The sequence below is a fragment of the Eleginops maclovinus genome, chromosome 20 (assembly GCF_036324505.1).
Source record: "Eleginops maclovinus isolate JMC-PN-2008 ecotype Puerto Natales chromosome 20, JC_Emac_rtc_rv5, whole genome shotgun sequence".
NCBI classification, from domain to species: Eukaryota; Metazoa; Chordata; class Actinopteri; order Perciformes; family Eleginopidae; genus Eleginops; species Eleginops maclovinus.
In genome coordinates this window covers 25,597,488-25,656,177 of record NC_086368.1, presented here as the reverse complement: position 1 = coordinate 25,656,177, position 58,690 = coordinate 25,597,488, and the positions used below count along the sequence as shown (strand labels likewise).

General features: G+C 40.9%; 1 protein-coding gene across 1 annotated transcript; it reads right to left on the bottom strand.

Annotated features, from left to right (window-relative positions):
- Positions 1-8,243: 8,243 nt before the first annotated feature.
- On the bottom strand, positions 8,244-48,774 carry LOC134883214 (caM kinase-like vesicle-associated protein). Its single transcript, XM_063911483.1, has 11 exons — positions 48,541-48,774; positions 19,090-19,197; positions 18,868-18,999; positions 16,181-16,255; positions 14,642-14,780; positions 13,915-14,035; positions 13,730-13,805; positions 13,005-13,141; positions 12,753-12,831; positions 10,973-11,060; positions 8,244-10,367 (listed from the first exon to the last, which is right to left on the bottom strand). Exons 2-11 carry the CDS (start codon positions 19,182-19,184, stop codon positions 10,020-10,022), a joined length of 1,290 nt encoding a protein of 429 aa, XP_063767553.1. The 5' UTR covers positions 19,185-19,197; positions 48,541-48,774; the 3' UTR covers positions 8,244-10,019.
- Positions 48,775-58,690: the final 9,916 nt, after the last annotated feature.

The following is a 58,690-nucleotide window of genomic DNA, read 5'->3' as shown; positions in this document are numbered from 1 at the left end:
AATTTGCCTTTGAAAATAAAATAAGACACAGCAGATTGTGTTTTAAACTGAACAATGTAAAAAACAAAATTACTCACAAATGGCCAGCTCAGGCTAAGGGACCCAAGGGTCAACGTTCAACCCTAGCCATCACCTAAACAAAATGACTCGAAGTGAAAGATATCAACTAGGAAGAGACTCAAATTGACCAGAAAATAAATGAAAACAGATACAAAAAAAGATTGTAAAGAGGCTGAAACAACAAGATTGTCTTGGTTCAACTGTTTCAACACGTGATGGTGTTTGTCAGGTAGCAAACATTAGCTTAATCTTTCTATAACTTAATCTACTACTACTTGGTTGACAATAGGGAAAATGCAGTTAGCTTGTTGGAGAAAATCACATTTATGTCAAGTACTGATCTGAATAACCTGAGCCTCAACTCACACTGCTTTTACATTTTTTTTATTTCAGAATGCCTCTCCTCTCAAACACAAGAACAGAAATGTGAATGTGCTAATAAAAACGAAAATCCCCCGTACGACATGTTACAACAATTGGTTTAATTTAGCATCATATGAGAGTTACAAATGGTATCAACCCGAACATTGCTGCAACAATTTATGAGATATTAAAGACAATGGAAATTACCATTCATCATTGTTCTTAGGCCCATTTTCTGATATAGGACCCAACAATCAAAATTACCAGTCTCCAGATGATTTACACCACTTGTATTACAATTTAGCCTACTGTACGTTTTACCTCCCGCTGAACATCATCCCCACTAAAATGTTGCCACCTAGCTGGCATGTAAGGTGATTCAGATCAAACACACCTGACAGGTGCATTGTGGGTCTGGCTAAAATGCTAAATGCTAACGTGGATGCTCGTCATGGTGGATGCTGGGGAACCGTACCTGTGCGTGAGGCCTCTCTGCTGTTTCTAGAGCCTCATTAAACTCGACACGACGTGTCAAACCTTTCCGGAGTGCAATGTGACAGAGACACCGGGACTGGTGACAATATGCTCTGAGATTAAAAACCAGATTTTTGGAGGATTTCGTGGAGCTCGGGACTCAGACTACGCTTCAGACAGGTGAGTACAGCAACATCGACAACACACTTTGATAAATCTCTACCGAGAGGAACTTCAATGTTGCTAGGCAACGAAGCGTCGTGTGTACAGTTTGGCTGCTGTGGAGTTGTGATGGTTTCTACCAGAGGTGCTCAAAACATTTTCACTCATAGACTCCTTACAACATGGGCAGTATTCAAATGACCCCCCCACCCCACCATTTCAATTACAACAATGTATTGGCTTGTCGTACAGCTAGCCTACGTTGTAATGTGAAAGAACAACACATCTAAAATATATTTCTCAGGATATTCTACAAGTTATGTGTGTTTATTCAGTTGATTGACAAAACAGTTGAACTAAACGTACAAACATTATACACTATTATATTATTCATTGGACTTTTAAGCCCTTTGTGTAGACTAATTAATACATAATTGTTCTATATCAAGATCATTTCAATGTAACCGATTTAAAACCTATGCCACTTTGTGAGTAACGGGTTTGTACATCTGTATTGTCTGCTTTGGGGATGTTTTCATTCTGCTGTGTATTCTTGGCTGGCTGTTTAAGCTACTGTATATTCAGCTTTTTAAAATTATTATTATTATTTTTAATTGTCTGGGTTTTATGTAGTGTTTTTCCTGCTAGAAAAGCCTCCTGCGTGATCGAGGAAGTCATCCTACTAGGAAGAAGCTGACAACCCATCCATCTTTTTTGTTGTCGTTGTTTTGATTGAGCACACCTTAGTGGAAGAAAATTGGATATTGTCAATAATATGAAACCCGTTTGAGAGGTGCCTTTTAGGTACTCTTACAGTGATAATGCCTGAACAAGGGAACTACAGCCCACCATTTGTTATTCCAAGTTCAACTATCGACCAATATTACACGAGTGCTTCCAACTATCAAAATTGCTTACTCGGCAGTGTTGTTTCCATCCTAAAATGAATTACAATAATATGTGCTTGTAATTACATGAAGGCAAGTCTGGCTCAGAGCATCCAAGGGGGAACAGGCTGTTATCGGGTCAGAGAAGTGTTCTTCGGTATAGCACATCGGGGTTTCTGCGCCTCATAAAAGCCTTGATGGTAGAGTTGACCCCTGGTCAGCCCCCGAGTAACTCACATTCCCCTACAAATATCTAGGTCAAGAAAGTGGCAAGCAAAGGGAAAAATCCATGGATGGGGTTACATGGAGGACAAAATGTATGAAGATAACCTCAGGTCAGTTGTTATCCCGGGTTTAAGACTCGTTTCAATATTCTTTTACTTAAGGCCCACTTCTGGTCGTTAAAACGTTCAAAGGACCGCTTTACTTTGTGTTGTGGCACTGTCAGCTGTAATGGCCACACAAAATATTCTGCCTACCATCACCCATCACTGCCTGTTGTTATGATTTGATATTCAGGATCATATTTTCTTACCACTTGCTTTGGTGCAGGGTTTCCTCCCACATCACTTCAAAACTGATCCATTTCATGTCTTGGCATTTTAGGGAATGTGGCTACCAGTGGCAAGACCTGTTTGTCTCTACTTAATGATGTTTCGTGTGGTGCTATTCAGACCTAAACGCATGTGAACTTTTGAGCTCATGAAGATATTAAAATCAACATATCAAAGAAATGTGAAAATATGTAAGACACCGATAGACTGGGACCTCAGCAAGGGGTCACCAGGACTAAATGTCACAGTGCTATTGAACTTCTAAGGGAAATTTCTTCAGAACTGTTCCAAATAATTACACTCAATGCCTGCCATGAGGCAATCAGTTGTACAGATGGTGATATGGTATGCTCTTTTGGACAGTTTTGCATTTAGGGATGCAATGTTTGGAAGAGTGTTTCACAACCTGCACACACCTGGCCAATAACTGTTAAGTGTGAATGCTTGTTAAATAGGCTGTTTTTGAATAATACCACACTGTTGACTCATTCCCCCCCAATTATTTGGGAATATATTTTTGGGAGGGGGTTCAGATGCTTTCAGTTTATATAGCAAGCAGTTTGTTGAAGCATATGGCAGCCTACAGTACAATTTTGTGAAGCAAAAACCTGATTTTGTTATTCCTCAATCCTTTCACAACCACCACGTGTTTCATGGCACACCTGCTGTGGTAGTGTTTGCGTCTCTGTTATCCAACAAGAGAAGGGAAATGCCGATGAAATTAAAAGTGTAGTTTCACTGTACACATTGCTACACATTGCATGTTCAAGCATGAATATTTGGCAAGTCTAGAATCCCACAACAAACTGGGATTTAAATAAGTAACAAGGAATAAATGTCTTCTGAACTCTCAGAACAACTCAGATGCTTCATAATTCATGGAAGCTAAAAACAAATTAGCAAAGCAGAAGAAACATCGATGCAAAACATGTTGCCTTCTTGTTTCCACGTGCATAAATTAAGGATAAAAACAGGACACAGTGCAGATGACATTTGTTCCTTTCTTGTATTTGACAGTACCTTCACGAATACATACATGACATGGACAACATGTAGTCCTAGATTCATGTTTGGTGATTATGCTCTTTGTGTAATGTGTACAAAGGTTATCCATTTCATCTGCTCAATTTAGCAGCGATGACATATTGTTAAATTTGGATGAGAACACGTCTTACAAGTCGCCTTTTTATCCTGCCTTGGGTTTGTTTCAGGACAAGACAGAAAGAGGTCGGATGGTTCGGGTAACCATCACAGGGCATTCCAGGCATCAGATGACATCTGGGCTTTCGAGAACTCTTTTGTCCCCTTTTCATTTCGCCCCATAGATGGAGCTCTGTTCCCTTCTCTTATCTGATCCCTATCAAGGACGCAGAGTCAGCGTGGGAGTCGGACAGTCCTGGATAAAAGAAACCACTCACTTCAAATCCAACCACCTCCGCCTCTGAATCAGAAACTGGCTTAAAACCAAGAGACTGATCCACATTTGGGAAATTCAAAACTACCCACAACAAAGGTCCACCCAACCAAATCTGATCAGACATTTCTCTGCACCATTCAAGTATTATCTCCTCCAGAGGCGTATCACATGACATAATGCCACGCAACGGCATCGCTCACATCATTCAATTGACTTTTCAGACGTGGAATCCGGCTTCGGTGTTATCGTCGTGTACGATCTGGTGCTCGGTGGCTCAGAGGCAGTCATGACATTCTGTGGTTATCTGCTTCGTCTCTCGGACACTTGCTGCTTTGTTGGAGCAGATAGTCAGAAGTTGGAAAGTGAGACGCAAGGTTTGGCATGCCGTGTGAAGAACCGGTTCGCAGACATCGCTCTGACCTACAGACTTGGCAGCTGTTAAATAGTAAGCTCGGTCCATTGACGACATGATGAGCTGACATTAACCTAATGCCTCAACCTGGGATTTGTCACAAGCTGGGTTGCAGAGTTTAGCTTTTAAAGTGACTGGATGTTTTATTGGAGGCATCACACCCTTTTCTGGCAATAATGAACTCCCAGTTATTTCCAGACTTTCTTAGGCGTGTGGAGTAACTACTGGAGTCTGTTAAAGGAAAGCAGAGCAAATGGGGAGCAACACTGCTCTCTGTTGGTTCTGTGCAATCACAACAGCAGTCCTCGATCAAGCAGCTTTGCTATTAGTCAACCAGCAGATGGCAGGATTTAATAGTGTCTGCAGTCCTCTTCATATGGAATAGAAAGCTTTGAGAGAATACATCTACTAAGCATACAACACCTTTTTTCAAATATGCCGAAAATGTACGAATAAGTGTAAAACTGTGGAGGTTTGTACAATAATATCAAATAGCTTGCAATATTTTTTGCTGAATAAGACAAACTAATTTGGGAAATAGTTATTACTGGAAGTAGTACCTGTGTATTTTACTGAACTAAATATAGTTCACTCTAGAAATTACATTACAAAGTGCAGTGACTATTCGCTTTAGGTGCAAATACTTTTATCGTATAATCAAAACCAAATCACTAGCTGGATTTTTCTATTGAAGCTTTTAGATTTTGACATGATTTAATATTGGTAAAGCTCTGTTTTTAAGTTGTATTAATGGATAAAGCTATTTTATTGGCATGTTATGTCTGCAGGACCTCAGTGGCATGCCTTACTTAGTAAACTGAACTGGGAGGTTGTTGATTGATTGCTTTTAAACCTGCACTTGTTAATAAATCAATGCGCAGTACCACCTCCATCAATCACAACCATAATTATTCTCATGAAAACTGTCATTAGTATCCATCCCATGCCTGATAGAGTAACCTAAGAGATGGAAACATCGATAGAAGAGCATGGAAACACGTATTACATGCAGACCTGCAGGAGTTGTGTAAGTAGAATCAATCTTGCTTGCTGCTACTGAGTACTTCTGAATGCACTACATGTTCACAATGTCCCAGTAACATACATTCAGGATTCTGAATACCAATTTGATTCCATGGTCAGAAACTATAATTAAAAAGCAACTAATCCCATTTAATAAAACACATACACACCTTTATTCTTGTCAAATAATTACTTTTGTTTGGAAGTTAAACAGCTCGTATTTCTGTATTGCTTTGAAAACCTCACCTGCAACAACTGAGTCATCATGTGATAAATAACTTTTCTCACCCAAATCTTCAATTTACAAGAATATCTTTAAATACATCAGGAATTTGCCCTTTTTTCACCCAATAGTCATTTTTACTGCAAAGACCATTCTTCACCTGCGTTCAACAAACACACAGCTAACCGCTAACAAAATGACTAGGAGTTGTTGTTCACTATGTAGCATTATTGGGGGAAAATAGGGATGCCACGGTGTGTAATAGGTAACTGTGTAGGTAACATTCCTTCTATTCTCCTGTATCTACAGTACGTGCAGTAACTGTCTGAGCTACTTTAGTTAGTTTGTACTGTAAGTTTGGTTTTGCCAAGAGAAGGTAATATTCTGTAAACTTTCCTTGACTCCAAGGACAGCATCTGATCAGTAGCCTTTCATCCTTTTGATTGCCTGTTGAGAGAAACAGGAAACACTTCTCCCACCCTACCGATCCTAATGAAGTCATCCAACTACACAGAGACCGTGTTAGGATCCCCCTGAGCCCCGATGAGTGTTTGGATGGCTGCATACCTTTTGTACAATGGGCATGAAAAAGAGAAGACCTCCCGAGAGGAAGCCTATTGAAACCCCAGAGGGCCTGGAGAGTGAGCTCTCTGCATTATTATTCCAACAACACGCAGTTCGAGTATCTAGGAAAGTGTCACCAAATGGCACTGCTGGGATTTTTCGAGCACGAGTTCACACCCCACCAGGAAGGCTGCTAAGCTTGTGCTAATTGAGAGTGTGTAACACAGATGCTCTCCTCTGGGTTAGAGGGAAATGAGTGTAATGACGCAGGCTGTTTCCCACATTTCCTCTAAATAATCAAGCAGATCTTCAGTAGTTGCATGAAACATGAGCCCTTTTTCATTTCTCAGTTTTCCCCCTGCTCCTCGACTCCTCGACTCGCGTCGATGTCCCGCCCACAGGAGATGCAAGCGGCGGAGTCGAAGAGGGGAAACGGCAGGGCGTTTAGAGAGATGAGAAATCTCTCCTCTGAGGTGACGTCCATTAATGATGACAGGAGGAACAGCAGCACTGTGTTTATGACAATTTATATACATTTCCGAATTCTTTTTCAAAATGATCGTTTTCCCCAAAAAATCTGCCTTTTTTTTTTTTCACATTTCTGCCTTTTTTTCTAAATGTTGACTTTTTAAATGTCCCACTATTTTCTCATTATTTTAACTCCTTTTCCATGTGGCCTAATCATCTTATTTTAAAATGCACACTTTTTATCTCCCAATCTTTTTTCCTTTAGATTTTCTTGTCAAACTTAATTTGTTTTTTCAAAATTAGAATTTCCAGCTATTTCTTCAAAATGATCACTTTTTTCCTAAAAGATCAGACTTTTTTTTCAAATTTCTGAAGTATTTTTTAAATGTCCAATCATTTCTTCAAAAGGATCACTGTTTGATTTTGAAACTGTACATGCACCTACACACTGTACAACACGCACCTACACAATACACACCTACACACAGCATGCAGATCAGGCTACAGCCGCTGTATATTTCATGTGATGCACTATGGATTTATGAAATATATCTCCTGTTTAGAGTGTAATGTTGGCTTTGCGTCACGATTAAAGCAGCTAATATCCAGGGTGGATGTCATTAGTGAGTAATAAACGGTGAAGGGCAGAAAGTTTGATGCGCATTTGATTTAAATGTCCACTGTCTGACCATTAAGAGGAGAAATTATGAGCATAAGCGATGAGTAAACAGATGAATTAGAATTTTATTACCATCAAAGTCATCAACTCAGTACAATGAGTACGGTACAGAGCTCACAAATGCAAGACAGGACCTACAAATGACCACTGGTCCTGGCAAACATCACATCTACAAATACACCTGTAAGTGCGTGGTGAAATGAACAGACATGGTTTTTAATAAATACAGTGAAAAATGTATCGGAGAAAAAAACCCATTGCTTTAAACAGTGTTCAGACAGTATTTATTTGCCATCTAAACAAAGAGAACGGACTACATGATCAAATCTATTCACATAAAAATCTGATATTTTGTCTCTCGTTAAAATCTAAATATTTATCTTCAACAATGTAAGAAATAATGTAGCGATATAATCTGAATGATAGATATAGATACCAATCTATAGCACAAATTAAAAGGAGATCACATGTTTAAATAAGAGACTCTGAGCTGAACAGAATCAAACCGTACCTTCTACCGATTATAAATATCTTCATTTTTATCCAAAATGCACATTTTTAATATAAATTCACAGGTGTTTACAGTCAACGACAGATTGGGTGGAGTCAGACAGTGACCGAGCCGAAACATATTTAATTTAATCATCTTGTAATCTTTTAATGCTGCTGTCTTTATGCGACCAGGGAATTAAAAGTGTGTGTGTGTGTGTGTGTGTGTGTGTGTGTGTGTGTGTGTGTGTGTGTGTGTGTGTGTGTGTGTGTGTGTGTGTGTGTGTGTGTGTGTGTGTGTGTGTGTGTGTGTGTGTGTGTGTGTGTGTGTGTGTGTGTGTGTGTGTGTGTGTGTGTGTGTGTGTGTGTGTGTGTGTGTGTGTGTGTGTGTGTGTGTGTGTGTGTGTGTGTGTGTGTGTGTGTGTGTGTGTGTGTGTGTGTGTGTGTGTGTGTGTGTGTGTGTGTGTGTGTGTGTGTGTGTGTGTGTGTGTGTGTATACAGAGACTAACGTGGGGACTCACACACACTTATCTGACAGCAGCAGACATGTGCTAGTTAGTCGGCAGAGGACTATAGACTTTTACTTACAGGGACATGGACTGTATCGAAAGGACACCAGGAATCACAGTTTCTGCAGCCATTCGAATATTGCTCAATTTCCTCTAGAGTGATTACAGAGACCTCGTTCTGTAGCTCATTATTTATACTCGAGGGGACCAGCGACAAGAAAGGAAAGATTGTTATTACTGTTAATCAAGTATAAGGAGGAACATCTATGGAACAAACATGAGTGAAAGAGCTATAAAAAGAAAGCAATAAAGATATGGCATTTAAAAAAAAGAGTTCAGAAATGTCAAACATTTGCTTCATAATCATTTTCGTACAATAGAGGTCAGCAAAGATGGCGAGTTGACCCAAAAGTTGCCACAAATCTAAAATGATGCAAGTTTTCCCTTAAAAGCTGCATGTAGTTAATGCTTTACAGTTACACCCAAGTATTAAGACATATGTGGCGCCTTAAGTCAGTATTTAATCACAAAGGACACGATAAAATACAAAGTACATACAAGTAAACAGAGATCTAGCAAAAAAAAAAGACATTTATTGTCACGTGATGATTAAGGATGTCATGACGTTTCTAAAAAAGGAAAAGCTACAAATTAATTTGGATGCATAGAACTGCTATGTAATGAAGACTTGTCTATTTTCGTACTACTTACATTGACAACAGGGGTGCTAAATGAACAGTGGTGATAGACAACATAATATATAGTGTGCTTTTTAAAGTAGGTTCAGCCTCGGCTTGGCTTGTGGCAAAAGGCGTGGGTGCTCTGGCCTGCGATAAATTTGGTGGCAGCGCATCTTTATCCACCAAGTGGCTGGAAATGTGAGATGAAACCGCAGAAAAAAGTGAGAATGCATGCTGTTTTGGCTACTTCTACAAAGGTCTCTATATACAGAATCTTTACACTTACAGCTATGAGGTTCTTTCCTGAGCAGGAAGTAAGCAAAGGAACATAGTGTTTACGTGTGTGCTTATGTAAGAAGCTGCCTGGTTCAAAATAAAATACCGGGCATAATAACCCCCAGTCACCAATCCCAGCATTGTTTGACGCACAATAGCTGGTTAGTGTAGACAATAACGGATAGGAAAGATTACCATATTCCACCTGTGACAGGAATATGTGATCTTCTCCAGGCGAGAGGACCAGCACTTACTGAGTATCACGGTACAAGGTCAACATTTCAGAAGCAAAACTTTTCTACTAATTCTAAGAACAAATACTGTAATTGCAAGACTGGTGAAGGGAAGTTTCCCAAGTCGGCTCATTAAAAAGGAATCAAAGCCGTATTCAGCACAATTATGCCTTCCTATATTATCTTATCTCTAAGAGAGGAATAGGATAGAAGACTTTAGCTGTAAGAAGCAGCTTGATGGCAAATCTGTTTCTGCTCCTAAAACTCATGAGTGGGGAGAAAGAAGTGTTTAATTTAATCTGACATCAAATACTGGAGGGGTCATTGAAAAAAAGACACAATAAGTGTAAAAAGAAAGCCAATGCGACGCGGCACTCGGGGAAAGGTAGCACACAGCCTCCATGAGATGATACTAATGCTGCAAGTGAGGGAGAAGCAGAGTCAGTGTCACCATGCTAGCAGCTAATGTACAGTGTGCAGGAGTTGATGGGGACTGCAAAGGTCACATAGGAAGGGATGGGTTGCGCAGTGGGGGGGGGGGGTTGTCTAACCCTGCTCGTCCCCGGCCTCGGTGGCTGTATTGAGAGCAGCTTCTCCGTTACAGCGCGATGTGGGCTCGGCCTCCTGCGGCGCCGGCGTCGGTTGCTGTGGCTCCCCGTCTGAGGCGGCCGCCCCATCTCCAGCCTCCGGCGCTGGTTGGCTTATCTCCACTCCAGCAGGGAGCTCTGTGACGACAGCAGGCGCTCCCTCGGGTACTGCAGCGGATGGGTCGCTGGCAGGTTGGGGAGCAGCGGCGTCTGCCGGGGCAGCAGCAGCAGCGGGGCTGGCTGCCCTCGAGTCGCTCTGCTCAGGTGCTCTCAGCCTCTTCATGATGGTGGTGACACGCACGGCTTTCTGTTGAGGGAGAACCAACCAAGCTCAAATAGGTGATGTAACCTGAAGAACCAGCTCAGACAACATCAACTCTCACTGGACTGCCTTAACTTTTAGGGTTTGTCTCCACATTATCATGTTTTTCTGAGCACCAGCGTCTCTTTTATTTATAAAGGGAGGTGAGCACATGGGCGTCACTGGTGGCAAACAACTCCAAGCACTTCAATTTAGAAAATTTTAACTTTTCAGAAAAGCATGGTGATGTCATAATAGAAATTGGAGGAAAAGTTTAGCCGTGTCTACGTAATGAAAAGTATGATAACAAGGACCAAAAAGTCTGTTTGTTTGAGCAGATTAGCCGAGCAGACCCTGAATGATGCTGCCTGAGTGACTTTTGACGTCGTACTTGGATCGCCCTCCACGCTCTACAGCAGTCACCCTGCAAGATCTCATAGTCCTGATTGGTGCTCATTGTGAAAAACATCCTCAAACAAATATATTAGCCCAAATAAGTTGATAGAACAAAAGTAAAAGATAGAAAACAATTGAAAAAACTCTGGGAATATCTTTCTGATGAAACACAAGTAGGGGAAGTGTTTTCTGCTCAAAATAGCTGAGGGGCTTACCTTCCATTTAGCCCGGGCAAAGTTCTTCTCTATTTGTGCACACACGTTTTCCTTGATGTTCTTATCTGAAGCCGCACCGCCAGAGATCCTGTTGTGGAAAATGGGAAAAGCACAACTTCACTTAACTTTATGCCCTATCTTCTGAAGCCCCTGGCTGCAGCACAGTATTACTCAATTTTTGGTTCATTTTGTTGACTGGCAAACTTTTAAAGGAACTTTGTAATCTTTTTTAAGGATTATTCCATTTGAGACGTTTTGTCCTTGTCTTTGTCCCCTGTGAAAAATCTATTTCTGTCTTCAATTTATACTGGAACTGTCAGTGATTGATGTAATTGATTCATACAAGCGTTTTAACCCCAAATACTTGGTTATTGTCCAAATATAACAACTACCAAATCTTTACAATGCCATAATATATTGTGAAAACACTGTGACAATGGAAAAAGGGCTCGCTTGTCATGATCATCCTACAGAGAATCATCCGCTGAATCCTCAGATTCCCTCGGGTTAACAGCTTTATGGCCAGTATCAGCACTAGGCAGCTGTATTCAGCCAAAAGCTCTGTTGCCCCTCTGTACGCCACCTGTCCGCTGCAAACTGCTGACACACACAGTTCTAGCTGGTGAACTGAGTGGAGCATTTAGCAGCTAAAGAGACCAATATTTCCCTCAGGAGTTGGCAGAGACCAAAAACTGAGCCAAAGGAGATGAATACTGGAGTATCATTTCTCAGGTGGCCATAAATCATAGAGTGTATAAAAGAAAATGATGTATTCTCCAAGTCTGAAAAGTGAAGCCAATCTGAATTGGGCCTTAAACCTGATTTATTTTTTTTTTTATGGCCAGAAGGGGGTGATGTTACTGGTTCCAAGTCTGATTCTATAGAAGTCTATGAGAAAATGACTCCCTGAAAATAAAAGTTAACAATTTCCCCTCACCAGTTTATGCTTCCAATGGAGAAGTGATTACCACAGCGACTTGTTAGTCACTATAAAGGTCTAGCAATGCGTATCTACACCCCCCACCAGCTCTGCCCTTACAGTCAGGTATGGTAACTTTGGGCTCCAAAAAACTAAGATGACCACCAAATGCCTAACTGAATCCAAACCAATGTCAACCTCTTTTATTCAATCTATGGCATAAACACTTTTGAATTCATTCTGATTGTGTAAATATCAATTTACAGTAAGGTTGATTCTATGTTATGTTATTTCCACTGCCCTCGAGTGGCCAAAACCCTCTCTTATTGCCAGCCAGTCTGTTAGCATGCTAAAAAAGTATTTAACACCGGGAATATCTTTTACATTTTTGGATATTTTGTCACAAATCTGGTTGAGGGATTATTATATTTAGATGATTTCTGTTATAACGCCCCTCTTTGGGAACATGAATATCTGTCCCAAATATAATGGGAATCATTGGATCACCAAAATCAGTAAAATACATTGCCTGGGAAACATGAATCTCTGTGCTTAATTTTGTGCTAATCCCTCCGATTCCGATATTTGTCTTGGATATTCCAGACTTTACTATATCTAGAGACTTACTGCTTTGGTTTATTGAGTAAAACATCAATATGGTTGCTGTAGTAACTTGCAGCCTAATCAATGATGTTCTCATTTAAAACTGTGAGCCTTTTTGAGGATGAAATATGAATTTAAGAGACACTTCAAACAAGGAAGGAAAGTCTGCTATTTTCAGCCGTTCTGATCACATTACAGTCCGATGAAACTGCCTGGGTTTAAATGGTCTGCACAATACATCAAAGCTCTTCCGCCTACCATTCATGGTTTATAGCCTCCTGGGCCGTCAGTCTCTGGTCTTGATCCACCTCCATCAAACGGGCAACCAGACTTTTAGCTGTCAGAGAGAAAACACAGAAAAAAGTCAACAATAAAGGGATTGTTTTCCTTAAGGACAGAAATGTGACGTGTGTTTGGCCACTCTAGGGTAAAGAACGGAAGCACAGTATTTGGATTTTGAAAGGGCTGTCATCGTGTTTCTCTGCAGTGTTAACGTTGTCCTTAAAGCACCTGAATCTGAGATTTCATCCCAGTACGGAGAGTCAAACTCATAATCGCCGGCCAGGATCTTTCGGAACAGGTTCTTGTCGTGGTTTTCGTAATCATCGTCGTCAGTTTCGTCGTAGAAAGGAGGGTTGCCCGACAGCCTGAGTAAGCAGAGAAAAACCAAATATAAACCAGGCCTATAACAGCATGTTATATTACATGATAATCCTTCAGCTCAGTCTCGATTACATCTTTTGAAGTGTCTTTTGTGAACCCATGGTATTTCACAAACTAACCAAGTCCGCTTGTTGTCTTTTAATTTACAACGTTAACTATTTATTCAAAACTGAGACCGTAATTGTTGGGAAAATACTGGATGTTTCAAGGGCGGAGGTGCATATGATAAGCTTTGTGACAACGAATAACATGATGATTCAGCCTCTATGGAGATCGGCATATGACAAGCATGATCATGACCTGACGTGGGCTGAAGCTTATCTGAACAAAACGTTGTAAGTTGCTTTGAACCGGTATTTCTCCATCTTGTATATAAGCATGTAAAGGACACTGTTCGGGGAACTAAGCTGATGACGAGTGAGATTTTTCTATCCGTAATCTTGGAGAATATGGGTTTACCTCGAATCGTACTTAATAATGCAGTTAGGGTTAGAGTCAACCAATCTGAACCAGACTTGGTCTGCTTTATGAATGAAGTCTGCAGCTTCTGTATATTTTATGTCACTACTTACAGTATGTACATGATGACACCTGTTGCCCAGCAGTCCACGGGCCGTCCATACCGCTGTCTGCCAACCACCTCTGGAGCTGCATGAGAGAACAGAAACATCTTTCAAATCTCTGAAAGCCTCAACAGGCTGCCAGATCACATCATCCACAAACTTGTATTTGCTTCACGGTGTGTTTCTGTTCTCACCCAGGTACTCTGGTGTCCCACAGGGGTCTTTGATGAGTCCGTTCTCCAGCTTGGCAAGATGGAAGTCACTGATGACTATTTTAGAGTGCTTCAGGCGATTGTAGTACACCAAGTTCTCCAACTACAGAAAAACGCACATTTCAATGTCAATGCTTTATGTCATATTCATGATTAAGTCTTCATTTCATGGTTTAATCTAGTGACAATTAGGAGGTGGGAACTCTGTTTTCAATCAAATAATAGACTGAAAATATCAAAAGTGTAATTATTCAATGCAGATTAAAAGAAATGACATTCAGTTTAAGTCTGGGATTGTATTATGATTGGGCTGAAGCCAAATACCTCAACTAATTTGATTCTATATCAATTTCAAAATGCATGGGTTGATTTAAACTTACAGTCCCATACAGGGAGATTTGAGATGTAGTGAGGTGGAGAAGCTAATTGAACTTTTGCCTTCGATTGTAATCATATTTCAACCATCTTCTTCTTTTACTCCATTGTCCTTTTAAATCAAGCACACGTTTTTGTGTATTTTGTGGCTAAGCTCTGGTAGTAGGGATGTATTGTTATTTCAGCAGGATTTTGATCACCTTTTATAAAATTAATTGGACACTTTTTTGTGTTTAAAACTGGTTGAAAGATAGTTTCTTGGAGAGGATTACAGTTGCATTTATGGTTTAACAGTGGGATGCCGCCGCAGTAATGACGTCCTGTAGCGTGCTACCTTGAGGTTTCTGTGAACGATATGCAGGGAGTGGAGGTAGGCGACAGCCTCCAACACCTGGCGCACCACGTTGCTGGTGTCTCGCTCTGAGTAGTAGCCTTGGTCCAGGATCCAGTCAAACACCTCTCTGCCTGTTGCCCTGTGAGTCAAAAAGGTAAGCAGAGCGATGCGCTACATGTTTGATATTGCAAAATCTTGAGTCAGCATTGGAAGATTTGCACAGTGTAACTGCAGTGCTATCAGATTGAATCAGATGTTTCTGTTATCCCCCGTTCTTTTAAAACGTTTCCATCTGCTCTCTAACTATTTGGAAATGCAAATGAGTGAAAAATAAATGCTGGTGATATATCTTAATCTGATTCAAATGGATTACTCTCCTGTTTGAGAGAGAATTTCCTTTCCTAAATATTTGTTTTCATTTGTAAAATGTCATTTGTTTGGGCAACTGAAATTGTGTTTTTCAGGAAGTGTTTTATTTTATTTGTTTTTTTCCATACATTGCTGAACTGCACCATTTCCTCATTTCCTGAATACTGTAGGAACAACACGATTTATATGTGTTGCCTACCAGGTGAGTTTTAATGCATGTGTGCACATTTCTTTGGTTAGAAATATACTTTAATCCGTTCTTATTTGTCGCTTATAGTCCTTTTTAAACAATGGGTTATTGGTGCGCTTCAGCCTTTTGTCAAAATGAATATAGAAACTCACAATAGATGATCCTAACAAATCCCCTGCCAAAACAAGTTACCTGAACATGTTTTCACAGGTAGAAAAAAGCAATTATATCCTGAAAATGATTTGTGCAGAATCATTTTAAGTAGAGAAACAAATGTAAGAAACTTGGAGCACCCTCGTTTTCAACTGTTTTAGTTGGTATATATTTTAATTCCATTAAATGTGCTTCATTGGAATAATGGTATCACATATACTTTATTGCCATTCTGGGTAAATCGTAAACATTGTGAGTCTCTTTGGATAACGCTGAGTGTAATGTAAGGTAATCATTCTTCCTCTCTCTCAGGGCTTCTGTAAATCAGAGAGAACGCATAGAAAAAGATTTGGTAATATGGAAGGATGAAAAGCTCTTATTGTAATTTCACATTGTAAATTCATAGTAAAATGTTAATTGCGTACTTCCAGGAACAACGTTTTGAAAAATACACACAAAACACCACACTTATTAAAGGGAAATGGTTTTAATCACCTCCCCATAGATCTGCTTTGTGTTTGATCGTTTTCTTCTGAATCTACAAATCAAATGTCCTCGAAGGACGAGACGAGTATCTCGCATTCAGTATATCCATGGCAATCAAAATCCCTAAGAACACTGGCTGGTGAGAATGCAGCAGGTAGCACAGCAAGCGTATCTGAATACCAAATGAGTGGAGTTCAGCACTGTGCTCGTATCTGCAGGGCCTCGGGCTACAACAGCTCATTCCCCATGAGTTTACAACCAACACACACAAGTTAGCGGGCCGAGATACAGCAAAGACGAGCAGAGAACCTTTCCCCTGGCTAATAAGACATCTGACTCACAGTTCAAGGAAGAGGAAGTACTCTTTTTTGGTCTCGAATACATCCACCAGTGCGAGAATGTTGGGATGCTTCACCCTGAGGAAATGTGACACAAAGACAGAGGGAGAAACACAGAGGAGAGAGAATGATGTCAGCATCAGTCATTCAGTGGAAGGAATAATGTGAAGAGCTGCTTTGTATAATAAGCTAGAGTCTTCACGGAGAGGGAGAGAGGGAGAGAGGGAGCCCGATCAGTTTTATTTCACAACACAGATCTATATGTTCAGATGTGCACCCATAGATAACCAGATGTATGTAATGTGGTGTGTTCATGTGGGCATAAAGACAACCATGGAGCAGCATGGAGCCGAACAGCTGATTGCGCCTTTGACAAACACAGCACCAGCTGGGACAATTAATAATTAATTTAGTCCAAAAAAACAAACAATTGATCACGCAGGAAGTTGGTATCATGCTCCTGTTTCTTAAAGGTTACTCTAACCATTTTCATAATGTGAAAAAGAAAAGCTGTGTCTGAAATTGCTTCCTCCTTCATACAAGAATCAGTATGTGACTTTATGAATGGAGAATTAATATGTGAGACCTTTTGTGCTTGATTATCTATTTGCGTCACGACTGACAAGTGCAGTGTTGTCTAACTGTCCGTTACATAAGCAGAGAGCAAATGGTTTGAATTGAGTTTGCATTTTTCCACATCCGGTTCCCTAATGATGAAGTCAATTTCTTTCTGAACGTGTTTGTGGTTACATTAAATAAGGTCTGTGGTAAACACAAGCTTAGGAAATGTTCTCAGTTTGTTACTCGACACAAAATTCCTCTGATAATACTACACGCGTGAATGTCTGAAACTAAGTGCTGTGTAAATGTTTTTAATTCAACAACAGAATACAGGGTTTTGTTTAAACCGGGTGACACCCTCTTACATTCAGAGTTAGCCCTTATAAATAAAAATGCAGATTTTCCCCTGTAAAATGTTAAAGTGGTGCCACAAAACAATATTTCTGTACTCTATAATAACTCTATAATAGTAAATAGGGGATGGATGGTGGGTCTGCCGGTGGACGAGTGAACTGTGATTTCAGAATTACATCCTTTCTTTTTCTGTCCTTTTCCTGTAGAGGAAGTATACTGACCCCGGATGTATTTGTTTGAGTGAGCAATATATATGACCTCAGCAGCTTTAAGACATGAACACCCTTTTATCTTCCGCTTCGGTCTAATGCAGGGGTGTCCAAACTACGGCCCGGGGGCCAAATGCGGCCTGCAGGCCATTTTGAATCGGCCCTCAGCTAATTCTGAAAGTATAATGGAATATGGCCCACAAATTAAACTTTTGCTTGTCTTATATTGTACCTCTCAGATACATATGTTAAATATATTAATGAGCCCAATTATCAAATCAATTCTGTCTTTTAAAATGTAAAACATTTTCTAACAAATCTTAGTTGATAAAAAAAAAACAATAACTTATTTCTATAACAAGTTTGAAATCTAACCTTCATATTTACTCTGATTATAAGCAATCTGAGCCTTCTGTTTTAAAGAATGAGCTGCCAACAAAATAAATGAAACCCCAAAGAGAGACGGGATGTAGGCTGTTTTTTCCTAAAGCATTTTCAAGTATCGCGCATTATTTACCTACATTTGATTTGTTTTGCTCACTTATAACTTAACTAGAGGCAATATACACCTCCATAAGTGGCCCAGCTCTTCGTATATTGTTCAGTATATGGCCCTCGGTGAAAAAGGTTTGGACACCCCTGCTCTAATGCATTGATTTTGCTGAAAAGTGGGCGTGGCTGTAATTTTGACTGGAAGTGACGTTGGCCCCCTCAAACTCTATTTTCCCCCTGGAATAGCTTTGCGTGATAATGTGTAGACACAACTACAAGAGCCAAAAATAATGGACATTCCATATCTGTACGCAACATCGAGATCATTTTTGACAATGATCTGTAATGTTTTATTTAACTGATCAAAACTTGGGACCAATTTCTATCATGATTTGTGATTCGGGACAATTTCGGTAAGCTATATTCAATGTCATTAAAACTTTCGCCTGTGAAGGAACCAAATGGTCAGTGCAAAGACCTGTCTTTCTTTCATTTTAACGAATAACTCATAATTTATGAACATTTATCCTTTTCAATGCCTAAATCAAAGCGTTTTAAATTCAAGACTAGTTTAATGTTTTGCCAGCAATTATTCAGAGACTTTGACAATGTCATCATATTTGATTATTTCCTCAAACCCCCGTGGTGATATGAAGATAAAAGCAGGAGCAGTGGGGTGTCTTAATGGTGTGATTTTCAGAGGAGTACGAGTTCATGTTTTGAAAGGTTTTCATATAAAGAAATCACTCTCTCGTATTCATCTTGCTTTTCCTGCTGTCGGCGACAAATTGTTTGATAAGGCTCGGGTTATGCTAATGTGGGTTTCACCTGAAGTTGGATAAGAAAGAGAATTTGAGATAAATAAGGTCCTTTAGAAACAGCGACTGTGTGTGATCACTCAGCAAAATGAGGTTCGCTTGACTTTTCTCATTAAAGCAAGCACCTACATTTGTTTTGCTTTTAGAAAATTGATGTCAGTAATAAAGAAGATGAAAAAGCAAAGCCCTTTACTATTTCATGACAACACTAATCATGCATAACGCAGAAATTCAAAATCCACGATGACTAACTTACATCTTTAGGATGAGGATCTCATTTTTCGCAGCCTTGCGGACTTTCCTCCCGTCCTTTTTCAGGAACTTTTTACATGTAAACATTTTGACCGTATTTTTGTCCTTGGCCCTGAATATCTCACAGAACTCCTCCCTGAAAAATGAGCATATTTGGGATGAAAATAGTGATATTTACACACAGATTACAACGGTTTGGATAAGAGATAATGAAGAAGATACTCACGATTTAACGATCTGACCCAAGTCATATTTATCTGTCACCTCCGAAGGATTGTTATAATCCTTCTTTTCCCCGATTGTTAAACAGCCAAATGGCATGGCCACTCCTGACCTTGGGTGAGAAAAACAGAAAAAGGAGAGAAATTAATACAAATCTGAATCAGAAATGTGTGTTTATCCTAGAGGGAAGTTGAGTTTTGTGACAGTTTTTCCATTTTAGAGTGAAATAAAATAGAATAAATGTGAAATAACAAGTTATGATAAGATATAAGCATACGGAATTAAAGTTCAAATGTCAAATAAAGGATAACAAAAAGACTCAAATATAAACATGAGAATAACACGTCTGTCAATCCATCAGGGTGTAGTCTTTTCTTTTTATAGATTTTCCCTTCACAGCACTGTTCCACAATATTACACTATAGATCATGACTGGGCAGAAAAACGTGGCTCTCCCTCAAAAGAATAACTGCTGACATAGCCTTTGAAAAATGAGAGTTAAAGAGCCACCAGAGGCAGTCTCATTGCATTGTAACGGAGCCTTTCATGATCCTGCATTAATTAAGGACAGCGCCATGGAGGAATCTGCTGCACAGGCTCAGCTTTATGCTAATATCCACCTTGGATAACAAAGCAGTGAGGGGAATGTTTTTGCAGTGAAGTCTGGACTCTGTGTTCCTGGGCTTTCTCTGTGGGGTGAACGCTGCCAACCACAGGGGTCAAGGAGCAGAGAGAGAAAATGGCTAATACAGACGGAGAGCCCGGCAACAAGTAGAGCATTTCCCATCAGGATCAGGAGGCAGCGATTACAGGCACAGCACCCGAGGATTTACTGTAAAGTACTCTACTAGCTCTGCATCAACACTTGAACACCTAATTGCGCTGCAGCCTCTCGCAAAATAGCTCGGAGTGAAATCTGAGAGCAGCAGCTTTACTGCAGGTTTCTCTGTTGTTTTTTACTATGAATAAAATGTTTTGTAGTCAGAGTTGTATTCCTCTCTTCAGAAAATAGAGCAAATTAGCATTGTCTTTGGAGTGTGCATCGATAAAACAGCAATGGCCTCCTACAGTTAAGGTGTGTGTGCATTGGTTGGTTGGTAAAGGGGTTAACATGCATCTCAATTTATTCGACTGGGGACAATGCATGGTTTTTTTTCAATTGTATCACCAGTTACAAGCTCCATTCCCCCGCCCCCCGCCCATATGAATGAAAAGGTTGTTTCAATTTGAGATAATATTTGTATGTGTGTGTGTGTGTGTGCAATGGAAGTGTGGTTTCTAGATAGGGGATGTGCTGCGTGTAAATAGAACCTGGTATGGAGCTCAACCGAGATGTCTACATAATTTATGTTTTTGAGGCCGACAGTTGTTGGAGAATTGAAACACGTCCTCGTACCTGAAAGAAAGACTAAGACACACACTACAGGAAATGGAAATCCCCAAAAAGCATGAGATTGCCTCTTTTAACGCTGTGAAAATGAGTTCATCTAATCGCTGCGTGATTCGGATCATCTACAAAATGTAAGGTGGTTCTTGTGTGGTCTACACTCTCCACTCATATCCTTTCAAATGGAGGCTTTAGTATTGGCAGTATAGGGAAAATAACTCGCCAAATCTAACCCTACACCACTATTACCGACTGTAAGTAAAGCTGCTTGGATCCAAAGCACAGCAAAGTTGAAAAATGATTGCATAGGGAAATTTATCCAGTTAAATAAAGCATGAAAAGTACTTTTTCCCTAGCCACACAACATCCATCTGCACCAACAGTCCTAGTGATGGATGTCCACATGTAAATGAGAGCAGCCAGCATAAGAAGTAAAGCATCATGTGAAAGGAGGGCAATCTGTTCTCCGTAGCTCCTCGAACCGCCTTGTAATCCAATCTAAATGAACGAGATGCAGCGCAGAGACGTCTCAAGTTGCCGAAGGAAAGCTGTGCTCTCTGTGAACTTCTTTTTCTCGTCTGCGTTGTGTAGTCAGAGCGAGGGGCTGACCTTTCCTGGCTGACTAGGATTCTCTCACTTTCGATAACACTGTACCATCTCTGTGTGGTAAACGCTTTGGCTCAGGGAAGCCAGGCTGCAGACAAGAGAGCGGAGTTCTGCAGGGCCAGTGGATTAAATGGATGTTATTCTGTATGGCGGAAGCAAAGCATTAGGAAGCATGTCAGGGACAAAAAATCTATATTACACAAGCAAAAAAAAACATTTATATTCTGCAAGCAGCTATAACGGTTCTCCGGGGAGTTGTTGCATTGTGGAGAGGAGGAACTGAGAGCCAGTCTGATGATAATGAAATCTAAGAAATCCAAAAAGCACATTCAGTGCAGGGACTTGTTTTTCACATTCATGTACGGGATATACTGTATCTCTGACTCACGGAGACAAAGGATTAGCACAATATATCTGTTTCAGTTTCTCCGGTTTATAGATCATGTCTATATTGCATTTTAAGCATACTTTAAACTGATGTATAATCTTCTTACAGCACCTTTTAATTGGAGTTATAAGCTTTGAATGCCCATGTTTGTACTAGTGTTTTTAAATGATTTTAGATGTGACGTAGCAGGCTGTACTTTTATTACAGATTTGTCTGTGTTGTTTGTAGAACATGTGTCAGGATGGATCCCTTATCTTTCTATCTGCAACCTAAATCCACCTACGGGTAGCAAATAATAACCTGAACCTAAGACTAAGAACCCTTAGATTGCATACAGAAACTACAGTGTGAAAGTTGGTTAATTAATAATAAGTTAAGGGAAACATGAAGAATTGAAACACTTGCATGTATGGAAGCTAAAAGTGGCTAAAGGGCTAATGGCTAAACGTTAATGGAGAGCAGAAAACATTGGGGCAAGGTTCAATCACGCATCCTAAAAAAGCAACAGTCAACAGACTATTATTTCACTGATTGCACGATAAACATAAATATAAATGTACATCGGGTTTTGGTCTAAACTCGGTAACAGGGGCACTCTTACGTTGTCCAGCAGTGGCTCAGTCAGTAGGGGCTTGGACTGGGAATCGTAGGGTCGCCGGTTCAAGTCCCCGAACAGACTTGAAAATATGGAAAGTGGACTGCTACTTGGAGAGGTCCCAGTTCACCTCCTAGGCCCTGCTGTGGTGCCCTTGAGCAAGGCACCGGACACCTTCAATCCCCCCCTCCCCATTGCTCCCCGGGCGCTGCACGATAGCTGCCCACTGCTCCTAGTACTAGGATGGGTTAAATGCAGAGGACCAATTTCACTGTGTGTGCTCTGCTGTGTGCATGTATGTGACAATAAAGAGGGTTTCATCCTCTGATTCTATCTATTCTATCTCTATCTCTACTTTCGGTGTGCGCCCTCATACCAAAATGCAGATTTTCCCCCTAAATTGTGAAAGTGATGCCAGAAAATAGTATTATGTTTGTCAAAAACTCTATAATGACTCCAAAAATATGAAAATTGTGTGAAATAGAGCGTCAGATGGCAGAGAAAGCTTTGTTTTTACGGAGCTCCGACGTTGCGTCATGTATACAGGCATCATGTTCTCTTACATACAAGATCAGCGCCGTCATACTATATTTTCCTAGAGAAACCCCTGTACATTATATAAAGTTGCTGACCTCCGGGTCCCAAAAAAGCAAGATGGGTGCAGGAAAATGTTAACTGTATGAATTGTTTGGCATCAGTCCTATCATAATCCATTGTGTGATATTGCGTAATTATTCAGTGCAGTGCTATAATGACACATTATTGGTACGGGCTTTATGGCAAGTGTTACCAAAAAGTGTGACTTTCTGTAAAGAGCGAAGAGAATCATTAAGAGTGGAAAGAGCAGGATGCTGCTGGTATCATATAACTGAGGCTGCATAATGGACCCATTTGGACTGACCACCATCAGAAACATTCAGACATTATCACCCCATATTCTGGCTGTTATCCGCACTGCAAGAGCACCAATCGATGGCCTGCGATGCTTTATAGCCCAGTATGTGATCTGCTGGGCTGGGCCGCCCTGCTATATCTCCACTGATTTACTGCAGTGGAGATTTAGAGAAAGAAAGATGGAGAGTGATAAAGATCTTGGGACTATTAGACGTAATGCAGCTTCTCCTCCAGCTAGGCGAGGCGATGGGCAAATTACGTTTTCCACGTGAAATCGATGGGAAACTCTTGTAGTGCTCGAGTCCGGGTGAAGTTTAGGATTGGGCTAAATGCAGCGCTGAAGTGCACCGTGTCAAGACTTGAATGATGCAGTAAGAAGGATTATTTTACCTGCTGCTTTGGTATAATGCTGGGCTACGCCTCGGGGAAATGGATGGTACGTGTTTGGTATGGTAAGCCTTTAGACACTTGAGTGAGCTGTAATCCCATCCAGAAATTCCACGAAAAGATGGAGTAATGGTTCCTTATTTCTTGGAAATCATATATTTACTGTCTTTCTTTCACCCGTTTCCCCCATGCCCCCCCCTTCGGCTTGTACAGCAGCCACTTAATGAGGAAGCACAGTGGTGATCAGAGGCCATGCATCACACTTGTGCTGACTGCAGGCCATAACAGATTTACTGAAGTGAACCTAAACAGTGCTGAGCCTCACATTATGTACAAACTGCATTTTACATAGACAACATTCAGCTCGGCAAGATGAAAAATACGATCAAATAAAACACGTCGTAAAGATTGTACATCAGTTTGATGGATGATCAGTTTTCACTACACCTTCTGTACCATAAACAGCAAACAGATCAAACTTGAAGCGCTCTCCGAAAGTGCAGTCCTCTGCCAAGGCCGTTAAACATAAGTGAAATATAATGCGTGCACCCGCCCCGTAATAAGGATCCATAATGTAATGCTACCCCCTTTCAACTAGTCTCATGAAGATAGTGCCTGTAGTTTTTTTGAGTAAATGTCGACAAATGCACAATCTTGCTCGCCAAAAACTTCTCATCAGGGGAACTGTAGACTACTGATTTGCTTTTCCAAATACATTTTGAAGCCAACATAAGAATTGCATCGATGATGTTTAAAGGCAAAATCTTTTCCCTTCCAGAAAGTCATTGACAACCAGACTTTTGCATATTAGCAGGTTAAGGATATTAAAACAACTAGTTGGAGTTGTTTTAAAGGGTTTTGGAATAAATATTGAAAAAGTTAAATCAAGGAGCAATACGTTCTTAACATGTTTGAATAGAATTTGATCCTAGCTTTTGTATTTCCTGATAAACTTTACCATATCAAAATCCCTTGAAAGCAATTGTCTTGGTTTGTTGAGCCCCAAATAAAACTCTGACCATTCAAAATCCAAAGCTGCACTTACCAATATATAATAAACAGTTGTTTGACTCAAGTGTGAAATGTGTCATTGTAATAAGTAGCAATCACTTTTTTTGTTCAGTGTTTGTTTCCCAGAGCAAACTCAACTTGTTTTGTGTGTTTTGAACAAACGGGTAATCTTGTTTTGACAGGGCTCAGCTAAGCCATCTAAAATACCATCTCTCTGTCGCTCGGTCCTTCCCTCTGTCCCCGGGGATCGGTCGGGGCATCAGACCCGCGAGGACAGACTCGACATTAGGAAATAAACACCCTTGACATTCACTTTCTTTCATCCCTGCTGATGTCCTGCAATTGCCTGAAGGGACTGTGATAGCACTTTGCCTTCGGCTGAAAGGAGGAGATAAGGTCAACACAGATGGGCATGATGACAAGTCTGTGAGCAGAGATCAGAGTGAGAAGGATGTCTTCCTGTCGAAACAATTGAAAGGAAAATATGAAATTAACTGTAATCATAAGGATAGTAGGAAATAGAAAACAGGTAAACAAGTTCTCAATGGACTTCTGCACAAAAGCAATGTCTCTGACTTAGGCAATGCTAAAGGAAACTAAAGTCAAATACGAGAGCATTAAAATAAAACACGGGCTACAGTCAGGGGAGGCAGACCACTGCTTGGGGCCCCAGACCAGTAGGGGGCCCCCGAGGGCCAACAAATCTTTAAACGACAGCAGTGTCAATGCGCCAAGATTATTATTTTTATTTATTTTTGGATGCAAAGTTTCGAACAACAAATGATAAAAAAATATACAATCAAACAGACATCTCACATTGCCACTATCCTAAATCAAATTCAGTTCATCTACAATAGTGGGGCAATGTGCAACGTTTGCAATGACAGTAGGAGACCTCCCTAAGGGGGCCACACCTGATCATCTCACTCAAGTGAAGTTTTGCCAAGGGCCAGAAACGCCACTGGCTACAGTAACAGTTTTAGTCAGGTTTTAATGATCTTCAATGTCACCAGTATAACCAATATGATTTATATCTGTAGAAAGAACTTTCCGACAGCTTCCTACTTAGGTTTGTGGTGGCATGCGTGGTGACAACCAATACAAAATGTGGTTGAGTTAATCACAATAATAATCTGTGGTTAGTCATGATGAATCACAAGTTTAAAATACTAGGATTTGCTTCTTTTTGGGGTGGAACATTAAGCAGATGCACCATTAAGAAATGCATGAAAGACTGGAAAAGAAATCAGTGTTTTTTTACTTTATTATATGAAGATTTGTGGGTTTTTTGGCATGAAGTCTGACAATCTAGATGTATGGCTGCTTGCTGAGGTCGAGTGGTGTATAATGGGTTCAAGCGTTTGCAGATTTGTCCCCTTTCTTTTCCTTTCCCTGTTGCGCCATACATAGTAAACATCCGCGCTGGGATTAAGGGAGAAAGTCTTTTTATTTGAATGATTTTGAGATACACTTACGCGTTAATGTTGACACTTTGTATCTGAAGATTCATTTTAAATTCTAGCCATATGTTAGTGACATTTTGTGTCATTCATAACCAGTTTGTTGTAACGTTGTTATCTTATTTGTGAGGAATGACAGCTCATCTTTAGTATTTGCTTGGTAAAAGCTCCTCCATGTTTTCTTTAATGCTGATGTCAAAGAAATGTCATGTGAGGAGCCAGAAGTGAACAACACTTGCGCCTGATGTGAGAGGTCAGTCTGGGCTGCAATGACAGAGATGTGACTTGCAATTCAGGCACAATTGTAGATGAGTGGTGTAAATATCTTCTGACATGATTGATTTGATGTGACATGGGACATAACTACCCAAAGCATGAGAGGCATGTGTATAAAAGCCTGGAAGTCCATTCACTGAGTCAGATCCAAGTTGGTGTCTCTTCTGTGTCAATGACTTAAGAACAAGTGAAAAAGGGGTCTTGTCCGGATAAGCTTTCTTAATTTTGTACTGCCATTTATTATGATAGTTTATAACTTGGTAAAACATATACATGAATTGATTTCTAAAAGGCTTTGATGTACTTCTGATAGTGGTGTAATTCTGACTCTTGTGGCCTAAATAAGTATTTCTATAAGAAGTTAAACTAGGACATTTTTCTACCTCGCTCCCCCTGGTGGATTGATGAACCATTGCAGCTGGTTTCCATATAACACACTAAAGATACGTTGCATTCACCACTTCAGTGTGAGGGATTTCTTTTTGGCATTGGGCCTGACGAGGACCGAGCAAAGACCCGCCACATATCTGTTGAAGTCCGACTAAGGAGGGAGCTTCAAAAATGATTTGCTATCTCTAGATGATCCTTAGAAAAATAGGAAAACCTTATGGTGGCAAAACCTTTTATTCACTGTAGTCATTAAAACAGGAGAGAAAAGTATTTGGGTCAGATTTGGATTATCACAATTTCTTTAACTTGCATTTCAGGGCTTTTCTTCTTCTGTACTAAAACATAAGCAGTGAATTTGATGTAATCTGCAGATATGAACGTTGCATTTTAGAAGCAATATTTTAGAGGGATGTCAAAATACATTTTCACATCAGGCGTTAACAAATAACACATCAGAAGTGCCAGATGTGTAGGGTGTGCAGCTGTTGGGTAACTGCAATCCAAAGTAACACATTAAATAACATGCAGGCAGCCCAGCAAAGATTCTCATACAACTAAACACAACAATCACATTCATTTAATATAAAATGTTATTGTGCACTTGTAGCTATTAGGCTCCAAGAGCACAACAGGCTCATATGAATGTGCTGGTTGTTATTGCCTTATACAGTAAAAACCAATTAACGTCAAAGCTGTCCAACGCCCAGGGAACTTTAATGGATGAAGGGCTGAACCAAGGACCAGGAGAATCCATAAGTAATGAGATTTACTCCATGAACGGTACACTAAAGGTGGAATATTTAACCTTATGCAATAAATCTAAATCTGTCAGCACTTGGGCCCGGCAAGGCTGCTCTGTTCCCAGAATATTTCTCCTATAATCACTAGAAATAGGCAACAGAAGAACACCAAATCACTTTATATGTATATTATTGCACGGTGTAAACTGCATTAATTCAGTTCCATTCAATGTATTCTCGGATGCACTTCTCACTGGGGAGTAAGAAACAACATCGTCGCACACTTCCTCATTACTGCAACTTCAAGATTTATGTCTTTTTACATTTGACTCTAAGGGGAAATGCTTTCTTGGAAATGTTGACATAAAAGATTGCATGCACTGTATCGAGGGGGTTTTACCGCACGCTAATTAAAGTTGCATCGCGGCGTATTAGGCCAGCTGTTTTTAACCTTTGTATGGCCAGCACAGGAGCTCAGAGGTCTTTAAGGAGGGAAGATGAGCAAGAGGGAAATAAATGAAGCGACGGAAAGTTGCATCAATCAGCTGCCTGCAGAACATGAATGGTGGTGTAGGATTTTTTCAGAAGTTACACAATTGAATTAACAATGCATGACTGAGAGTCTCCTGTTCCCGTTGTGTCTCAGTGGGCTTGCAGTTCTTGTATCGAGGCATGGCTGTGTCCCGGGGCGCTTGCTTAACGGTGTGTAGAAACATGCCAACTCTGGCAGCGCTGTAATAAATACCAGCCTCCTCTCCTCAGCGCTCCTCTAATCCCAGTTCAGGGCCCTGCACTGCTCGTCCACCCCACCTCACTTAGCAAATCCTTCGAGAATCCATTAAACCTCCTCATTTGTTTGCCAGACCTCACGGAGGATTGGAGAATATGCAATCTCCTTCTCCTTGAGGACTTATTCAGGGCCCTACTAATTCAATTGCCTTTAGAAAACACTGAATGTGCTGCCTTTCAGTTAAAATAAAGCTCTGTTTCTGACTCACTTTGCTGAACACTGAGTAAGAAAACACTGCAGTGGCTAATTCAGCAGTGTGAGCTTGAGAACACCCTTAACTCTCCTCCACTTCGCCTCCTTCCCACTTCATGCTGTCTTCCTGTGCCGAAGCCCCTCTCACAGTGGCACTCGGGGCCCCTCTATGGCGGATCACTTGCAGCACCAGAGGCTCAAACTCACTCTTAACACAAATCCGGAGGAATAATTACAGCTCCCTCTCACAAAATCCTGTAAAAGGAAGGTGGGAGGTGAAACAGAAGAATCTTACTGTACTTCTGCTACTTAATAAATCACCCGCCCTCCCAGGAGCGGCTATGTACTGTACCCATGCTGCCAACCGTAACCATTACATGCATTTGCCTGCTCTAGACACTTAAAGCACGACTTTAATGAGGCAGGGCAGTTGTTGTCATCAACTATACTCATATGATGCTAAAGCCAGGGAACAGCTGCTCTGAGCCTGTGTGCATTAGAGCTAGAGGAAGCATCGTCTCAGAACAGGAAAGCAAGACGCAGAGGCTGCTTTTGTGTGTTTCAGATCTGTGTACTTTGGCAAACAATATGCACTTACAAACTGCTGGCTTACAGCGATTTAAAAATAGAACTGTTTCCCCCTCAGTATCGACAGGCTTCTTCTTAATCAGATCTACACCACCTGAAACTACCATGAAATCATCTTCAAGGCAACCCCTGATGCGTCCATATTCTGCTTATTTTCAGATTAATGTTCATATTTTGTGCCTCTACTTGTTCAATGCTTTAATGTTTAAAAACATCTTTATTTTTCTCATACTCTTTTCAACCTCTGTCTGAAACCAGAGCCTAGTCTGCTCTGATTGGTTAGCTGGCCAGCTCTGTTGTGATTGGTCATCCGATAGAGATGTCCCGCCCCTTAGCCTATCACGTACAATCAGTTTGTCTTATGTAAAAATCATCCACAGCCAGATGTCTTATCTTTTGTAATTAATACTAAAGGATGGAAAACAAAAACGTTGAGGTTTTCAAATCAGACGGAGTGGTTTAGCTTACTGATGTTCTTTGCTTTACTGCCCAACAATGGTTTTTAAAAGCAGATTAAAGTAAACTTGATATTGATTTTGTGGTGTGTCCGATAAAGGAGGGTGCTGTTTGATACAGCTGATTATAAAAATGTGATTATTTTGTATTTTAACGAGCAACATGTGCTGCCAGAGGAATCAGAACTGTGTTTTCTTTGTTACAACACACTGGTTTTAGCTTGAGGAGAGTTAGCATACTGGTTAGGTAACGTGCTTATAGGGTAATTTAACAATGACACCAATGATAGGAATCCTAAAGTACTCCTCGGTACAATCTAATGCAAGTAATTATGTTTATATCAAATAAGTGGCACTTACGTTGATGGCAGCGTTTCCAGTAAATTGATTTAATAGCTAACGACTAATGAAGTGGATTAAATACCTTCACTGTTAATCAGCAGAAGCAGAACAAACACAATATGTTTCATCTGAATCCTGCTGAGGAGCCAAAGTGTATGTTTCAAATGGTAGTCCACCCACGCCGGCATGGACACTGTTGACCCATGAAATGGCTGCCTGAGGGTGCTTCAGAGTGACCTGGACAGCCTGTATATACGGTGTAATACACTTCAGGTAAGATGGCTCATGAGTGCTGTCCCTATGGAGAGAGTATGTGAGAGCGGATGCCGACTTGTTTTGATAAAACGGCGAGAGACAGTCCATCCAGAGGCAGAGGGGGGTGTGTGTGAGTGCATGCCTGAGCGCACTGTGTGCATTACAGTGTGAATCCATAGGCCTACAGTGCACTGCACTAACAACATGTGTGTCCCTTCCTATTTGCAACAAATAGGGCCACTATTTCTAATCTTAGCCCTTCCTATGGCTCTGCTGTCAAAACTCCTGTACCTTTATGTCATTTTTAATCCAACGCAGGGAAGTTATTAGTGGGAGTGAAGTGAAACGCCATGGGAGGTGGTGAGTGCAACACTTTGAACGCCATAATTACACATACAGGTCAAATAATGTATGAAGGAGGCGGGCTGAGGGAGAGAGGGAGTGAGGCTGCCTGGGTTAATGTAAGGGTCTGAGACAGCGTTACTAAAAGACTGCTTTTGGGACAACCTAAATGTTGTCCTTACTCATCATGGTGCCTTCATTACCATACTGTAAACAATAAGAAGCAGAAACAGAGTTGCTGCGCAGAAGCTACAGCTTTAGAAAGGTTATCACTTCTGGTGTTTTATTACTGTTGTGGCTCCGTCTAAAATAATTACAGATTCAAATGAATGACAAATAGTTTTGTTTTGCTCATTTAACCAATTCTGTTTAACGTAAGTGTCTCAATAGACAAATACCTTTTCCAATTTAACTATTTATGTGACCATAACTGTCAAATGATTATTATAATAACTTTACATTTGTAGTTCTATGTTTCATGCAACAATAAGCTCATTAGACATTTGTTTGGAGCAATGAGGAGACTTAAGTCCTGTACCTCATGTACAGTATTTCATTGTTCATTTTGTTTAAAATAAGAATGCATTTTACTGCATCTTGCTTTTGTTGACTCATCAACTGAACCACCTTTTTTGTGATTAATCAAAATTTGTTAGACTTTTTGTGTTTTTTGACTCCAGGTTTTTATGGGCGAATTTCCGGTGGATGGAAATGCACATATTTTCTAAGATTTCAATTCAAATTGTGGCTGCCGTGGTGTATTTTCTTTATTTCATAATGCTTAGAAACAGGTTATGAAAGGTCATGTTTTGTTACTGGCAATTACAAACCAAATTTCTCACATGATCAAATTAGTTTAACTTTGAATGTTTAAAACGCCGTAATGAAAAGGGAAAACATGAGGAGACCCAGTGGCTCAGCCTCTCCCCTACAACACAGAAGCCAGTGCGCTGCCAGTCTTATTAGCTTCCAGTTCCTCTGAGCTGCTTCAGTGGACAGAAACTTTAATTGCCACGCATAAAATCGACATTACATGAAATATTATCATCTAAAGGCTGGGATAAATAACGCGGCCTCTGTTTTAATGTCGAGCTCACACTAATTGAAAGTCCCCTCAGAGTGCTGACTGTGAAATTGATATTGCGAAAGTGACACAGATTATGAGCAGTAAATTCATGAAGGACCATTAATGAAACTGACAGGAGGAGACTGTAAATTAATAGCATTTGAAAGCGAACAATACTACACCACGGTAAATGCCTCCCCATTGTGGATTGAACTATTTCCTATAATGGACTTGATATGGGGGAAATGGTGATGCTCTGTAGCTGAGATGCAGCAGAAGACTAATCTCTATAAACCCAATCTTTAGGCAACGAGACACCACTGTAGTATCGGAAGTCTGTCTGCTTCTAGTGCCAGTATTATTGGCGGAAATGCAATATAAGAACCCATCTGATTTTGTCTGAAGACTTAATTTAGCTTGTTTAAGGGCTACTTGTGACACACTCTGTTTCTAGACAATAGGTGTCATTTCCGCACGGGGAACATGTCCCCGACAGTTTTTGAAATGGCCAATTCGTCCACACCGTTTATCTAGTTTTTACCTTTATCATTTGCTGAAAATCGTTTGAAAATTGCTTTCCAAATGAAATGTAATTGAGAACGCTTTGAGAGAGGGTTTATTTACCCGAGAGACCATGTACAATCTCAAGAACAGCTTGTCCGTGGTGGGAATATTTCTCCTGGATTTGGTCAAGGGAAACATTTAATATCAGTAAGCTTAGAATAGAAAACAGAAAAGGAAACATTACTCCCGCTTTGGAGCAGCAGGGCACAGTACACAAGTGTCAAAAAAAAAGCAAGATAAGCTAAAAACAATTCCTCAGCCTGATTCTAAAATGCCCCAAAAATGTCTATACTGTTTAGAAACTTCAACAAATACTTGACACAGTTTCTTCTTCCAAGTTTTCCATTCTCTCTCTCTGAGAAGATGACACGCAGTCAGGCTGTTGAGTCAGGTTTGCGACATTGAAGAGCAGAAACCAGGTCTCTGTTCTCCTTACCCCAGAAGATGAGGCAGGCAGCTAACTGTCTGGAAGGTCACCATTAGGCTGTAGCCCTACAATCTAAATCCTGTGGATAGGTTTTGCAGCGTGGTGCAAAAACCCTGAAATAAGGTCTATGATGAACACAAGCTGGACATCAGTAATTACCCCTCTGGTGAATGTCTGAAACATCTATGTGTCATTAAAAAACAGCCGGTGATAACAAGTGACTAAAACAAGCTTCATCACGCCGATGTAATTCTGGCTTTTGCTTACCGTTGGTGAAGTGTAGCCATGTGACCGAGATTTAGTCGTTTTATAGCATACCGTTGGCTCTTTATTTCTGTTGATTGCATTTACGATTTGAAGTGACATTAACATGGGTTGGTATGTGATGAATTTGTGTTTGCCACAGAGCTCATTTTCTGCCAATCTAATGGGAATATCCAATTGCTTTTTGTCGAGGTACCCCTTTAAGATGCTAAATAGGCCTTCAAAAATACGTCATCCTTGCACCACTCTATAGTAGTTCTACGCTACTACTGTTTTGCTTGCTTTTTGTTTTATTTTTTGCAAATTGTGTCTCCATCCCTTTTTAAAACAAGGCGACGCCCATGCTATGAACTCCAACTTCATTCCTTAAGATGCTAATCATACTAGATTTATGAAGTACACACTGGCTACTCCATAACCCTGAACATATTTATGGTTGCCCCCAGAGGATTGATCGTTGTCAGCGCTGTAGGGGATTGTTTTTAAGATTGATAGTAGACTGAACTAAGGCCATTTAATCCAACGTAGAAGCTCACATTTATGACATTTCTGCATCACATCTGGTGTAACATAATTGTCTTGTTAGACTCCCCATTAGCCTCACTGTACAATAATGTCTCCTACATTTTAATGACATCCTCAATGAGTCCCTGTTTAATAGTGTGTGGCGTGTTTTGAGAGTGCAGATACATCTTGTAGGTTATTAACACAGCCCAGATGAAAGTCACATTACACTGTCCTCGCTGCCTGCCTTCATTCAGATCAGCAGTTTTATGTCGGCGCTAAAATTAGCCTTCCTTCTCTTGATTGATAACTCCCTCCATTCAAAACGCTTAACTGGGGGCGAACGCTTGCACTTGTGGAATGATTTTAGGAACCTGCTTGATAAACTAGACAAGAGATAACATAAATTGCATTGGTCAGTTCTGAGATCAGTCTGAGCTCGAGGTCAACGTCTGTAAAGGTGGCATGTTGTTTTTAGAGGCGAGAAACACATTGCAATAATGCCTGGATTTAAAATGCACATGGTGTACATTTATTTGGCTTTCCGTATGAGGAATTTGGGGGCAGTTGTGTACCTAGCATATAAGTACTTCCTGACATAAGTTGATATGATATGGCAAACTTGTTCGAAAACAGTTGCATATTTACAAATCCAATCGTTACGGAGAAACTACGAGTCTTGTTTTGAGATTATAAGTCTCAAACAGTCTTGAAAGAACATTCAGGCTATCACTGAAATCTCCCAGATCATCCTCTGGGAACCTTGATAGAAAATGTGGTCCTTATTCACGAGTAGAGGTTTCAGAAATGACTGGGGTTAAGAAAACAGGTTCATTATCGTTTGGACCATGTGGTGGACGATTGATCCATTGACTTACATAAAGACATTGAAAAAGACACACAAGTCTGACATCATCTTCCTGGCAAAGAAACCCAGTTCTCTAGTGCATGAACAAAAACCACATTTTTTTCTTTATTGTACTCAACAAATGATTCCCACCTTCCTCCTTGTACTCTCACACAGTCTGTGGTTTTTCCCCCTCCTCTGAAGTAAATAGATTGTGTGTAATGCGCTCATTAGCTTCCGCTGTATCTCTGCGCAGCACTGCATGCTGGCTCCATCTTTTATTCTCTCTACTCATTCAGTTTGAACAGCTCTATTCTCCACCGGGGAGCGGAGGATTCTTATATCATCATTTCACTGAACTGAAAATAGGAGGTTCAGAGCATGAAAATGCCTTTGACAGAAGAGGGGGGTGGGAGGGGGTGGGGGGGATTGAGGCTGCCACTGCTGCACCCGGAGCCTGATGTTTAAAACAAGGCAGATCTGGAGGGTTTTTTTTCTGAAGTCCAGCACAAATGCACTATGATAAATAGATTGCTCAAAGGCTATGCATGTGTGATGAAGATGCGGATATTTGCATGGTTTAGTTTCATTCTCTGTGATGTATTTTTTGCTAATGAAATAGCCTCAATCTGCAGGGGCTGTGCAAAGGCTGAACTTTTTATCCCAAAGAATTCAAAACATGCCATTCAAAAGATCAAATGATGCTAACATGTAAATATTAAATATCCATAAGAAGCCCAAATATAGAAGGACATTAGCATTTTTGTTTTGACCTTTCAGATGTTGTTGTAGGAAACCTCTGGTGCAGAAATGAAAGAGTTTTCACATGTTTGTAAGTTTTTAGGGACATTTTGTAATATGCAATGCAAATAAAATGTGATGAATGTATTCCACAATAACTGAATATGTATATGTTCTAGACATTTTAATATCACAAAAACAAATATTTGAGGCATTTTACTTACTTGAATCTGACAAATCCAATAAAACAGAGATGTTTCTTGCTTTTCAGATCTGGAAGTTGTGTGGGTTTATGGCCAGGCTACACCAAATAGCATTGTGAGGCAGAACAAAAGGACCTTTTGACTGTGTAAATGTAGTGAAATTACAACCGGGGGCCTTACAGGGTTAAAATAATGTCATTGTGGGAATACCAAATTGAAGTCAAGACAATAATATCAGACATGAAGCAAGTGATGTTCTCGGTGTAACTGCAATAACTATCTACAGTGGAGCCTAATGATATTCAGTTGAACCAGTGAGTCAGCAAAAACCTTGCTGCAGTGAAAGGTCTAACGTTGTTGTGCAAAGGCAGAAAAACTCCTGTGCTTGAAATCGACCCGGCTCACAAATCTATTGGAAACCAACTTTAAATCAACTCGGATAGAAACCAGTAAGGAGCTAATGATTCAATCTTGCACACTGGCCGGCTTGTTGTTCAGAAGTTAACCAGTTTTAGATTTCATTCGCTCTCCATCCAAGTCCAATCATTAATGCCATCCGCATGTTCATTTAAATTCTCTTTCATTCTGAGGGAGAAAATACAACTCAACAGCATGGAGAGGCTACACGGCCAGGGCACCATGCCGCTGCTTGTTAGAAGTGTGTTATGAGGTTCTTGGAGAAGATAGAAAGTGACGGGTTGGACCGCTGCAGAGCTGTTGTTGTCGAAGGGCTTGGTGTGAAATCAAAGACAAGTTTCTCTCTTATGCATGCTGCTTTGGAGAGGAGCCTAGAAAACGGAACAATGATATCGAATCCGTTCGTGTTAGTTGGTGTGATGCTTGTCTCAACTCTTTCTGCTGTTCAATTTTGTGCTGCAGCTCTGTTAAAGGGACAATCTACCACCTTTTTGTCCAATCCGTTGATGTGTTGATTGTAAAGGTGGTCAATTGAAGCAGAGAGGCCTATATTTTTTAGTGTTTCTCCTGGTGGTGCCTTCATGTACCAGGATGCATTGTGCTCAAATCGCGTCTATAATTGGCATCAGCTAAATATATAATGACAACGCATTACAGCTTCAGTGCTTCCATTTCAACCTTTCACAAAGACTCAAACTAAAACAACCTCATTGTTGTAAAAGAGGGCAACTTAATAAAATAGCATGTTGTTTGGTTACAAAAATACTCAGTCGGTTGTCTTTTCCAGTTTTGTCTTCAGGACGCTTTTTTCTAAAGCTCAATACTGTGGGCAATCCCCACAGGAGCCAATTGGGGTGACGTGTCTGGCCCAGGGACACAACGACATGCTGACTGCAGTGGGGATTGAACCAGTGCTCCCCTGATCCGAAGATTTGCGCACTAACCCACTGTGCCACACCCTCTTTACGAAAATGAAACATTTGGTTCTTCCTGGTCCATAACAATTTATGCCGTCTTATTTTACATTTTGGATTTTAGCAGTTTGAAACTAAGCTTGTTTCCAACACAAGCCAAGATATCATGGTTCAAGTTCTGGTTTTAAAGGTGGCATCTGAAGCATGTCTTCTAGCTACACAGAAAAATCAAAGCTGACGTAGGCTCTAAAGAATCTGAAGCCTAAATGTTGGAATGAGATATTACACTTTGCACCTTACGGACGTTTAGAATATGTTCTTTATTCATCTATTCTTCCAGTATCTTAACCATTTTCAATAACAAAAAGACCTTACATTTTTACAGTTTGAGCTGTGTATTGTGTACGTGTGCACATGTGTACTCCAGTCTACTACAGTATACTGCTGTTATATTGCCTCTGGCTGCACCTGTTGTTGGTGAATTGTTATTTCTTCACATCCAGGGAAATCTCTTCCAGATTTAATGGAATGATCAGTCAGACGTTGATGCCTTGTTGTACTAATCACCAAACGGGGGATCGCAAACATTGTGGATCAATATAAATCATTCAATAGCTTTCATAGGATAGCGGGATCACATCGTTTCAGTCCACTGTTTTGGTTTAATGAACCAAGTCATTTGTTTTTTAATCGTTGTATAGGTTTGACTGGATTGCCACTATCAAATCTTGAGAGTAAAACATTGTTCTGCTGCTACATAATACATTAAAGAGCATGACCACTGTTGTCTAGAAGAATGAGGCAGAAATATCTCAGCACCAGTCAATGATATTTAGATGACAGTGAAAGTGAGTGGGCATGCTTAAACTACGCTCCGCATTGTTCACTGTGTGCAACGAAACAATGCAGACCAATGACATACACTAGAAAGTAATCTTTAAAAGTCAGAGTCAGGGACTTAAATGTGCAAAAGTGTAAAAACGAGACAGAAAAGCTTGACTCGAATAACCAGACCATTTATGCAGTTAGAAATCAAATTAAGTTTCCTGCTAGATTGTTTTGGTGTGAGCTGCAAAATGTTGGAGATTTCAGGCAGAAGAAGGGTGCACGCTTTGTACGGGTATTTCTTAACTCGTCATGCGCCACTGAGCAACTTTTATTGGAATGAAAGGGGTCCCATATCCAAAGCTGAGGGTACCATCTAGTTCCAGTCTATAAGATATGTGTATGGCTGAAATGTCCAAAACTCAGACCAAAACCAATGGAGTATCACTGCATTTATTTTTCCTTTTCTCTTGTGCAATGGTTTCTATTAAAGGAAGTGTGCTATATCCTGGGGGCTGATCAGAACTGTAGTGTAGCCAAAGATGTGTCATATCCGTCTAACATACAGTACCTTGATCTGACAGCCACACTCTCCCATGACACAACTGTGAGTAAATGAACACTTCACAGTTTCCAGTAGGTGGTTACTCTGTGTTTCTGCCTGGGGGGTTGGGGTGGACAATATAGATGTACATTATACATGTGAGGATCTTTTTACTCGTACAAAATACTGTGTAGGATTAAAATGAACGAGTAAAACAGGAGAGTTAGCAGTTCAGCTTCAACTGAAATATGTCGTATGCAAATGAGCCAACAGTAAATCGCCACAAAGTCATTCATTAGATAAGATATAACTGGACGGACGCTCCACAGAAAAGCTACCGGCTTAAATATTCAGGATGTTTGCAGAGGACTTTAAAACACTGTCGTACCCTGATGACTTCAGACTTGTGCAGTGAGAGCAGTTTCATTTACCGGTTGTGTCATGTTTGAGAATAATAGGTCCCTTTGCTTCTTAAAGATGCAGAAAGGACAGGTCTTGCAGAAATAATAACCACTCCAGTGCAGAATTAAATTATCGGGAGTGTTTTTTTCTCTCTTTTAAAATAAAAAGGAGGTTACGGAGCTAGAGTTTCCACCTACAGAAGCTTAATACTGTAACGCAAGTCTGTTCTGAATTATCCTCCGCAGCCTCTTCATATTTACAAGCTATTCTCTCTGGGGGAGAAAAACCCAGCAGGATGAGCGATGCGTAATCTCGCTTGACAGAATGTTCATGAAAATTAGATTTGTGTCACTGCTGTGTGCTTTTGGTCGCTTAGCAAGAAAAGCCAGCCTGCACTGAATCTCAGGCTGCTTTACATATTACAGTAAAGAGGAGCAAATGGAGTTGGTGCTGTGTGCAGGTAAACGGGTGCTGGAGACAGTGCAGAGTTTGGAAAGTCACAACAGCAGACTGAATAACTGCAGTGGCGTTTAGAGCAAATACACGATAACAGTCTCTATGGTTACACGGGGGTCACACGTGTGAAGCGGCACAAGTGGACCGCTCTATCCATAAGAGGTGACAGATTCTTAGTGTGGAAAGGACTTCGCTGCTGGGACGACGCACTGTTGCTCCTCAAGCCAGGGTGAGTGCATGTGTTGCGGCCCACTGTAAGCACTGACAAATTGAGGGGAGGGGGATGAGCCGTCCCGCATATGGCGTCCATGATCCCGGTGGATTCACAGCACCGTTTTCCCACCAGTGCGCCCCACCTGCTCGTCATTGGAGCCAAGCTAACCCGCTGCTGACATTTCCTGTTGTACACGTGCAAACTCCAATTCCTCCAAGAAGACGTCATCTACTCAGCGTTTCAGCCAATGCTTAAATTGTTCTAGGCATTCATGCATGTTTCACACCCTCAGTGTGATCACATTTGTCCTTCTCAAAGGGAGAGACAGCATGGTCCAAACCATTCCCGGTTCTGTGGTGCGATCCAACTCATCTCTACTACACTTTTTGAGGAAAGAATGATTTCTGATATACTCATGAGGTGACAATTTGTATACTTCTTTTAAACAAATTCAGTCTTCTGGATAAAAGTCATATTTTGGACCTACCAGTCCACCCTGTTCTCCTCCCTACAGAGAACATATCAGCATATATCTCCTAAACCCTAATTCACCTGGCTTCTGGAGTACTTGCTCTGAGGGTCTATTTTCACTGATTGGTTTTCATTGGAAACCTGGTGCAACTTAAACCAAAGCTTAAGAGTCCTTGTGTGTTGGTATCAAACAGTGGATTCTGATGCCCTGTGACCAGGTTGGCATTTTCCCACAGAAAACACATCATATATTATTGAATGAAATATTTTATGAGGGTGCTCAGAAACAACAAGGTCCATTAAGCAGCTGAACTGGAGCTTACGATCGTATCACTTGAGATTTTCAGTAGATGGAGTTTGTCCAGTTATCATGGGTTTTTAGATGTTAAAATGTCCATATTAGGGACGACAATTTTGGTCTGTTTGTTCAGATGTTTGCCCACTAGTTGTTTGATATAACTCAACCACAATTGACGGGTACAAACAGTCATGGTCCTCAGAGTTTGAGTCTTACGGACGTTGGATACATCTGGTGCTTCCTCTGGTGCCACCATCAGGTTTTATAGTTTTGTTTGTGTTTGTCTCAACATCAATAATTGGCTTGACATGTATTTCAGTAAAGACATTCATGGTGTGTAGAGGATGAGTGCTTCGCCTGCGTGACAGAAATGCACAGCCTCTTATTCACTTGAATGGCAGCCAGTGCGTCTGCTGTTTCAAGTCATATGTGACATGTGGCACTGTTCTAGTTTTATCTTCATGACGACAATGTTCCTGGCAGAAATAACTTGTAAGTGCGCAGGCAGAATAAAGCCAGTCTGTATTGATTGACTCATTTACCTCCACGTCTACAGCGCGAATGTGTGCAGGGAGAATTGGAGTTGTAACACTGCAAGCTCCTGGGAACGGTCCTCTGATGCACGCTCGTCCTTTCTTGTAAATGAGTGTGGCTGGAAGACCCGGCTCACTACAAGAACCTACTATAAGCCGCTTCTCGTCGTCCCACGTGAATGGATAAAGCCCATCTCTGAGGAATCTTTTTACAGTCAATAGTAGTGGCAGTCTGTACCTAAATATACTTCCCTCTGTTTCCTTGCTGTGTCTGGGCGGTGATGCGGTTAATGTCATTTTGGTACGTTGGCATGCATCAGGAGACAGTAGAAAGAGAGAGTCAGTGGCGAGGGGCCAGGTGACTCAGAACATGTGACAGGGGGTCAGTGTGGTGGGAGGTGGCGAGATGAATGACTGAGGTGCGAATGCTTGTTGCTAATGGAGGCATCCACCCTCACCAAGCTCATTCCCTGAAGTATGTGATTATCTCATCCTCAGCCCTGTGTTCTGCCCTAAGCCTTTGAGCCCAGCATTTAAATATTCCTCTGAGAATTTAGGATTACAATGAAATCTTCCCACAGGCAGCGTGGTTAGTGCTACGGGCAACATCTACAGAGAGCATTTTATACACTGTTTTGATGTAAGGCAGCTTTTGCTTTATGTAAAAATCTGAAATGCTTCCTCTTCACACTCCACCGGCTAATCTGACCATTCTCTGCGCCTGTTGTTAGTTGCCTTGGTTACAAAGTCCTTCAGTGTGGCATCATAGTACAGTACTGTTTCTGCTCAATGCGGAGAAGAGCATCATTTGCTCTGGAGGAGGGTGCATGTTGTAAGCTGCACAAATCTAAATTTAGACGCTTTTTCCCCCCTCCTGTTCGTCTTTTGGAGGTCCAAGAGGTTTGTTTATGTCTTCAAACAGCGAGTGGAGATAAAACATTCATGCACATTACCGCACGGATCAGCGTTACTGTTGTGTCTTTCACGCAAGGGGAGTAGGAGCAGTTGTTTTTGAATGATTTTTATTGGATGAGCTCATTAGAGTCTACCACCTGTTCCCTCAGCCCTACTAATCTGTTGACAAAGATTTTTACAAAGTGGATCTCATTCAATGTGAAATTGCCGCATCTCGTTAAAGCACGTTTCAGTAATTAATGAATCACCTTCAGGCGAGAAACATCATCTTGTCGCTCGTTCTTGTAAACAGCATCCTCCCCAAATATCTTTGCTCAAAACACACACAAGGAAACACATAGTGAGAGTGTGCCCATGACTTAGCCCAGTTTACTGTACGACTGTGTTCATGACGGGATCTTTCCAGGCTACCAGAGGTGTGGGAAACCTTTATCAAAAAGCTCTCAACACATACCTCAGAGTTATCTAAAAGAGGACATATAGTGTTCATTTTCAGGTTCATATTTATATTTTGTGCCTGTAATGTGACATTTACTTTCCAAAAGGCTCTTTTCACCCTCTGTCTGAAACCAGAGTCCAGACTGTTATGATTGGTTAGCTGGCCGTCTCTGTTGTGATTGGTCAACCGCTTAGAGATGTCCCGCCCCTTAGCCTATCGCGTACAATGTTTTGTAGCGTTAGCCAATAGCAGCGTGAGTGTTACATAGTGATGTCACTTTGTTACAGAGGCTAGGAGTCCAATGGAGGCGTTCTCAGGCAGCTGTGCACTTCCTTATCAAAAATGCACCGTTTTTATATTGTTAATCAACCTCTACTGTTTTGGTGTGTGTTGCCTTATGTTTGGGATATCAGCGAAGAAGTGATCGCCCTCTCTCCAGTGTAATAGATCAACAAATGACAAATAAATGGCTTCTTAAATACTTCTTACATAAAATAGCTCCTAACCACATCTGTAGATTATCCTGAGTAACCAGGTCATGATTCCTTTAAAAAAATGTATGTATTTGATGCTTTCAGTTTCAAAAGCAGGTTTGCATCTCATATTGGACAAAAGCCGGACATCTTTAACCTGATATCTTCCAAACTGCAACTCACAGCAGAGCAAGTAAATGTATAAATAGCACTATAGGTAAGAGGAAGTCGGGGTAAACTATCCAATTTAAAACATCAACATGGCGTTAATCGATATTTCTCTATATGAACAGTGTGTGAGATGGAGATATCATTGGCTTTACCTGCTTTATATCTCATTTCAGTTTATTGTGAAGCTGTTCAGCTCTTTTGGTTTATTTTCACTGCTCTCAAAGTGCCAGTTTTCTCTGCAGCAGGCGGCTTTTTCTGAGAAAAAGCCTCTATAAACCCACTGTACACTACATGGTAAGCCCAAAACGGCAGACAGACACAGTAATCAACTAGCTGCTCCCACACCTCTGGTAGCCTGGAAAGATCCCATCATGAACACAGTCGTACAGTAAACTGTGCTAAGCCATGGGCATTAAGCAGCTCAAGAGGCAGATATTATCCTCAGAAGTTATCGCAGAGCGAAAACAACAAGAGGCAGAAGAGAGATAATACTAGAAACATGGCTCAAAAATAAATATGTTTTTCTGTATTACTGCTGGATGTGTAAAAAAGGAACTGCTTGCTAAGGAGTCCATCATATCAACTTAGAAGTTGGCGACTCATTGCAACAAGAGAAACCTTCACTGCAGTTTTAATGCCCGGTCTTACTGATGCAATAAAGACACTGGCAGACCTCCGTGAATGTTATTTGTTGTACACTTTAAACAGTAATAAAGTAAGTACTGTATTGTAGTGTATTGTGTTGTAATATACATTGTACTCTGAGTAATCAAGCCTGCAGGGCACATCTGATTAATCTGTGTTCTTTGGAAATAGAAAATGACTTGGTTTTGATGCGGACCTTTTTAGATTTCCTATTTAATGCATTCTCTCTGTACAGGAGTTGCCTGCTCTATTACCAAGCCTTTTCTCCCCTCTGATTTTGCCAGAAGCAGAAACTGCACTGATGTAGTCCTACCTTACAAAAATGATGAAGCCTTCAGGATTAAAAGCCATCTTAAGAACAGATCATGAAGCTTCTGTTCAACCCCTAACATGCTTCCCATCAAGGTGTCTAAAATAGTGCAGTGGTTTATTACTAAAGGCTGATGCCAGAGCGTCATTAAGTCGTGATTCAAGGGTCATCTCAAAGCTCTACCTGTGTCACTAAGGTGACAAACTGCCAGAGCATGAGGGAGTCGCAGCATCGATTGTATTCACGCTGGTTGTCTTCAAGGTCTGTCATGCAACTTTAATGAAAATAGATTTCCCCTGTCCTTCACCTGCACAACACGGAGTAGAGACCAGTACGGCGTGTAGAGAAGACCCTATTAAACAGGGCCGGAAATTCAATAACGCTTGAATCATGTCAAACACAACCTGGAGGCTTTCATTTCTATCTTCCTGCGTCTCATCTTCGGTAGCTGTGAGTGTTTGTTTGCACTGATTTTGGTTGGTAACAGAATATGCCAAATTTCAAAACATTTCATCAGTTGCAGAACCGAGTCGTTGCATAAAATGTCACCTGAGGAATCACCTTTCACACTGAAATATCACGGAGAATGCCATCTTATTTCTCCAGGACGCAGTCAACCAACACCACAGATCAATAATTATACCTTCTGTCCATCGCCTGCTTATCAAATCAAGCCCTGTTACCTCTACTACTGTGCAGGAAAAAAACTAAGCGAGCAGCCGGGGTGAAAAACTAAGTGTGGATGACAGCAATGCTCCACACAGGAGGCCCATTACCCCTAATGCACGGCGGGAATGGGAAGCATGTGCCGGATCGAGACCGTAGTAACGCCACAGCGCGCCTTTGCATTAGTGACTCGCTGGCGAATGAAAATGTCTACAGTGGCGGCATGAATCTATGTGAGGTGAAATATTAATTCACTTCCATTTAAAATTCCCCTTCAAATTCCTCTATGTGTGGATGCTAGGCGGGGTGGCTCTTTGAATCTGCGTGGTGCCAAGTAAGCTTTTCTCTAAAGACAAGGCCAGAAAACACTCCTTTTGTTTTTTATTAGCCGACGCTTCCACCGTCTTATGGACGACATTTTTTAATTGTTTCCTCCTCTGCCACTTGTCAGTACAACATAACTGCAGCTGTATGCTTCCTCTGATTCAAAACGTAATGACTTAAGACAGACTCAGTGTCTTCAACTTGTTCCCAGATGCCTGTAACAAGAAGAACAGAATAGCACAGATGATAAACGAAACAAAAACCTGAACAGGATATTTATTCATGTCCCCTTTTTCCATCTCCAACGCTTAAAGGCGAAACAAATTTGGCAAGTCTGCAAGGGATGTAGACAGATGTAGGTATATAATGTATAGCCATATGTAGCTGGTTAGTTTCTTAAGAATCAATACTTTTTTTACCCCAAAAGCTCCCACTGAACAGACCGCTGTGTGTAGCAAAAAATCAACGCTGAGTTATTTTACGTTCCGCAAATATCCGTAACGTACTTCGTAATGTCGCGTAGGCTACGTAGCATAACGTCCCTCCCCTTAGCATATCAAGTACAATGTGTTGGAGGGCTAGCCAATAGAAGCACGACTGTTACATGGTGATGTCACTATGCCTTAGCAGACCATTGACATGCACAAAAACCTGTATAACGCACTAAACTAAAGGGAGAACCCCAAGAAGCATAACAGGGCCCCTTTTAACTTTAACCTAATTGAACTGCAACCGTTAAGTTTAGACATGTTGATCTCCTGCCACAGATAAGGACTCTACTTTACACTACACTCATAGAGGAGGGTAATAACATACAGACTATGTGATGGTGTGGATTGGAAGACGTGCTGTGCAGGCACAAAGCAACAGTGATGCAATGATATACAAAAAGATGGCATGTCTTCTTCTGCCACAACGATTGTGAGTGCATTTTTTGAACACCTTTTCCTGAATTCTCCCTAAATCTGTTTGTACAGTTGACTGCACAACAGCTCAGTTTTTTTAAGCAGGATTTGTCTAGAGAACTGTTGACTGTACACCACCCAGGGGGGATTGGGGGGGATGGTGTGGCTACTACAGACATCACATGCATTTGGCATCTCCTTAAAGCCATCCACACTGAAAAATATTCATCATTATCTGTTATACGGTGTGTTTACTGATAAAAAAAGGGATCTGAGTGATGCCTTTGTAGCGAGGCAGTGACGTTAACCGACACTTATGATTTATAAGGAACCACTTTGAGAATGAATGAGCTCTCATAGCGAGGATGTTGACAACCAAGCAGAAATGTGTGCATGTGCTGTACATTAAGCATGCTCACTTTCAATGCATCCATCATCTCCGTCACCAATGGGAGCGTCTTCTCTTTCATTTTGAGATTAGCAGCTTAATGTCAGATGTTGCATGCACCGCTTCTTAACGGCTGCTGCTGCTACAGGTATGACTGCAGGATTTATTCACCGTAGACACCCCCCCCACACACACACACACACATTTTACTCTCACTCATGGCTTGGAGCACCATATTGATCCAGTTTAAATGGTGCACAAAAAATAACTCCAAGTGCTGCTGCAGTTTGTCTCTGTCTTCATGGTGTCACTTATTTTTTTGCTTGGCTGCTTGAGTCATGCGAGGACAGCGCCCGGCCTGGCTTTGATGAGTGGACAGCAGCAGCAGTAAACTATGGGGAGTCATCAAATTGAGACCATGAATAAAAAAATATCCCACCCTAAATCAGGGATAAGGGTTCTAGCCTTTACCTTATGTAGTGCTGAACGTCTACGGGATTTATTGTGTTTACAGTCTCTGCAAAAGCTCATATTTAAGGCATCACATTCATACTTTTGCATGACATCATAGTTATGAAACGGACTACATCTGCAGGCTGTTTGAGAATGAGCAAGCAATGTATCACGTTGTTTAGTCCCCTCCGTGCTTTGACTGAAAACAAAGACAGAAATATATAAAAATCTGTATTTATGAGGTTTAGGATAAGTCAATAAGTCAATACAGCAGCCAGCCTCTGCAGTATCCGCTCTCCCTTTTGATTCTCCGCTTCACAGCGAGGGACCAGTCCACACACTATACAGTCCTCATAAAAAGAGCCAGTTCTCTCTTATTAACTTTAGATCTAACCCTTACACACTTGAGGGATGTTGTCTCGGACGTAAGTCAATAAACTCCCTTCTCTTGTATAATACGGCTCCCTCACTCATACTCAAAGGGCTGCTGCTCTTATTTCTTCACAACATAGAAGACAATATAAAGAAATACCGTACTGGGAGAACCTCTGGCACTCCAATAATGGCAGTAGCAGCAGCAGTTCCTCCTCCTTATCACAATTCCTGTGCTTTTAGTGTCCAAATATGTATTTCACTCTCCACAGAGAAAATGACCCTACCTTCCCACAAAGACTGACACATAAAAGTTCAAATAAATCGCCTCGCTGCAGCCACAGTCGCTCCGCTTGTATAGAATTTCTTTGATAAATGAAAAGTGGACTATCTCAGATATTGGATAATCTCTCTGGCCCTCCGCATGATATCTGCACTGCACTATATACCAATTCATTGCTTAATACTGCAGCTCAGTGTGTGTTTTGATCAAGTACACAGCATATTTTTTTTATTTGAGAGGACACGTGAAGTTTGTCTGCGGCTCTTAACACAGCAGCATTAGCGGATGAGGACTCTCAAAGCTCCCATAAAAAATGTAATGAGAAGGAAAGTCACACACAAGCGAGAGGAGAAATATTAGTGTAATATCATAGAGACAAAGGGTACTAGAACATTTATTTTATCGTATTAAAAGAACCACAGGACCAGTTAATGCAGAAAGTAACAAAACAAGGGCTATCCTCGGCTTAAGACATTCTGAGATGACGAACAATCAACACATTTTGTCGACAGTTTGATAAAATATCTGTAAAACTTGGTTATTAATGCAAAAGCAACATTGTAAATGCTGTAGTATCCACATTTTTGTGGAAATAAGTCAGTTTGCGTGAAAAAACGTACTTATAGACGATAGAAATCTTTGTCAGCTGTGACCAAAATGACAAGTTTGACGAGTAATCAGCTTACAAAGGAGCAACCAAAATAAAAAGGTACATTTCTGCAGTGCTTCCAGAGAAAACATAGACTCTTACTGAATCCACAGCTACTGGATCTACTCCACTGTCCTCTGAGTAGTTTATTTCAGTTTATTCATCCCTGTTAATGAAATTACTCCCCCAGCATTCACACATTTCTACATCTGCAGTCACATTTTTGAAAACACTCCTCACATTTCTATACGGTGCCAGTAGCTCGCACACAGACTCCAGAGCAGATGCAACACAAAGTTCGAGCGGCGCTCCCCGGGGATCTAATTGTGTGCAAATTGCGAGGCTATGTGGTAATCTGCTGCGCTTTCCTGCTGCTGCTGCTGCTACGGGGCCACCTGGGGTCCACCGCGGGTCTGGACCCCTTCTGGGACTGAGCAAATCATTACATACAGCTCACTGGTGACCCCTGCAAGCATCCCTCATCTTAAACAGCCTGGAGGATGTGACATATGGACGAGTGGCATTTACCTATCGTAGAAATGCCTCCATGTTTGACTTTTTATCCTGGCTCAATGCAAAGGTAAAATACCTGCCCTTACATCTAAATAGCAGATTAATCATAATGAATGTCAAGAGGCAGATTGAGCTTTGATTATTCTAAGTCTTATTAAATCCTAGAAGGAAATGTCAGAGTGCTCTGTAATGCTCCTCTGAAGACGGCAGCAAGCCAGAGTTCAGAGAGATTAGTGTCAGTGTCTTACAGTAAAAACCGTATCTTCTCCCTGCATGCTGATGCGAGTTATTCATCATCTGAAGCATTTTCAGAATGCAAAGTACTGATTTTATTTTTGGCACATTTCCAAAAGGTGTATTCGTTTGAATGCCTCCAAAGCTCATCAGTGCATGTTGCATTTGCTGACCATTAACCTGGAAAGTCTCAGTGGGAATTACACATTTGACGAGAAGTTAAAGAGTATTCAATTTACATTTCCTGTTGGTTTATTGTCTTTATCTGCCACTGTTGGGAAGTAACAGCATGCCTGAGGTTTTTTTTTAAAGTCATGTTTAACCCCAGCCACTTCTTACAAGCAGCATAGACAATGCCATAAAACATTACTAACCTTTGACATGTGTTTTCAAAGTTGTTCCCTGTAGGAGGCTCCAGAACAGTCACTTAAAATGATCCTAGTATGTTAGAATATTGCTTCAAAGTGACTTCAGCTTCCCCACAGAGTTGCAGCATCAGCACTTATACGGGAGAGGAGGATGTTGTATAAACTTCTGGAATATTCCATGAGAGCTGAACGTAGGATGATTAGGGTCTGATGTGTCTATTCATTCATAATTCATACACACATTAATGCAACTGGAAAAGTTTGATCAAAAATCTTACAGTTGGTCTCGATTTCTTTCAAGGAGTGGACATCGTTTTGGCAAATATTTAGTATGCAAACAACGACGCAAATGGTGTCATTGAAAAATGTTTGGAGATCTAATGGAGGGCTGATTGACGCGATATTTCATCAAGCCATTCTTCTTTTCTCTGTGACATTATGTAACAAACTTACGGATAGAATAAAATGCATCCACAACGTGCTTTTTTTTAATAGTTGATCGCGTTTTGTGCGTTCCGAAATCAGATCGGCTATATTGAGAAAACACATCACAACTTACCTTGACACCAAATTGCGCCTCTGAACGTATAGGATCCAGGTACTGCGAAAGTCGGGTTGTTGTCCTCGGAGAACCCCCCCTTACTCCGCTAACACTAACCGCTCCTGTGAAGTTTAAAGCAGGTTAAAAGTACTTCTTCTTCTACATCAAATTCTTGCGCTCCTGCAGCCTGTAGTACTGTAACATCTGTTGTGCCTGTGCGCGTCGAGCTCTGCGCGAGGAGGAGGACAGGCGAGGGGGGAGGAGAGAGGGGGGGGGGGGGGTGTTTAGTGTCCAGAGCGCACAGCGGATACGACGCGCAGGAGGAGAGGGTCAGAGACATCCTGAGCGCGATCAGATCCACTGAAGGGACTGTTTTGTATCAGCGTGCGATAACTCTACACGCAGTGGAGGATGCACCTGTATTCACTTTACCAGCCATTTTAACCTGTGCAGAACAACCGAGTTTAAAGATGAATCTAAGTATTTTATTCACAGTAACTCAAATGGATGGAAGATGTGAGACACATAAATGACGATATGCTGAATTGATACATAGATCTTGCACTGATCATGATAATGTGCATATAGTTTCTTATTAACGCAATGTTGCTTTAAAAATGATGGGGGTCAAAAACATCCCTCCCTCCAAAACATCTATAAGCACTCCATAATTAAACATGCTCTGAAATTGGTTTGCTGCACCCACATTCTCCACTCTCTAGATTCAGTTTCCCAAGAGGCAAAACAGCTACAAACATGTCCTTTGAGCTTCTTAACTCCGGGTAATGTACTCTAGTGTGTCTCCATTGTCAGTAGGCGTGTCTCTGTGTGTGCTGTGCATTTAAATGCATACAGTTACAATGTAAAACCTAATCAGTAACTAATCTGAGTATCCAAATGTAAAAGTAATGTAACCTGATTACTTTCCGCTACTTTTCAATGACCTCAATATCAAATGCAATGCAAATAACTAAAAGAGAAATTAGGTATCAATAAAGCGTGTTGTACTAAGACAACAGAACAATGCAACCAAGAAGAAACCAACATATTTAGGATCAGTGTCCTCTGCTCAGAGGCTTTATTTATAGGAAAACCTGCCTTTCATTCAGCATGTTCAGTCTATACAACAACGATAAAACACATGAGCACATACTATAGTTTAAGGAAGCAGAAATAAAGTCTAAGCTGACAGGAAATGCTCTGTTTTGGTTTAATACACACAGTTAAGTTCACACACATAAAGGTTCACCTGCTGAATAAAAAAAAGAACAAATAAACCAAAGAAAGTGAAAAGCATAGAGCAAATTCAGGCAGTTGGCATACAGATTGGCACTTAAAGTATTAGCCTACAGAACAGCAAAGCTTACAAAGAAGAAATACACTCTGCTCCTTTTTCTACAAACACTATATGCTGTTTTTGTATTATTTTGTAACCTTGTAATTCTAAAAGTAATCCCACGTTTTTAGGAATGTGACAGGTATATGATTACTTATTTTTTCATGTAGCTGTAAGGAATACAGGTACCTTTTGTGTGCCTTCTGGAACTATATGACTAAGTCCAAATATATATCTCTTACTGGGAAATAATGTATACATCATATCGTACCATATTATTAGCCTGGCTGCAGTTATAAAGACTCTTTTAAAGCAGCCCTGCATGTTGAGCATGAGCAGCTCGACACGGGCCTGGCAGACAACTGAAACTGCACAGCGGTGGTTCCCTCCTGAGGGCCAGCTGGTGCAGGGTAAAGCAAAAGAAATCAAAGTACCAGTGCTCACCAGGATACTGGGATACACACTATTTTATTAATAGACTTCATCGAAAACAAGAAGAGAGAAGGACTACGTTTTCGCCATGTACTGTATGCCACCCTGGGCTGTCAGATTGGGAATACTGTATTGTCCTTTCTTTACTTAGACGATAGTATATTTTCACTTTGGGCAATTATCCCAAAGAATCGTCACAAGAAAAAATGAAAGGAAGATTTTATATAAAAAACACTTGAGAGTTAAAAGCATCAATAAAGAGTTAAAGGGAAGGGCAGAAGAATGAGTTGGTATCATCGGTCATAAAAAGGTGATGTTGTTCGCCCATTTGTTGAACGCCAGAGACTTCCAAAGGAGAAAGAGGCTTGTTCTTTAAAGACACCTTGTTATGCTTTTTGCGGATTCCCTTTCCTGTAGTGCGTTATATAGGTTGTTGTGGCTGTAAATGGTCTGCAAAGCATAAAATCCCAAAGTTCCCTCCAGAAAGCGTTTATCTCCCCCCACACTCCTCCCCCCTGCCTGAAACGCCTCCATCGGACGCCTTTGTTTACTTTCGTAACATAGTGACATCACTGTGTAACAATTGCGTTCTATTGGCTAGAGCTCCAACACATTGTATGTGATAGGCTAAGGGGCGGGACTTCTGTAAGCAGTTGACCAATCAGAACAGAGCCGGCCAGCTAGCAGGCCGTATAAGAAAAATAAAGACCTTTTTGAGTTTTGAAGCATGTAAGCATGTCACAGTAGAGGCACAGAATACAAATATGAACTTGAAAATTAGCGTAATATGTCCTCTTAAGGTTGATAAGAGATAAACCAGTAGGAGCTTTCAGCTTGAGCAAATGTGATTTTCTTTTTCACAGATTTATCCGCTTTCTAGAACAATATTTTCCTACCACTATTTTTAGGAGGACATGTTTTAATTAGAATCTGTACTGGTGTGGCGGAAGAATTCTCAGTGATTGATATCTGAAAACGGTTTGAATCCAAGCTGTATGTGAGAATGTCTGTAATTTGGGTAAGTCAGCCCTTTAAACTTTGAAATGAGGCATCCACAGCTGGCGTCTAATTGTTCTTGGAGATTAAATCCTGCTCCAACATTGTACAATTTCTCCAAACCCTCAGGGGTGCACACGTCCACACATGTCGTAACTGAAGCATAAGGGGAAACATATACATAAAACTGGGAAGTGAAAACAGCGGATGCTCATGGATTGAGACACTAGGGAGCAGATGGTTTTCGCTCAATGTGACAAGATTTGGTACGATGCCCTACATATGTTCACAGCGATGAAATCAAAGGTCAAAATGATCTGGTTCCTATTGTAGAAACTGAGATATGAAGTTCTTTGATTAGATCTGAAAGCATTAAACATTAAGCTTGCTATTTATTTTTTGAATTCATGCCCCTGCCATTCATAAAACAACACAATAAAAAGCCACGTCTGTTAAATCACCTCCAGCAAACAGATGTGCTTCCCTACCCCGATCACTGCTGCCTCCTCACCCACATGTTCTGAAATCTGCTGAGGCAGGTGAAGGTGGAGCCACCCACTCGAGAAGAGGTATTTTTGTCGGGACACGGACAGAACGTGACCCCAGTGTCGCTGGGTGCCATCTGCAGCCACTGAGAGAAGCCAAGCTGCCATACTGGCCATTTACAGCTCGTGCCAATTGAGATCATGCCTCTTCAGCTGCTCGCGATGCGCTCGCCAGGCCCGGTCACTCTCACGATGGAGTGGTGGAAAAGCAACGTAGCACAGCGAGGTCACTCATTTCTGAGGGGAAGTGAGTTATGTTCATGCTGTTTACACAACTTCAGGGAAAAAGGTTTTGGGAAAATGTGTAGATCTTTGATATTTTCAACCTAAGGGACTAAAAGGTGTTGTTAAACTTGGCTTTCTTGCTAGAAGTTTATAGAACAGATCTATAGTTGAAGCCAGGAGACTGTTAGCTTCACCATGAGACTGGAAACAGCTAGCTTAGCTCTGTAACAATTCTTACTCGTTTTTTGTGTTTTTAAACAAAACAGACATAGCTGTTTCCCCTTGCTTTCAGTTTGATAAGCTCACCAATAACTAACCATATAAACCAGCATGAGACTGGTGACAACGTTTCCATCTAACATTCATAAAATCAGCTTTGTCTTTTGATCGTGTGACCGATGTGTTCACCTGTTTGAAGAGATTGTAATTGAATTGGACTTTAGTATAACTTTTGTTTTGTTGGTTTTGTATACACAAGAACGGGGTAATCCCTATCTCACAGGTTCTTCTTTTTGAGAGATCGATGAGGGTGATTATTCACAGTAAAAATTGCATTAGCAGAAATGTAGACAAGATCATTTAAGATACTTGGGAAGTGAAAGTCAAGAAAGCTATTTGTCCTAATGGAAATTTGAAGGTGTAGGTATTGAGGTGTAAAGCATCAGTTAACCTACAAATTACGTTTGGATGTAACATAATTACTCAGAGATTATGTTTGCATTTTAAACACTTAAACGTTGTCTCAACACATGTTTTTAAAAAGTGGATAACGCAACAACTCTTGACATCAATGTTTGCAATAAAAAAAAAAAGGCAGTTTTGACTTTTGGTCTCTCGCAGGACTTGAATATCGACCTCCTGAGTCAAAGACCTGTGTTTGTTCGACACATCCTTAACCTAACCTCCTCCCTCCGCATACATAATATGTTTCTGTGTAATTCACAATTCACTGTCGTTGTATGGAGTCATCCTTCTCTAGGAGACCGGGCAACATCAGGACGCTTTGAGCTGTGGGTGAGTGATTTCAACATAAATGAGCCATGGAAACATACATTGAGCAGTCGACATAATTGGAAATGGAAATTGCAGAGAACATAAAACCCTTTGAAAGGAAGTGATAACCTGTCATATTGAGGATATTGAACTGGTGAGCTGGAACCCTAGGGACATATAGACACGCTCCCTATCAGGAAGCAAAACGGGAGTATATTTTGATGAGACGATCCCATTCAAACGGCTTTATTGATAATTTTGCACAAAAAAGCAGGTAATGCCTTAATATACTGTACAGTAGACTGGACGAAATGTATGAACAACACACAATTAGCAGTGCCTTAGTGCTCAGGAACTGTAGAAAAGTGTTAACAGAGCCACTCCTGATGTGTTAAAGTCAATCACTTTGTCTTGTGTCACGACATCATCAGAGAGGTAATGAAGCGAGCAGTAGATATGGCTCAGCTGTCAGCTCTTAACGTTTGAGGGGCAGAAGAGACAGCTGGGGATCCGTCACCAGGATGTCGTGTGCGTGAGGGCCGACCTGCGGTTATTATTACATACCTTAATTTAACAAGGACCATGAATAAAAACACATAATCTCAAAAACAGAAGAGATGCTTTATTCCAGATTATGGCTAAAAGCTCATTTCCATCTGCAGTCGTTATGCAGGTACACATCAATCAACAATAATTAAAGCAGTTCATAATGCCTTTCACTCTAGTGCATTTTTCAGTTGAAATAAAACTGTACAGTTCATTTAAACTAACATCTCAAATTACAGTAAAATTGATGTTGACTGGTTTCCGCAATTTGAGAAATTGTGAGAGAGTGTCCCCTCATCGTGTCTCAAATGTAGCCGTGGACAGGCTGTGATTTCACGGATCACTTCTCCCTCTGCGGACGACGGACACATGGTCTGAGACGTGATCATACAGTAGAGTTATTTATCGATTCATTTGACACCCAGCTCCAGAATGACGAGTCCTTCCTGTCAGGGTTGGCTGTAATGCGTGTTTTATGTCCTCTCGGTCGAGGCACACAGTGTCCACCTCCATACTGTGGAGCTCTGTGGTTGTTGTTTTTGGGGGGGAGGGGTTTCAGCATCCCCACTTCTTTTGGTCACAGCCAGACGGTGCCGTTTCAGCGCCTGATATCACAACGACATCCATGGCCTTGTAGCATCACGGCACTCAAACTGGAGTTGCTATAGCAACGGGTGATCAGAGGGGTTATTTTTCTGCGTTTGTGAACATATTGAGGAGATGATGGGGGGGAAAGATGATTTTATAATCAGTCACCGGATGGATTGTATTTGTACCAGCAGTGGTGGGATGTTACTATGTGCATTTACACCAGGACTGTACTTAAGTACCGTATTGAGGCACTTTTACTTCATAATTTCCATTTATACCTATAATTAAACACCTTTGAGGACAAATATTGCACTCTTTACTCCAGCTTTAGTTACTAGTTTATTTGCAGTGTAAGATTATTTATACAAAATACATACAGACACATTATTATAGACTGGGCAGTTTTTCAAATGATCCCCATCGTTTTATCCTGACACATCACCAATTATTGTCCTCTTACAATACGGTACAAACAGTATAGGATTTTGAAATCAGCTGTTCTGCCTTACAAGTGTTAACTTACTGTACTTTGAGTATATGTTTAGGCTTATACATTTGCTTTTTAAGGAGTGAGATTTTAATTGCAGGTCTTATATTTGTAACGGAGTAGCTTTCTTTAATGTAGTATTGCTGCTTTGGCTCAAATGGAAGATTTGCCGCTTCAAGCAGTGTTATGATCGTAAATGTAAAAAACCTGACTACTTTTTCTGCCACTGCTCACCAGCAGTGATAACTGTAATGATACTGAGACGTACCAGAAAGGCTGACGTAATCACTATAATTTCACCCTCCTCTTATAGAGGCAAGCTTTTTTTATAGGAGCCCTTCTGTGAGATGTGAAATCATAACCAGTGTGACTTGATACCATTCCCACTGAGAGAGTGCTGCACCGAGGACATTATTCCCATTCTCAGGTTCATATTTGTATTTGCCTCTTTTAACATGCTTTAATGTTCAAAAAGCTCTTTATTTTTCTCATACTGCCTGTGCTGCAGCACCTCTTTTCACCCTCTGTCTGAAACCAGAGCCCAGTCTGCCCCGATTGGTTAGCTGGCCAGTTATGTTTCGATTGGTCAACTGCATAGAGATGTCCCGCCCCTTAGCCTATCACGTACAAGGTGTTGGAGCTCTAGCCAATAGAAGCGTGTGTGTTACATAGTGATGTCATTATTTTACAGAAGTAAACAAAGGAGTCCAATGGAGGTGTTTCAGGCTTGGGGTTGTGTGTGTGGGAGAGAAACTTTGGGATTCAAGGCTTTGCAGACCATTGACATGCACAAAAATAAAACACGACAGGAGAGTGAAAACCAAAAAAGCATAATATGGCCTGTTTAGAGGTCCGAGCTGGAGGCATCAGCTGCCATAAAATCAATAAATATTTTGTGTTGCAGATGTTTTACTTCATTACCATTGATACAGGCAGAAAAGACATGTTTAAAATGATTAATTTAAGAACTATCTGGCATCTTTTGAGGCTTCGTACTTGTACCAACAGCTGTGTTGTCTTCTCTGTCAGCATGCTGAATCATTAGTCCTGGAGGAAAGATGACTTATGAATGTATATGCTCCCATGAGATGGACATTGTTATTGCGAGTCAGATGTATAGAGAGGAAAGATGAATGTTTCCCAATTACATCCCATCCCTTCACTCAGAGGCCTCTTTAAAGCCTTCAGGTCCATCCACTGCCCCCTTAGTAGGACTTTATTTAGCGCCCTGCATCATGGCTGGTGGTGGTATTAAAATTAAAAATAGAACAATGGAGAGGCAGCAGATAATTTGCGTAGGATCTGTTTTTACTTTGTTATAAAGAGCATCAGAGGAGAGTGCTTTTTGAACTATTTTGGTGGCTAAAATTATCACAACAACACCAGAGTGGTAACTTTAGGTAGAACTGGCCAACCTAGGAGCCATGAATGTCAGAGTGGGGTTTTGACTGTTTATATTTTAGCATTGGTCATTATTTTTGGATCTATTATGAGTTGGGTCACATGGTTATGGGCGTTGATGGGGAAATGTTTTCCTCGGTCCATAACTTTGACGCAGTTTATCTGTTTCCACTCCCCTCGCTGAGCACAGGCCTGCAACCTTGGGCTGCTCTCAGTGTTTTGTCTCCTTACTCCAGCCTGTTGGCATCAGCTGATAGGTGTTATGGTGCTTTGCCTGTTTTATCTTGTTATGCAGTAAGTTGGTTATTCTCTCAGAACCAGCTGAATACATGGGACCGGGGTGAGAAATCTTCAGAATTGACGGCTGTGTAAACTCGTGGCTGCAGCACATGTCTTGTCAATTCTCCAGCCGTAACTTCATAATAAACCTTCAGTTTTTGCCATCAAGTTCCAGGTGTCCCCGTGTCTCACTGAGTTTCGTCTCCATTGCTCCAGAAGTTTCCATCACAGGCGTCACTCATAGTAAATACAATCAGCTGTTCACCTGTGTGAGGAAGAGAGGGTGAGAGGGTCGCTGTATGTTCAACCCTTTCACAGCTGGATTATTTATAATAAGTTGATCTTTATTAAAGTACGCTTTTTGGTCAACGCATTTTTGGATATCAGCATTGATTTTTGATACCGGGTCTGACAAAGGCAACTAGTCCCGACCTCAGCCTCTCAGCGACTTTGTTTGTTCTTGCAGTCGCTACATACAATTTAAGATATATAGATGAGTTGAGTGAATTGCAGTTAGTGTTAAAATAGAAATGTAGGACAAACTCTTAACAGTCTCTGAAGGTTGAACAAATCCCAGAGTATCCCAGTGATATAATTCGTCAGCTGTAAAGAGATTCGTACTTATGAAGAATGGGTTGAACTTCACAAAAGATAGAGTTTAAACTGTAAGCCTAAAACCCAAAGCTGATCAAAATGAGTTTTCCCACACACTCCTCTCCTCAAAACCTGAATGTGTGTGTGTTCAACATTTATGTGCTGGAGCTCAGGGTAGTTTTTTTTAATGTGGGCATGCGGCCAAGTGGAAGAGCTGTTCGCCGTTCAAATGTCTTCATGTTTGTTTATTTATGGCAGGTACTGTTTATCAGTACTTTGCCAAATTCTCCGTGCTATTTCTGGCTCTCCTAAAATAACACAATGAGCTTATTTCTGTGCAAAGCTTCCAGGGCTTAGATAAATGAATGAAGAGCCGTGGTCATTGTGGCGATAAAGCTTCTGTAACAAAGAGAAAAGCTGTGGGCGAGGTGAAAATGATTAATCTAATAACATCATAAACCAACCGTACTTAAAGGAATACATTTGAGGAAATACTCGTTAAGTTATGTTTAGTATAAAGACTGTATTAGAGGGAAACAGCTAGCCCTCATTTGTCTCAATGCAGCACTATTTCTGGCAGCTATGTAAAACCTTCTCTAAATCTGTAAGTGCTTATTAGTTTGAGTCACTCACTAGTTTTAGGAGGTTTAATCCGTTATTAGTCACCAATTTAAAATGATTCCTCTCTTGATTTAGTTTGCTATTTTTTATTGTTGTCATATTCCTAAGGAAATGTCCTTTTTTTAGTCCTTGAGATAATCATCTAGTCTCGCCAAAAGTAATAATTGTGTCCCTTTAGTAAAACTTATTTCACTTAAGACTTTATTTTACAATTATTGGATAAGAAACAGACCACCAGTCACACACAGGCTGTTATGAGAGCCATGAAACATGCAAGAAAATACCATCGACTGCTTGTACCCAACCCACAAACCCTAGACATCATGCATTAAAGTGGCATAATTGTCAGTGTGTGTTTAAAAGAGAGATGGGATAGGAAGGTTGAAAAATAAAGAGATGTTTGTTGAGTTTTTATAATCTAAAATGTAGTTTTGTCTTATTTTCTCAAAGATGATGCATGTTAATATTGTCACAGTTTGCTTTTAATGACGTACTCCATATGGGCTCAGATATAAGTGAAGGTGCCAGGCAATCAGTGAAGGCTCCTTGAAGTGACTCTGCATGGACAAGAAACAGTGCTGAAACACCTGAGGGTCGCTCCAGGTTGCAAACATGACAGGGATTATTTTTTTCCGAGGAGTTTACCTTTAAAGGTTTGCTACTACCTTCCAGGACTAATTTGAATGATGAAGTTGTTTTTCGTTGGGTATAAAATCGGAGGCATTTTGTGCAGAAACTGAAAAGTCACAGCAAATGCAACAAGCAAGACTTCAATTTTCTCCTTCTCCTCACATCCGAGTACTGAGCCCCTCTGTCAGCAGGACCCCTGATGTTTGCAGCCTGTGCTTCGTGGCCCGCGGTCAATCCTCATTACTGTCCTATCGCCTTTTTGAGACGAGAAGAAAAATGAGTCATGTCTACATTTTGAACTCTCCCCCTGCGATTCTGCTGAGCGACTGTAAAAGTCATCGGCACTGTCTCGTGCCAGGCTCTTCGGGTCCATCTGCCAGAGTGAGATCATACCACGGGATCGGAAGGGGGCCAAACATTGTTGAAATCAGGAGCTGCTTAAGATGCTTGCTCGTGTTGAGGATTGGTTTGCGTTGATTCTGACCACCTGCC

What these genes read in the sequence shown, in the direction of transcription:
- LOC134883214 (XM_063911483.1), bottom strand. Translation starts at nt 19,184, where the DNA reads ATGCCATTTGGCTGTTTAACAATCGGGGAAAAGAAGGATTATAACAAT. An exon ending in GAGATCCTCATCCTAAAGAT is followed by an intron (nt 16,256 to 18,867) that starts GTAAGTTAGTCA and finishes ACATTTCCTCAG; the next exon opens with GGTGAAGCATCCCAACATTC. An exon ending in GGATGAAATCTCAGATTCAG is followed by an intron (nt 12,832 to 13,004) that starts GTGCTTTAAGGA and finishes TCTCTCTGACAG; the next exon opens with CTAAAAGTCTGGTTGCCCGT.